The sequence below is a fragment of the Pleurodeles waltl genome, chromosome 9 (genome assembly GCF_031143425.1).
Source record: "Pleurodeles waltl isolate 20211129_DDA chromosome 9, aPleWal1.hap1.20221129, whole genome shotgun sequence".
Taxonomy (NCBI): domain Eukaryota; kingdom Metazoa; phylum Chordata; class Amphibia; order Caudata; family Salamandridae; genus Pleurodeles; species Pleurodeles waltl.
In genome coordinates this window covers 391,900,994-391,973,082 of record NC_090448.1, presented here as the reverse complement: position 1 = coordinate 391,973,082, position 72,089 = coordinate 391,900,994, and the positions used below count along the sequence as shown (strand labels likewise).

General features: G+C 44.2%; 1 protein-coding gene across 2 annotated transcripts; it reads right to left on the bottom strand.

The window, feature by feature from the left end:
• Positions 1–14,424: 14,424 nt before the first annotated feature.
• On the bottom strand, positions 14,425–38,645 carry POLR2G (RNA polymerase II subunit G). 2 transcript variants are annotated; one of them, XM_069207079.1, is made up of 8 exons: positions 38,528–38,645; positions 32,356–32,465; positions 31,639–31,798; positions 26,240–26,290; positions 22,852–22,917; positions 19,783–19,854; positions 18,918–18,951; positions 14,425–14,608 (listed from the first exon to the last, which is right to left on the bottom strand). In XM_069207079.1, the coding sequence occupies exons 1-8, from the start codon at positions 38,537–38,539 to the stop codon at positions 14,595–14,597; spliced, it is 519 nt and encodes a 172-aa protein (XP_069063180.1). In that variant the 5' UTR covers positions 38,540–38,645; the 3' UTR covers positions 14,425–14,594. The 2 variants fall into 2 exon arrangements, with proteins under 2 accessions (XP_069063180.1, XP_069063179.1); XM_069207078.1 differs by lacking the exon at positions 38,528–38,645 and adding an exon at positions 37,974–38,486.
• Between the last annotated feature and the right edge of the window lie 33,444 nt (positions 38,646–72,089).

Sequence of the window (72,089 nt, the reverse complement as noted above, 5' to 3'; positions counted from 1 at the left end):
GTTGTTTCTTTGCAAATAAACCCAATGGTCAGAACATTATCCCATCAAATAAAATCTTAACCGTTGAGAAATTAATTCTACAGGAGATCATGGAACTAAAACAATCACATGAATACGTACTGTGTAATCTATCTCTACAGGGGAAACAGTCCTTGTTTCCTCTGAATGGAATGGAATGGCATGGGATAGTATTTGTAAAGTGCACTAAACCCAAATGCGTTAAGGCGCTAGAGTCGGTAAGGAAAACAAGACCAAGGACCTGCAATTAAGAAAGGGCAAAAAGCCAGTTTTTACATTTCTTATGGAAAATTAAGAAGGAGTCCAGACTCGCAATGGGTACAGGCAGAGTGTTCCATAATTTAGCTGCCACTACTGAAAAAGAAATAGCCGCCCCACCTGGCTTTGCGGAATCTGAGGATGTTACCTTCCTGAGAGTTGATGATCTGAGCAGTCTATGTTCTGGAAGGTGCAGGCCCTTGAGGGTGAAGAGGCAAATAGTCCATGCAAAGAACTTTATGTATCACCAGCTTTCTAACTGGCAAACATTGAAGGGAGAGAAAGCCCTTCTTCACTGAAAGATGTTTAGACACATTCAGGACCAGACCAGCTGCAGCATTTTGAATGACCTGTAGTCTATTTAACAAGGACTTGTTGATGTTCAAGAATAAAGCATTAAAATAGTCTAAACAAGATGTAATTAAAGCGATGACCAATGCCACTCTGAGTTCAACTGGAATAAGCGAAAATATATTTTTTTAAGATTCTGATAATGAGGAAGCAGGAGCTAACAGTCCTGCTGACCTGAGCATCAAAAGTGAGAGTATTATAAAAATAAAAAAAGTTTTTAGCAGATTTAACCGGCGATGGTAAAGGACCACAAGCCTCTGGCCACCAAAGGTCAGACCACACCGAATGCTGTGCCCCAAAAACCAAGATCTCCATCTTTTCAGCATTTAGTTTTAAGCAACTGTCCTTCATCCAGGTACTAATGCCATTCATATATTGTTTGAACTAGCCTGTAGCCTGCTACCAGCGGCAGATTCTCTGATATTGAGACAATAAATTAAGTGTTGTCCGTATCGGTTAACACTTGAAAGCCAAACAAAAGCACCAGTTCCGTGAAAGGGGAGACATACAGATTGAATAGAGTGGCGCTAAGGGAGGATCCCTGTGGAACCCCAGAAGGCAGCTTGAAAGCCTCTACTCTAAAATTACAGCAGCAGACTATTTGGACCCTATCTGTCAGGAGTCCCCAAGGTGCCTCCTGCGTTATCTGTCAGCATCCCCAGGGATTAGGGTTAAATCATATCTCTGTTCTTGGTTAAACCTTCATGATTGTAAGTAAACATAATGTGATGTGTTACACAATTGGTTTTATCAATGCTTGTTTTACCAATGCTTGTTTGCTAATGTGAGCAGGTGTAGACATGTGCTTCTAATTGGGAGTGGTGACTCCTCTCAACTGCTTTCCTGATTGGCTATAAGTAGCAGAGTGAAACATGCCTCCCTGCTTGGCTTTGTTTTGTCTCCTGATCTCAGCATCTGACTTGACAGTCCAGCCCCTGCTGTCATCCTCGTATTCAGGACTTTTGAGGCAATTTTTTTCTGCATTCCTGTACTAGCTGACACCAAGCATTCCTACAGCACTCAGGAAAAGACTGCAGCTAAGTGGCTAGCATTCTCCAGGGAGTTTGTTCTTTGAGCACCGCGCTTTCCTAGAACAGCTGGTGTATTTCAGACCTCGTATTTTTAGCAGAGTGCTTATCTTGAAGAGACAAATGCATTTCTGTAAATCTTACATCATTATTGTCGTTACTTGCCTAAATGTGCTTCAGGAAATATCCTTGAGCTCAAGTACTACAAAAAATGACAGTGCAATTTTAAAAGAGCATTTACGTGACTTTTCTTTCTCTAATAGCATAAATCTTGGATTTAAATTGTGTCATTCATGCCTGTGTTTCAGGTTTGAGGAATTTGCTTTTTGAAGGGTTTTTCACACACACAATGAAACCAAACCAAACTGTGCCACCCTAACTGTTTGAACCCAGAGTGGACATTTGTATTTCTTGGATTGTTTTTGTTCCTTTTAGTTTAACCTGTGCATGCAGAAAAGTTATATGTGATATAATTAATGTCCTTGTTTGTTTTTCTTGTGCATGATAAGTGCAGCCACAGTTCTAATTGTAGTGTGCAACAGTGAATCTCTGTGAAGCCAGCCCTAGTGTCACAGTACTCATTGATATGGTACTCAGTTTGGGTTTTTGGTAATGCAGTGTTAGTAATTGTGCCAACAGTTATTTTTATCCAAGAAACGTGCTGGAGCATCCCAGTGTCCTTCTACCGCTCCCCTGCCCATATCAGAAAGAGAGATTCAGTTTCAAGGAAGTTGAGTGCACTAACTCTACTATCACTCTGTCAACAACGACCTGTCCCCCTGAATATACAGGGTGCCTGGCTGGACCGGCAAGACGTGGCAGTGTTTTGTCTCTTTCTCTTCCACTCCTTCTTTCCTTTTGGGACACCTGCCGGGGTTTCAGTGTCCACCAGGAAGTGCCGAGAGGTGTTCCAGGAGGTCGGGATATACAATTGCCTCTGCAGATATCCTGCTTTTCAGGTGAGTGGCCCCGTCTCAACATTATCTGTCAGAAAGGAGCAAAAAAGGTACAGGGCAGTGGCCCTCACCCCTGCCTGATGTAATCTTTGAACCAGGCAGGATGGCGAAATCATATCAATTGCTGCTGGCAGATCCAACATTACCAAAATAGCGGCGCTCCTTTGGTCTACTAGACAACACATGGAGTCAGCAGCCACAACCAGTGCTGACTCTGTGCTGTGACCACTTCTGAACCCACTCTGTGATGGATCTAAGAGGTACTGAGAAGCAGTAAATTCAGCTAATTCCTGATTAATATATTTTTCAAGTATGTTTGCTGGCATGTGCAGTAAAGAGATGGGGTAATGGTTATTTTTAGGTCCTTTCAGTCCTCTTTATGTTTCTTCTCCTTCCAGAGACAGGGATACACTCCGTTGTTAATATCTTATTGAAGACTTTGACCGAAAAAGAACAATCTGATCATGGGCAAATTATGAAACTTTTGGTAGGCAGGGTGAGCCTGATTTCACGTTCATAAGATTTTTTACTGGCAAGGAGGAAATGGATGATCATCAGACCCACTGACAAAAGCAGGGGCATTGTTGTCATGGATCAGGCCAAATATGATTCAGAGATAATGGGACAGTTATCAAATACGGATCACTATGGCCCCCTTCCTGGCAGTTCACTTACACAGATCTGTGATCAGATTAAGGAGTCCACAAAAAGAGCTCTGGATTTAGTAATCATTAGGAAAAAGGAATATTTATTCCTCAGTAACAAAAGCCCATGGATACCGGTGCTTTACACATTACCTAGAATCCATAAAGATAGCACCCTCCCACCTGATTGTGTTAGGTTGTGGGTCCATTTTGAAACCAGTGGGCAAATACATTGATTCCTTTATTAAGGAGTTTGTACTCCCGACTAACACATCAAAGGCAGCACTGATCTTACCTGTACTTTTGAAGACATGGAATTTGATACAAATCTTGACTAATCGTGTGGATAGACAAAGAATATTTGTACACTAATATTCCTCAAAAAGAGGTACTTATCATCATTGAGAATTTGTTGAACAGTAGACCCTTACCTTCTAAGGGTCCTACTGATTTTCTTGTTAAACCTCTTGATATAACTCTTAAACAGAATTATTTTCTGTATAAAGACACATATTATCTACAGGCGAAAGGAGTTTCAATGGGTGCATGTTTTGCCCCTAATTTTGCTGTCCTCTATGTAGAAAATGTTAAACATTCAATGGTACTTACACCTAATAATCCTTTTGTTTTTGCTAACATTCGCTTATGGAAGCAATATATTGATGAAATTTCGTTCATTTGGAGAGGCAGTAAGGACTCCCTCTCTTCCTTTATAAATTGGCTGAATAACAAGCATCCACATCTGACTACCTAATGATTTACCTTTCTTGCATGTCACCATTCATGCAGAAGGGTAACTAGGCACATCACTATATCGTAAACCAATGGAAAGGAACATATTTTTACAGTATTCAAGCAATCATCATAGGGGCTTACTGGTTGGCTTACTTTTTGGGCAATTCCTACAAATTTGTAGGAATTGCAAGTGGCAAAAAAAGTATTTCCTAGAAGAGAAGGTTCTTGCCAAAAAATTAATTGATGGGGTATCCAAAGCGCTTAGTCTCTCGATCTCTGAAAAGGGCATGGTATTGCCCTCGACAGACCATACCTCCAAACAAAAAAGGTCAATATTTGCATCCCCTTGGTCTCTACTTTTGGTCCCTCAAGCAATAAAATAAATTCAATTATTAAAAAATCGGACAGTACAGCGCTTTCATCCGTTTTTTGCTGATCTTCCGTTATTTTCCTACAAAGGGGGATGTAACCCAAAAGATCACTTAGTGCATTCCCTGACTTGAATCCCGAATGAGAAGTCTAATCATCAAACTATTACATGTAGCTGGGGTTTAGCACAGATCATCGGTCGCTACAAATTTAAAAACTGTTTGGTCTGTGACCTCACCTTTGATACAACGGAATTCAGACACAACAATATTTACCATCAGTTGCAACAGTTTACTAATTGTAGTTCAAGCAACGTTGTTTATGACGTTCGATGTCCCTACGGCCTTTTATATCTCAGATAGACATCACAAATTACCAAAACACGTATCATAAACATTAAGCCTGCATTTATTGCAAGAATGATACTACTCCTTTGGTTGCTCATTTTGTCTCACATAATCATACTGAAGCTAACTTCACATGGCAAATCACTGAACAACCCAGACTTTCAACCCAGACTTTTAACTTATGACACGGTGCAAATGCTGCTGGATCTCTAGATGTGATAAAGTTTACAATGGCTTAAATTCCCTGGATGGATAGAATAACTTGATTACTATCTAAAGATTGTTCATTAACTTGTTAAACTGTTGATAACAAGTTTCTCCTGTTGAAACTCTAAATTTCCCAATGTGAATTTTTGTACATTGTAAGTCCACTCTTCCTTTTCTAAAGGGGGATAGATATGATATCCATGTTACTCAATGTCATATTCCTTACTTCCCCAGTGGAACTTGAATGTGTTTATTAGAGTCCTGGACCTTGCCTTGCCTTTTGGCGTGGCAGTCTATAGGGGATATTCAAACTCATAGCACACAGTAGATTGATGGAAGAATTGCTCACACTTAGGAATTTCTGTTTCTTTATTGTAGTCCAGTAATTCTGTTGCCTGGATTTGGACTGCCACCCCCACTTTTTATATAATTTACATTTGCTTATATTTTTGATTCAAATCCTTCTTTTTTATATTTACATTTTCTGGCTTGCCCCTTAAGAAAACTTTTGTGTTTTTCAAGCCACACTGTGTGGAATAATGAAGCGTCAATTGGGCCCACAGTTTTTTGATGTGTCGCACACTATGCCTTATTTTTTTATGAGATGTAGTCCTCCTTTAATTCTCGTGATGTAACCTTGCTTAACACATCTTTTCAGTAAGTGCCATTATGCACAATCTATGCTGCGGTCACCTTTTCTTTCATCATTTTGATTATTGTCTTCCTTTTTTAAAACTTTTCCATGTAATTTTGGAAGTTTTATTACGATGGGTTGCCGAAATTAATTTCTGCAATAAGGCTCCAAAATATGTCACGCCTTTCCATATGTATCTTTGACTAAAGATGGCTCTCTTAAGGTTCCAGCTCTTGTGCACTAGTCTTGCCATACCTGCACGCATGACTCATGCTATTGCATGCACGCATTCTATTAAATGCTTTTCTTTCTTCGTTTTGATTATCTTCATCCCTTTCATTAAACATTTCTACTTAATCTTGAAAGTTTTATTACGATGGATTGCTGAGAATAATTCCTGTTGTAAAGCCCCAAAATACATTAAACTTGGAATTTGTCATTTTTATTTACTGCCGATGGCACCGACGTTCAAGTCTCAAGCTGCTGCATGCATGTATTTGTTGAAACACTTACTTTCAACACTGGCTCTTCACCGGTAGACAATGTTGCTTGTGCTCTCGGATGCAGCATCTGTCGATTTGTGGATTAATTTGATATAGGTAACCGCTTCACTTTCCTTTAATTATCTTGCCTCATCATTTGGATTTATGTGACCTTTCAAGGCTAATTACCATTTTCACCTTTTCAGCTCATATCATTTTCGCTTGGGCTACCTATGAGCTCCTACTACATACCATGCTCCCTTGATTTAGTACGTTTTTCTTGGTTTCCAGCATTAAATATCAGCACATTTTCAATCATGGGTGGCACCTTGTTTTTTTACTTTCGGAACTCATAAAAAATAGGTTTATACGCACCTTTTTGATGTTTGGCTTTGTGTCTTTTTCCCTTGTAAACAATTAAGTACTGACTTTGCAGGCACTTAGTATATACTTTTTGCCCTAGAGTGTTTTTTAATATCCCTATATTGTGAAAGTTCTTACACATAATTTTTATTTTTCCATGCAGCACTTTCCTTTTTCTGATGTTCGGTTATTGTCCTGTCCGGAAGATGACCTGTTAAATTATGTAAAGGTTGAAACTCCGTCAACAATATATCGGCTGGAAAATAATTGGATTATATTATTTGAACAACAGCATTTTGTTGAATTATGATTTATTTAAGAACACTGCTAAAATTATTATTACTTTTTGCCATGTTTTCCCTGTTCTGTGTAAAATTATTTCACCACTTGCACTTCTTTGAGCACGTTCTTCGAATATTGAATTTGGGACACTTTTTCAATGCTGCTTAAAAAAAATCAAGTGATTCAATTTTGAAAAATAATCCACTTTGGGTCATACTTTTCGTCTTATTATTATGATGATGGTATGAATTACCTTATGTTAAATGAGTATTGTTTTTGAATAATACCTTTGAGACCTTGTTTTTGTTATTATCTATACCCAGGTCACTCTGAGGTTTATGGGTGACTCCTGTTGCGTATATGTTGCTTAACCAGGGCACACACCTAAGTCAACCAACAATCCAGTTTCCCACACTCAGTATTACTCATGCTTGTTATTTACGTTTTTAGCTCTATTTTTAACATTTTCCAACAAATATACAGCTTAGCCTGAAATACCGTACATTGGTATGAGGGTGAGTATACAGGTTGTGTAATCAGTACAAAGCAAGACTCCTTCAGTTAGGGTGTCCCAGGGGTCAGCATATGGTATGGCTTCGAGAGGAGTCTCACAGGTACGATTTACTTTTGCATCAACAATAGTCTCCCCCGTTGTGGGCACATTTAGGTCCATAGAGCAAGTGTTACTCTCTTCTAAGTGTGACATACATGCCGCATTTATACAGAGGTATATTTGAGCATGGGTGTCCACAATTATAAAGGAGCCATGCGCAATTCATTTCACACTGGGCACCCATATATCCCACAGTTACATCTTCTTCTTCTACCACAGCCAACTCTTATGACTCAACCCTAGTCAGGTAAGTTTAATATAGTCCTCAGATATCCCAGGGTCGGCCGCAACACGGGAGCAATTCACGGAAGGTGTCGGACTGTGTTTTACAGTATGCCGTATCTTTGTGCCATTCCTTCAGTGTTGGGAGCGGGCAATAGCCCAGCGCATAAGTATCTGGCTCCTAGTAAGTGGCAGTCCTTTGGCAACCAAACACTTAACGGCACTCTGCAATTCTTCGCCATAACGTAGCAGCGCCAGTTCCACTGAATTCCCCAATGATCTCTTACAGCTACTTAAACACAATCAACCAGAAGCTCTGTACTCCAGGACAAAACCATGCTAAGAATGAAAATCCCGCTCATCACACCATGAATAGTTGGCCAGTGGCGGCCCGTCCTTTAGGGCGGAGGGGCCACGCCCCCCCACACCTTTTGCCCCTCATGAAGAGTGTCTGTCAGGCTGAACAAAGGTCAGCCTGACAGACACTCTCCATGTTCAGCTCAGGCAGCCAGGAGCAGACATGCGCGATTTGCACAGACTCCTGGCTGCCTGAGCTGAACTTTGCTGGGTTAAGGAGGTTACAGCTCCTATGGGCGTGACCTCCACGGCTCAGCAAAGGTGCCTCAAGGCCCTCCCCTGGGTGACGAGGAAAGCGTCACCAATTGACACTCTCCCTGGGCGCTTCAGGTTTAAGCCCTGAAGCGCCCAGGGGATAGTGTCAATCAGTGACACCTCGTCACAGAGTGGGTTGGGAGTCGAGAGAGAGAGAGAGGTTTTAATTTGAATGTTTGATGCGTGCATGTTTGTGTGTTATTAATGGATGTGCGTGCATGCGTGTGTGTGTGGAAGAACGAGTGTGCGATCTTTTACAATGAATGTTTGGTGCGTGCATGTTTGAATGGTATGAGTGTTGTTAATGGATGTGCGTGCATGTCTGTGTGTGAAAGAATGAGGTGTGTGTGTGCGCGTGTGTCCCGCCCGCCTCCCTCCTAAAGCTGCCAGCCGCCACTGCAATTGCCACTTTTGGGTTATCGGTACTGGAACAGGCGAGCTGGGGTGCATTATTCTCTGCTGACATATTTGAAGTGCAACAGCAGGTTTTTTTTTTTTTTTCAATGTTTGTTGCGTGCATATCTGAATTTAAGTGTATTTGTAAGTGTTATGAATGGATGTGAGCGAGGTGTATGTGTGCATCTGTAACCTCCCCTCCCTTGTAAAAATTACCCACCATTAGTGCAAGACTCTGGTTATCCTAGAGTTTGTTCAGCGCGTGTTAACATGAACAGGTTTTGCTAAGAATGTTGCAGATCTGCGAGCAAAGAGCCAGTACTTCTGTGGCAACTGTCTTAAAACATGGCCTTTTGGCTCCGTCCGAGATGCTCCTATACATCCCTGGTCATACCTTCCATTTTGTGACAGCCTGGAAGCCAATAGGCAATTCACTAATTCCACAAGTAATGTGTGTCCAAAAGCGTAAACATTCAAGCACAATTTTGCTTAATTTGTGTGGTGGGGAAGAGAGGAAATCAGTATGGGGAAGTTCTCAGGTGGTCCTATGCTCATGGCTCCACTTGGAAGTAAACCACAGGGCCAACAGCCATCTTGATGACATCCTACTACATTTATGGTGAGTTCTGCAACATACTGTTCACCATAGAACCTTGTCCAATCATTCAATGGATGGATAGAGACTGGAGATAGGGCTGCATGGCTTAATGAGTAAATAGTTGGATGGTAAGGAGCAGGAGGATACATTAATTCAATAATGGATGAGAAATACTTTTAGAATATATATATATATGTGCAAAGAAGAATTCCTTATAAAGCCAGTCACATCCACCACGCAGGGCCGGTGCGAATCACAGGTGTAAGGACCCCTCTACATATCAAACGGGGCACAGTACACATATATATATATATATATTCGCATATTTCCACAACAACATTGAGTTTTCATGCTGAAAGCGCGCCGATTACAATGACAGTATGAATATGCCCAGAATCACTACTGCAACTGGGACTTTTAAACTATAAACACCACATGTTAAAATGGCAGCGCTCTGAACAGAGTGATTTATGGATGAATTGAAGTCCTTTCTCACTGATGACTAATATCGAAACTAACAATGAAGGGAAACTATTTAAACAGCCAAATACGAGTGTCTTTTTATTTTGCTGGCATTTGAGAAAGGCATTTAGCTGAAACCCGTCATGCTGGGGAAATGAACTTAGCTGTAACCTGGAGAGTGCCCCTTTATGGCTTTGAAGGAAAGCCGGTTTTTGTTTGGTATGTTTTACGTGTATGCCACTTGCACGGAGGAGGCACCCATCGTTAAGTGTTCGGCATGTTCAGTGGCATTTGGAGAAACATATATATATATATATATATATATATATATATATATATATATATATATATACACACACACACACACACACACACACACACATATATATATATATATATAAAAAATATAAAGTGTGCACAATACAATAGTGGATGCAGGATATCACTTAATGTGACGGCTCACCTTTAATGGAAAAGATGACTTCCACTGCTGCATCACTGTGTATTGTGGAATCCAAGTTGTAATGGTGCGTGAAGGAGTCTCTATTTTCCCAGTTTGCTGCTCTGCAGAGGTCTTGGAGAGACACCAGCAAACAAGCTGATGAAGTCAATATACTATACTGTAATGGTGTGGCAGCTTTTTGATGACAAAATTTTATTGCATTAGTTATCCATCTTGCCATGCCTTGTTTAGAGATGTGATAACCCTTTCTAGGAACACTGCATGCCACTAACAATTGACTGGATTTGCGTAATTGGCTTGTTTTGTCAAGGTAAAACTTCAAACAACACTTGATACCTAAGGAATGTAATGTCCTTCCTGCTACAGTCCTTACAACTATTGGTTAATTTAAATGGAAGTCTGATCGAACTTATGGAATGAATTTTTTATTTGTTCGCAGAATCGCTCTATCGTTCCTGAACTGTAAAAAGGGTTCTTGAATGGTGAAGGCCTTTATTTCACCTACTCGTCTTACAGATTTTAGTGCCAACAGCATTGCAACTTTCCAAGAAATAAATTTAATGTCTGGTTTGTGCTTTAAGTTCAAATGGGCTTTCATTAGTTGAGAAACCACCGTATTTAATTACCAAAGAGGGGGAGGACGTCTTACTGGAGGGTAAACCCGAAACAGACCTTTTAGAAATTGTTTGATGAGCCTGCTAGACCATAACAATGGTAATGTCTATGACCTTCTGAAGCGGGATATAGCCACTAAATGAACCTTAATGGAGGCATGAGCGAGACCTGACTCTGCCAGATGAAGGAAGTAATAATTCCTTCAAGCACAAATGACACTGGGTGCATGTTTGCTCGTTGACACCAGATGTAAAATCACTTCCATTTAAGACTGTTGGTCTTGTTCATATTATCTGCTGTAGCTCTGGCCAGAGTATCTCTGCATTCCCAGGGACATCCAGAAGCACAAACTCGTTGAATTCAGGAGCCAAGTTGACAAGTGTAAGGATCTCAGATCCGGATGAAGTACTTGGCCTTGGTTCATTGTCAGTAGAGACGGAAGTGGTTGCGTTTGGATGTGCTGTCTTGGATAGTAGAAGTAACTCTGTGAACCAATGCTGTCTTGGCCATCTTGGAGCTATAAGAATTCTCTTGTAGGTCTCCACCTTCATCTTCCTGAGAATCCTTGTGAGGAGAGGAGTCAGAGGACAAGATCATGTGATCGAAAACACATTGCCCCACGATCCTGGTTGTGGATATCAGCTTGTGTAGGATCGGCATTTCAGATTCTGTGAGGCTGCAAAAAACAAAAAAAAAGTCCAGGTGGTTTGGCCTACCCCATTGATGGAAATTTTCCTCTACGACTTCCTGACTGATCTCCCATTCGTGACAGGTGCTTCTCATTTTGCTCAGCATGTTTGCCATGACTTTTTCATTCCCCAACATATGCTCTACTGTCCGGTTTATCTGGTGACTGATTGACCACTCCCAAATTCTTTGCACCTTTTAGTAAAGCGCTTGGGATCTTGTGCCTGCTTGCTTCTTGATATGGTGCATGGTTGTAGTGTTGTCTGTGCAGATGAGGACTGCAGACTTGTATTCTCAGCAGAAGTCTTGCAAGGCTAAGTGTACTACCTTGAGTTCCAGAAGGTTGATATGTAGAAATAACAGATGGTTCCCATTTGCCTCTGACTTGCAAATCTTGGAGATGCAATCCCTAACACTCTAAGGAAGCATCTATTGTGAAGACAAATGGGGGAAACCTGGGGTATGAATGTTAGACCTATGTAAAGATTCACCTCTTGAGTCCACCAGGAAAGTTCTGTGCTTATTCCCGGAGTGCCACGAACTATAATGTTGAAAGAGTCTTGTATTTGGATCCATTGCCGGTCCAGTTCCTCATGCAAATGTTGCATCCGAAGGAAGCAGAAAGGTACCAAAGGGATCCATGAGGACATCATTTTTAACAGGTATCTGAATAGGTGACCTGAAAGTGACTTTTTTCCTTGCACTAAACGAGCCAAGTGCAACAATCTTGTCCATCTTTTTGGAGTTGGATAAGCTTTGTTCTGTACTATATCCGGTGCAGCCCCCAAAAATGTTATCCTTGTGGATGGCTAAAGGGCTGATTTTTGCAGGTTTAATGTAAAGCTGTGTTTGCTGAAAACACGTAGGCTTGCGTTGGTGACAGGAAGGTCCCTTGACCAGCCAGTCATTGAGGTACAAAAGGACTTGTTATTTTTCCTGCCTTAAGAATGGCGCTACTGTCACAAGGCTATTTTGGAAAAATGTGAGGTACAGATTTCAGGCTGAACAGGAGGACTTTGAACTGATAAAGGCTACTGTGAATCTTACATTTTTTCAATGGTGTGGATGAATTGGGACACGAAAATATGCATCTTGGTGATCTAATTTTGTCATATAATCTCACTGGTGTAGAAGCTGTAGGATATTTTGGAGTGTGACCATGCAAAATGTCTGATTCCTGAGGTATTTGTTCAATGTCCTTTAATCCAGGAAAGGTCTCCAGTCCCCTTACGTCTTCCGGACCAAGGAGGAATAGGAATAAAAAAACCTTTTCTCTTCTGATTTCCAGGGACTCGTTCTATGGCCCCTTTGCCAAGCATTGATTGGACTTCTAACCTGAGAAGATGCAGATGTTTTGGCAGGGACTGATGGGAGGGTGGGGGGATATGGGGAGTCAGAGATGGCATTTGAATGAATTCAAGTGTGTGACCATATGTAATTAAATCTAATACCAATGGCCTGTTATTTGTATCAGTTTGGGGAGGTGACTGGATGTTTTGCTTCCGACCTGCTGGGGGAGATGGAGGAGAGGCTGATGCCTGTAATACATCACTGTTGTGGTCCTGTGCCCTTGCTCAGTCGACTCAGCTTTCCTATCTGGTCTGCCTTGTGTAGGCTGCCTGAGGAAGTTGTTGCTGTTGATATTGGAGATGAAACTGTTGCGATCCAGATTAGTATGTAGGGTACCTATATTGTTGGTAGCCTCCTCTGTAATAGAATTGCCCTCTACCTCGTGAACCAGGAAAGGGAATCTTTCTGTATTGCAGAGTACCCAACAACTTTAAGCTATCAGTATCAGCTTTAATGGATTGGAGGGACTCATCAATGTGCTTCCTAAAAAGGGCTTCACCTTCGTATAGGAGGACTAGATTTTTGGCCTGTAATTCTGCCCTGAAAGAAGTGGCTTTCAACCACCCCGCCTCTGTAGGACTTCTGCTTCTTCCAGCTATCTAAATCCTGTGAATGCAATATCCATGGCACAATCAATTATTTCCTCAGAGGTGCACTCTCCTTCTTGTAGGCTCTTCTTGGCTTTCGCATCCTCTAGTAGTCTATTAATATATGGAGCTATGTCTGACCACATTTGGTGGTCATATCTTCTGCACACTGCCAGTGAGTTTGCGGCTAGCACCATGAGTGCTGATATCGAAGAAAAGCGATTGTCGATGTTGTTGAGGCACCTGCTTTCCTGATCAGGATTTGCTGCAATTGGTGTAGATGGAGTCTATGTAGGGCTTGTGTTGGTATTCTGAATGTAGCCTCTTGTTCCCACATGTAAGCAGATGGTAACCAATAGAAGAAGTAGTAGCTAGATATACAATGTCTCTAGTTGAACTGAGCAGAGCTCAAGGGCGACTACCTCATACGACATTCTGTAGAAAATCTGAAAGGCAGAAGCCTGTGAGGGGAGTGTTCTACAGGTTGCTGCAATCTGATTGGCCTGACGTGTTGGTTTTACATGATAGAGATGTGTTACTAAAGTGAAGGCTTTATGGCCTTCCAAGCTATGTTTAACATTACACTGCTTTTCTAACTGTACCATGGGCCTACCACTTTGACGACGGGGAATGATTCAAGAACGTCAATCTATGAAAAAACCAATACTAGAGGCTTAATGGTTTTAGAGCTTGCCTAGTATCTTAAAACCAAAGAGTGTAGAACCCCCAGAACCATTACTATCAATTGAAAGCAAAATATGTTGAAATCATGGAGGGCTAAATTTAGAGAAACAGGTCTCGCTCTGCTTAACTGCATGAAGACCTAATAATATATGCATAACCTCCAATTCTTGCTTCTGTTTCCACAATTCAGGGGTCCGAGCAGGGTGCATTATTAGAAATCCACCAGATTCCATGAACAGTAAAATCTTTCATTTTCACTTATTCGTGGACATAGACCAACTGCACTACTACTTGTATTTAAGACATGCCCTGCAAGGTAACTATCAACACCTTGTAAAATTGGAATTGCATTTCTATGCTACCCTGCAGCTGTGTTTAATAAATGTTATTTTGAATCTTGCAGCAGAAGTTCTTTTCACATTGCCAAGAGCCATAAGACACAGCATCAGCAACAACGTCAGTCTTAGAAAAACAAACTTTATTCACAAAAACACTAACATAATTTACGGCATAAGGTAGACCCAAGGCCCAATGTCATCTGAACACAGACCCCATGGAGAGTCCCACCAAACACCTCCGAAGATATAATCTTGAAAGAGGACCATGTCCCACAAACCAATTGAGAAGTTTCTCAGCTAACCAGGCCTGAAAAACAAGAGGTAAGAATTAGTAAGAGTGAAGGGAGTTGAGAGTGCTTCCCTAATTAACTTTGCTGGGGTGGAACAAAACATGCCGTATTTTCATCAACTACACAGAAGCAAGTAGGCTTAAAAAAGAGCATTTAAAAATAATCAATAACACTAATTCATAGAAATGCTAAATGTCTTATCCATACACCACCCGCAGCTGGAGTGGATGTGTATGTTTTGCATCAAGACATGCCACAGCCCAAGCAAAGGAAACAATTGCCGTCCTAAAGATATTTACTCCTTTTTTTAAGTGGTAGATAGGACTCCAGTTTCTAGTCAGACCACCATACCAGAATACCAATAGAGGTACAAGTATTGCTAATGTTGTAACTAACATTAATGCACTTCACGTTTGAGGACCAACGACTAAGTCATAGATCCTAGAAAAAACAATGCTTTGATTGTCGTTTGGCCCTGGAACAGGGTTTAGGCTTTAATTTGTTCATCAGTACGTTTAATGCAAAAATAAACAGTGAGCTGCCCCCGTTTTTGAAAATATTTGAGTAGATTAATACCTTGATTTTTTGTGCAATGTAAAGATTGAGTGTGATGCCGTAAGTCAATATTCTGAACTTGTGGCCTCTATATTGGACGCAATTTCTAAGATGCTGCCCATTACTTAAAAAGCCCCAGTAGTCTGATACAAATGTGGTTCCATGGCATGATTTCCTGTGCCATTATCTTGTCTAGGAGCATCCTTAATTAGGCCAGCTTAGGCTACTTTCCTGGTGAAAATAATATTTGATATCACATATTTGTGAGGAATGTGTGTTGCATAATAAATCTAAGTCAGAAGACCGAGTATCACAGATGTTTGAGGAGTTGAGTCATTCCATGGCAGGAGAATTAGAATGAGTTCAGGCCCCATGCTTAAACATGGGCTGATCTGTTTAGCCAGTGGGTTATTACAAGTCTAATACTGAGCAACTGGCAAGATTGACAAAGTGTCCCAATATTTAAATAGGGCTTACCAAGGGATCCAATAGGATTCACTGCTTGTGGGAACATTTTGCCAAGGTGTTACTACACAAACTAAGCGCATGGGTGGAAGAGGAAAATACTTTACTCATAGAAGAAGCCAGTGTTAGACCAAGCAGAGCACAGTATATGGCTGGGTCACCATGCCACCACTGGTCCAAGATTACACACTACATTGTACTGCTGCTGATTTGGCTTCAGAACAGCTTACAAGAAGGCTGAAAAAGCTATAATTTGTACTAAGCTGAACCATTGCCATATTAACCTCTACCACCTCTCCTTGATCAAACCATTCATTCAAACGTCTTGTTAAAAATCTAGGAACAGATAATTTATACAGTAAGAGTTATAGGGCATGGCTTTATGTCAGCCCCTCTGCCAACCATGATGGAAAAATGTGCTTTTAATAAACAAAAAAACAAAAACAAAAAAAATCAGCTTCACCACAGGTAAACAACACAGGCTTACTCGGATGGGTTTACCGCATTTATGCAATGCTTTATACATCTGTGTAAATAAATTACTCAAACAAAAATAACATCCCTGGTGGAGAAGTGTGGCTCAATGGTTAGAGCGGCAGACCCTGAAGCAGAGATCTGGCTCAAGACCAGGGTTCAAGTCCCGCTTCGGCAGGTCTTGGGCTCAATTCCCCTTGACCAGATAATTCTCGCCTCGGTGCCTAATCTAATTCATGGGTCCCACTCTGCAACTCTGGGCAATAGCTTGCTTAATCTCCACAACGGCCCCAACAGCGCTTGGATGCCTGGCTTCACCCTGGGGGTGCTCAGGAGTGGGCGCCTCACAGGGAAAAGCCAGGAGGGGTTCCATAGCGGTACGAGTACAGCGCCTTGAGACCCTAACGGGTGAGTAGTGCGCTATACAAGTGCTAATTTACATTGTAGAGCATATCATCTAATTTCCTGATATGAGGAGTGCATTGAAATATGCATTTAAAGGTGCACCTAACAAAAGCATCTAGGTCCAAGATTAAAAGCATGTGTCCTGGCAGTCTGATTATGTCCTCCTTCAAAAGCACATATGCCCAAAATAGCCCTGCTAATTTTAGAAGAGGTCCAAAGTGCACAGCTTATATAAATTTAATAGCCCTCGAATCTAGACTTTCGCATGGTCAACAGGATATAGAGCGGCCCACCCAAAGGAGCTGTAAGGTATGAGCTAGCCATCCAGTCCATCCTAACCCAAGCTCTAACTGAGAATATCTTACGGTGGACAGAGTTTTGGAAAACCTCCTGCATGCTCATTTTTAAAGCAAAATATCTACTTTTAATGTGATCGCAACTTGTGGTGTTTGGGTATCTAACAGTGCCTGGATCTTTTCATATCTGGCAGAAACAAAAATGTTAAATGACTTAATTGATTAAACTATACTTAAAAGACTGGCTTCTATAAAGAAACTATTGGGAAAATAAAAGAATAATTAGATATTTCTCCTTCCCCTTTCTGACAAATATTGAAAACAAACAGATTGCGCACACACCATGTTGTTGGTATGCAGTATTCCGTAAATCATGATATTTAATGCAGAATGTGAGAAACATATTGCTAGAGATTTTTTTTAATAGTAGTAAAGAACACTGGCAGCACAAAAAACAAAATACCTTAAAACAATCATCTTGCACCCAGTGTCATAATGATAATATCATTACAAATATACACTAATACAATTTGTATTAATTCCTTATTATTTTAGTTGGCACATGTTTCAAGAATGAATCGTATTTTCAAGGCTAACATCTGCCGAAATAGAAGTCATACCTGATAAATAATCACAATAGCCTTCTAGCATTGCCAAGTTTATGTAGTGTAGTAGTTAGAGGAAATAATTTTGTCCCGATTGCCATTTTGGGTTTTGCGTTCTAGATTTATTAAATCATTGCCAAGGAAACACGCCATTACCTATTCATCATCCCCTTTTAATGCTGCTGTTTTCTGGGACAAATTTTGACAAATGCCATATAGTGAGGTATATTTGGATGGCTGTGCGGCACCATGTTGCAGGTAAGGATTCACACTAATCATATTTTTTTTTATTTCTGTATTTGTTAGGGACAGAATGCTTCATATTCATTCTGCTTTCTCGCTGGTTTGTAATTTTTCATTTTTTGTACTTTTGAATACATTAGCATTATCTATTGTTTTAAGTACCACAACAATATAATTGTATTAATTTAAGATGTTTATAATTATGAACAGCGTACACTAATTAGATCTGGGATAAAGTATCCTTCTCTCATACATTACAAGGATACTGCAAGTTAGAGAGGAGCTCCATGACCATATACAGAAATGAAGCTGATGACAGAGTTCCTTTATGCGGTCATGGAACTCTGAACTTTCAATATCCTTTTAATGTGAGGCAGAGGATATTCCTTACTATCCATGATCACATCACCACCCTTGCCACAAACTGCTTAAGTCTTTAATGGCTTACACTTTCATGTGAAAGAGATGTAGTGGCTGCAAATATGCCCAATAGAAGCATAATCTTTAGAGCAAAATTAAACACACCAAAAAGCATGTAGTAATTTATTGTAAATAAATGTTTAAGTTGAACATAACTCGGATTAAAAAAAAGCTACAGCTCAAAATCTGTAGAAACACGCAGAAAGATTCTATTGTTCTATAATGCCCAAAACTACATGTATTACCATAAGTCTCTCTTTACTGGTAATTATTCATTTTACAAAAACAGTAAGGTAAACATTTTTGAAACTACAGCCGTAATTATGAAATGTGTAAAGCCTTTCGCTTTGGCTGCTGGCTCTTGCACCAGTCATAATGTTACAACTCAACTGTAATAACTTATTGCAGTTGAGGGGTTATGTATTTTCTTATTAGAGGTGACTAGAGATGTTACAACTTGACTGTAATAAGGACATTAGATATGGCCTTTTATACAAAGATTGCTGGGTCCTGTGTATGATAATGTGTTTGAGAGTTGTCATTGTAATTTTTCTTCCATTGTAAAATTAAATGCAATTTATTGAGTGAGTAATGGAGGCAGACCCCTACCAGTTGTGCTCTAAGAGACTGGTCCAACAACAGGTGATTTATGGACTTCAGCAGTCTAGTACTGCATAATGAAATATCTTCCTCTAACCCACAACATTCTAGTACATACAACACGAAATTAACCCCTGTCCATTACTGCATAGTTCTGCATAATCATAATAATTACATCTCAACCTCATTATATACAGACCCCGCCCTCCTACAGCACATAGTTACCAAACAGGATTGAGAGGGGTTGAGTGTAACATACTTACCCAAGTAATCGTCCATTAGAGAGCCGATTGCAAACTGCAAGAGGAGGAGATAAGCATCAGACACTTGTCACAGGGTGAGTACTTCTTGCCTTCTCTCCCTCAAATCCTGTGAATTCCACCCTCACTGAAGCAGGGCAATACTGGGCTGGTATCCCCTGACCACCACTGTCCTACCTCAGGCAGTGCTTGATTGATGGCAAAACAAGAACAATTCCAGACTACCAAAAGCAACCCTTTCTGTCAACTTCACCCCAATACAATCCTGTAGTAGGCAGTGTTGTCGCTCACACACAGTAACCCACTGCAGACAGCATATCAGACCAAAGACAGTGTTTACCATGCTGACTGTGCCCCTCAAACATCTGCATTTTCCCCAGTGTGCTGGCAACAGACATCAGTCACCACAGCAAAGGGCCCATTATTTATCACAGGGATTCTCCTTTTTATGAAGTGCACACTTGGTTCCCAAACACTCCCATACTAACCAACATAAAGACTGCCATGCTGACTGTGCCCCTCAAATATCTGCATTTTCCCAATGTGCTGGCAACATACATCAGTCACCGCAACAAAAGGCCCATTATTTATCACAGGGATTCTCCTTTTTATAAAGGGCACATTTGGGACCATATGTACAAACACATTTTCCCATAGACAAAGAATGGGCAAAACTGCTTGCTACATCTGGCCCCTGGTTCCCAAACACTCCCATACTAACCAACATAAAGAGTGCCATCACATGAGCTGCAAAGAGTGCCACAAACCCAGACTGTGAAAAATAAACTACTGACTAATTGTGGCATTCCTCTAAGAATGTTTGCCTATTTGCAGACACTGGTCAGCCTTGCATGCAACATGAACTCACAATATCATTTTTGTCCACACGAGTTCCCACAATCTTCAGCCGAATCTCATCGTCCTGCTGGATGACAATGTCCTGAAACAGAAATTTACAAGTGAATCACAGCACATCAATGATAAATCATGATTGGGAATGCATTACCCATCAACCACAACAGCAAATCTGCACCGTTTCCACACTGTTCTACAGGCTCATAAAATCCATACCAACCAGCAACATCTGCATGTCCACCCTGCTAGATTATAATGTCAAACAACATAGATATTTGTGCTGGACAAAGCAAATACACAAATATACAGCACTGTGACCAAAATTAGTCTCGTCTATGACCTGCCTGCCCCACCAATTTCATTATCACCCTACAATAAGACCTTCTATGCTCCCTAAAAGTCCCATTTGTTAATTTCTAGATCAGGTATCACATGTGTTTCCTTACTGCTCATACAGATACTTCTTTTCTACTCCTTGGTCTCTGCTTCACAGCTGATATTTTGCAATACCCCCAATCTCACCCACTTCTGATCTCAAAATCGTTGTCCCATGTCATCTGACACCATTTGCTATCACCACGCTGCAGGCTGGGACTTGTAATGTGGTACTTGCTCAAAAGAAAATCCCAGCATGCAAAGTGCTGTTCGCTAAAAAGTCAGGGTGACTAATGTAGTCTAACATGGCAGGGGCCACTTGATAACCATGCTCCACCATTCTCATCTCTCTCTGCGTAGATTCTTGCTGACCTGTAACAGTTAATTTTATGTTGAGATTTGGCTGCATTTTTTTATGCACAGCATCATGTGAAAAAAAATCAAATTGATTAAAATTTACATTCCATACATATTTATGATTTTCCTTTTACTCAATACAGTAATTTCTTTTTGCATACTTTATTGGAGGAATCTTTTCAAAAGATCATCTTTAGTTAAATTATTTTCTGTGTGATGCACGTTTTAACTATAATCTAAAAGTGTATCACATTTCAGTTCTCTTGGTAGAGTCATCAGCAGAGAATACAACAAATTTTAATTCTGAAATATAAATATTCTAAGATATGCATTTTGCATTTTCTCCCAATATGCTGTTTAACTGAACATTATTTCTACCCTGCTTTCTTAGACACCCGCGTCCAAACCTCTTAGTGTTCAGTTTATAACTTTGAGGACAATTGCAACCTCTGCATTATCAATGCTTTACCATTATGGGAAAAGCAGTTGGTCTATTTGTTTCTGGTATTTACTTTGTCATGTTCCCTTGTTTAGTCACGGTTATTTGCTTTTTTATTTCTATTGAAGCTCTATAAATATGTAAAGTAAAAGCACCAAATCGTATGCCTCATTTAGTCCTCTTCGATTTAAAATAGGGGTCTCTATCCAGCAATCCAATTTTTTCCTTGGATATCTTGTCTTGGCAATTGCTTGAAAAGTTGTAACATCACAAATTCGATTTGTTGAAAATGATGTCTTCGGCAATTGCATTTTCATATAGCAGTTCTGTTGTCTTATGTTTGAATGATACTCATTTCAATATAGTAGCTCTTTCTGTCATGTCTAAGTAGAAAAACGTGCGGTAACATATTATGGCATACACATTACAAAGTGTGACAGATCAAGTTATTTTAATCTTTTTGTTAGTGTGTAAATGTTTAAATGTATGACCCCTAAATGCATAGGTACAATTTACACTCTGTAAAAGTGTGAATGTTGAGGTCCTTATTTGTGCCAATGAACATTTTCTTTCTATGGCAGCACTCTTCACCGTGGTAATGACCTTATTGATGCAGAGTTTATACTTGGGCATTTTTCAAAAGTTATCCCTGGGCTGGATGTTATCTTCTTCAGCTCAGAGTTTGGGTCAAAGAACCTCCAATTCCGATTTATGGTTGTCTTGATTAGTTATCTTTGTTGGGAAATTTTTGTTTCAAATATAAAGTCATCACTCGGTTTCTTGTCTTTACATTCAAATAATTCATCTGCTTTAATCTTTGTTCTTTGTAATTCTTAGAGCAGCCCCTCTAATTATCTGAGTAAGTTTAACTTTGATCTCATCAAACTTTATGTGCAATGTACCATTGCCAGTGAAAACTTGATGAAAAAATAAATTGTCCCCCACTGCAGGTTTTTTTTTTAATACCTTTGTTTGCAATGGAATCTTTTTTTTTTTTTTTTTTTTAAACAAGTATGTCCAGAACCGGGATAGTTGTTTCACTTACACTGCTTGTAAGTTATAGTTTGGTTGATAAGTTGTTCACAGTCGCCTTGTTCTGTTCTAACTGCTATCTCATATCCAAACACAAGACAATATATTTAATTATAATTTCAAATGATCCATAAATTTGCTTTTGCTTAAAATTTACACTTGCATGTGAAAAAATATTCCATTAATCTGAACATAAATGTGCTCTGCCACTGAAAGTTAATTGCATGGGTGCTTAGCCTCAAATAATTGTAAAAATATGTCCTTCACTCCATATGTCTCAGCAATACCCTTCTTATGAATCCAATATTAGTCTTAAGGTTTGAAACATCTGTTGTGCAAAGTGGCAAATTCCTTTTCTTTTTAACACCATTTTATTTTGTTAGATGTCTGTGGCCTCTTGGACGTAGGACTCCACTGTTGGTTGTAAGGAATAGTCCTTGTCAACTGCGGTTGGAACAAGTGGAAAACTAAGAGTGTGGTAGAAATAAAATGCTATAAAATAGGCTTTGAGGAGAATTATTTTGAACTTATATTTTGTTTGTCAATATTAATGAACTGAAACATGTTGCCCTATCTACAGAAGACTGCCGGTTGCACCAAAATGCCCTGAAGCTTTTACATAACATCTAAATTACCTTATATAGTATTCTCTCAATCAAGAAATTTGCAAGGATGTAGAATAATAGATTAAATATGCATGGAATGTAAAATTAATGAAGGTAAATCACCAATATACAACTGGTTATTTCCAGATCAAGGAAGGGAGTTCTTCTTACTGCAGTATCCAACTTTCAGAACAGTCACTCATTTATTGCTTAACCCCTTTAAAATGCAAAATATGATGGAGTGCATTATTTTATCACCCATAGCAGTTCTCACCTCATCAGTTGTCTTGTAGCATGGCGGGTTTGAGTTAGGATCAAACTCCATCTCTGAAGGAATGGACTAGGAAAAAGAAATGAGTAAGGACATGAATACACTTCACCTACCTTATGGTGCTAAAAGTCTATGGAAGGCATCAGAAAAGAGCACAATATATAACCTAATGAATTGAGTTCTTTCTGATACAGGTTTTAATGACATTTCAGAATGCTGTAGTATTTTTTTCACCTTGTCTTTTTTTGTGAGGGAATGGGAAAACAAAGATGATGTGATGTGGGTGCACAATCCAGGGGTTTCAGACTGTGAATAAAAAAATCTTTCTTCCCTTTGGTGTAAATCTAAAGTTAGGTTGGGTTCAGATAATGAGAAATTCATCTTTGATGCTGCTGTAGAGGCTCAGGTTTTGTGGGGTGACAACCTTATGGCAAAGCCTGGAAGTCATTTGACCAGATAAACTCTAAACTTACCTCAGACTAGTACTGGCAGCCAAACAAGGAAACAAATGGCCTGAGCCATGCACTCCTTCCCAGGTCACAGAGCACAGCGTGGTCCTGCATTCTGTGTTTTTTGTATTAGGAAGATAGTTTACAGAGTGCTTCTTTTTTCCTCTACGAGAGGTTCTGAAAATGTCTTTGGACTAAACAGCGTAACTGTACCAGCAATGTTGGAAACACAACTATAGACATAGTTAACTTTGACAAGAGTGACTTTGGCTGAACCCCCCCCCCCCCCCACCCCAGGTCGAAAGGTGCCAAATGTGATATTCGACTTTACAAAAGGCAAAGTGGGAAGGCTACATGGTCTCCTACTAGGGAATATACTCTCAAGCAAACATGTATTACAAAACCTTATGACAACTCTGTTTACTCCTCCTTCTCCTCCCAACCCCTCAAATAATGCAGAAGGCAGTGGGCACTAATGCTGAAAAAAGGCAGAATATGGTGACTCCTGTAGAGCATACTCACTTTTGAAAGTTGACATTTTTCCCAAAATAATTCTAAAGAGGCTGCTTACATACATACTAAGTGCAACACACAATGATGACTTGCTAACCCCAAATTCATAAAACAGCAGTAGCCTTCTGATAAGCACACGCTTTTATTACATTGGAAAGGGTTGTTTTTTATGGTTGGTACCAAAGACCCATGTGCTCAGAATATCATTAATGTGACCAAGTCCTCACAGACGGGGAGGTGTTAGTGTACATTATCACAGAAAGAGGAAAAAGGCAAGGATGCCCAGCTTTATCCCAACATAGTTTGCATAGAACATCGAGCTGCTTACAGCATTTAACAGAAACATATGCAGGGGTTTGCAGTCACGTCGTTCTATGTGCACGTGTATATATTTATAACAGCCCAATGCAAACTACTTTCTCTTAGTTCCAGCGATACGTCTGCAAATCTGGGACAAGCCCAATGTTTTCGTCACAACTTCCTGTGCACCCTGGATGGGTAATTATCTGAAACTCAGTTGGTGTCTGAATGAAATAAATATTTGGAACTGAGAGCTAAGTATGGATTCAAAACTACTCTACAAGAACAACTTTCTAAAAACAATTATTTGAAAGGTAACTAGGTTAGATCAGTTGTTCTTAACCTGTAATCCGAGGACCCTTGTGGGTCCGTGAGGTCTAGCCTTGACTAGGTTACAACATTAAGTAGTATTAAAATGAAGACATTAAAATTAATAACAGTTAAAATTAAAGACACAAAATTGAAAATGCGAAAATGGTTTCTATATTTGATTGTGAATCAAACAAAATATTTCAGCATCTGTTTGGTGTATAATTGTTGTAATTTTATATACTGTTTTGGAGGTCAAATCATATAAATTGCTTAGGCTGGCAGTATCCAGAGTCCAATAATGACTCTGATGGAGTCCCCGGATTCCAGTAATGATTCAGTGGGGATTCCACAAAAGTCAAAAGATTAAGTAATAATGGGCTGGATAGACTATGGTCCCACTTGTGGATTGGGTTCCCCTTGGCCTCCATCTAGAGCACAATCAGATGCAATTCAATGAAAAAATAAAACATGGCTGTTTTCCATCTAGCAGATCAAACAAATATCCTTCAGTAAACACAGCATTTTAGTGGTCTGGCTGCAGACAAAATTCTAATCAAAATATTTGTTTTCACTCATATTTCTGTAGCTTTTAGGCCAATCATCATTAATCTTCCCAAATATGTCTCTATCAGACTGTGGACTGATATGTTAGAGTTAATATGAAGTTAGACAGCCCATATCAAACACGACAATACAGGACTACTACAAGTAATACACAGTACCAACCTTCTACTAAGGTTGCAAGCTGGTTCACGCTGACAAATCACTGACAATGACAAACGCATGCAGCAACTCATAAGGATTTTTGTTTGAGTTACAATATATTTGAAAAGATACTGAAGATCCAGTTTGTGAAAAAAAATTAAAGCAAAAGATAATTGATGGAATCTCATTCCTCAGTTCATATTTGGACTGTGACGGCTAACCAGGAGATAGTAATCTTACATACTCTGGATAAATTACAGACTGTTCACTTGAGGGGGTACACTGCTATGTTGATACGCTGTTTTTCAGGAATTATATATTGGAGATGCCTAGATTTCTGCCAGATTTCTAATGGTTTGTATGCTCATGGCACTTTGCAGTTTATGAAAACAGAATCAAAACAACGTGTCTGGACAAAATATCAATATGAATACAGTTCTTGTGGGCTAAAGTGCTAGGTTTTGCTTTTGCCAACATTTGAGCTGCAGCGCATTCTCTGCCTTTTGCTTTGCAACTAGACAACTATTAGGACAATAGTGCAAGGGTCTCGCAAACAAAGGGAATAATGCATGTTAATATAGATTTACATTGTCATCCTATTGTAGTGATGATGGTTAAAAGCGACTGTAACTGGGCTAGAAAATATCAATCAAAGGAGAAGCTCTAAAAGAGTTCAGCAAAGACAAGCCTTACTGGTGTATATGTCTCTCTGTAGGTGAATAAATCAAATATATTTAAGGCAGCTGCAGCGATCACTATAACTGTGGACAATGGAGTAGGTACATCAGTGATAAAAGCCACAATTATGTTTTGCATGAGAAGGATGGAGCAGTGACTAAAGTGTGTTTATTTTACAAGGTCATCCCAAACACAGCAATTTGGGTCCATCCCAAAGTACGGCCATACATTTGTTCAACAACTGGCTACCTATGATTTACATCAAGTAGGATTAAAAACGAATTTGGCATGAGAAATAAATAGACCTATACATACCATGGTTTGTATGCTCCAAAATATAACCACTGCCCTCTTGTCATGTTTTAACCACATCAACCACTGAGCCCACATCTACCATATATCTACCCCATTTGAAGAGGAAGTACAATACTCACATGTCTGGAAATGAAGCAAGACATGGGTCCAATCTCTGTGAAAAGCCCAACCTGGAGAGTGAGAAAAGAAGGTATTCAAACACTGCAGGTCAGACAGCAGAGAAGGCAAAGCCAGCACCATGGCCATTCTATGGCCACCATTAAGTAAATTCACCAAACCAACCTCTAGCCCCCAACCACATCAATGGGATGTGACTTGTTACTAAATCTAAAGAGGATAGCGGGAAAGCCTCATTGTGGGGGGTGGTTTGGAGCTGGTGAAGACACAGGACGTAAACTGCAGTGATGAGAGATAAAGTAAAAGCACACCACATGGAGGTAAAATTAAAGAAGGTTTTATGAGGTTACATTCAAATACAGAAAAAACTGCAAACAACCCTGGTTTGTTCTGAAGAGTGGGGCACTTGGTACCAAGTAAAAACCGCTACTTTAAATGTTTTTTTAATTGAATGCCCTTTGTAGGTTGAGCTATCACCTTGAACTTTATTCTATCTCAGATAACTGATATTCTTGCAGTGTGATGCCAGTAATCAACACTTAGCCGCGCCATGACAAACATGGAAGGCAGGTTCCCCAACTCAAGTAACCAAAGTGCTCACTCACTCATTGCTTGACCCTCACCTGTAACAGAGATTTATATTTAAGCCAGAAAGAGTTCTGCTAGCAGTTGCATAGTTCTCCATACAGAAAGACAGAAAAAAAATCACATTACCAGCATTTACTTGCCCTGAGACTAGAATATTTTCAAAGAAGATCCCAAATACCTCAGCAGAAATTAGCGAGTCAATAGGTTTGAAATATATTTCCGAATGTGTGCGTTGAGAAACAACAAAGGTCTTTAAAACATCTAGGAAATTTGGCTTACAAAACTGCTAAGCTACCAATCATCAACAAATACTTCTACAGACTGAACTGCCTATCCAAGTAGAAGTTCCAGAGTTTAAAAATAAATTACCTTCTTTGAGGACTCCCTTCTTCATCTTTGGACAGTGAGTAGAACTGAGACTGTGCATAGGTAAATATTGCTAATTAACAATTTCTTGCTGTCATGCATTTCCCTGAACGCTTTCTATTGTCTATTCTACCATCTAATACTACCTCACACGTATAGATGTGTGGCACCGTCTTCCATGATTATATGCATAGTGTGCTTCATTTACAAGTTGTACTGTGTAAATGTAAACTAACATGCTGTGTTAGTGAATAACACTGTCCCACAATCTCAAGCACAGACTCATGGTCACCCATGTACATGTTTACCTCGAATAACTTTGTTACAAAAAGGCATTGTTATTTTTGCTGAATTAAACTGAGAGTCCATAAAGAGCTCCATGATCACTGCAGACAGACCTGAATGTCAAGCGCACAGGCAATCTGTGAAGAGACTTCACTGGTAAAGATCAATCTTCAGTTCTTAACAATCTCACCTGACTAGCCATCTAAAGTGTCCAAGCGCCTGTGACTTCCAAACTAAGGACCCAGAAAACGGCTCCAGTGCAAATTAGACTCCGGGAAACAACTGTGTTGAAACTGGGCACAGCCCTTTGATGTCGAAAGTAAGCCAAAACAGTGACTAAGAAATGCGACTGAGGTGCAAGGGCTTATTGCTCCACTAGACAAACAGTTTCCAAAAATTAACACAAAAAGCAACTGTCCGAGCCCTGAACTAGTGATTTTCAACTCCTAAAATATGGTTTTGTATTTGGATTCAACATTGCTTTTCGTTGATTTTGATGATGGTGTTTCTTTACCTGCTTTCACCAATTTTCTTACCCGACATGTTTTATCCAAGATCTCTTCCAGACTTTGCTTGTTACAGTGGCATGTGCATCCTTGCACACAGAACATGTGCATTTTGTACCCTTTATGGGGTTGGTTACAACCCTTGTAAGCACCCGACTTTTACATTTTCACATCATGGGTCATTTCTTCAAAAGATAAATGAATGGATTTAAAATACAATGCTCACTAGTCCCTATTTAATGGACAGTATCAAGAGCAAACAGTTTGCTCTGGATAGCCTTGGAATGTGGCAAGTCATGAACTAATACTGTTGTGCATGGATGGTCACATAAAAGTTAGTATGCCCAGCTTCTCTGATTTGTAGTTATCTAACAATGTGGTGTGGGTGTCCTCACAGGCACCTGCTACTGTGCATGCTGTAGCTAGTTTGCACAGCTGTGTGGAGGAGACGTCATCCAGTGGACATGCCTTTCATATGCTTTGCACAACATGTGACATTTGACATGATAGACTATCCAGAGTAATTACCAGTGGTAAGATGAAATCAAACAATTAATCCATTAATGTTTAGTTTTCCTTTATTTAGCAATGTCAATAGTATTTTATAGGAAAAGCCGCCTTTTCTGCACGGTCACCCCGGATTTTCCACCTTTTCCGGGATCCTGTATTTTTGCAGGCTATAGAACTCTGTGTACTCTAACCCTGCTTACTAGTGGTAAAGTGCCTGTATACCCCCTTTAAACATTGTCGACGTGGTTTATTCCTATTTGGCACATTTACCTTGCCTACAAGTCCCTACTATATGGTGTAGAAAGTGCAGCCAGGACCTGAAGTTAAATGCCTCTAGCAGACTGCAGCACTTATTGTGCCACCCAATATAGTGACAGTGCAAACATGGCTTCATGCCTACCCTTTGTATTCTGACTATTGCAGTGTAACCCTGAACAGAGACCTATTAAAATAACCTATTTTGACAGGTAAGAACCTCCCTTTTAAATATTAGTAAGACACCACTTCATACATCTTGTGGCCTACAAGGCAGGGTGCATAGTACTTAAAGGTGGGACATGTAGAACATTTATGTGACCGTGTCTCTACCGTGACAAGGCCCAGAAAGCTATTTTCACTGTGGCAGGAGTAGCTGTTATATGTAGAAAACAAGACAATAGATTAAAATACCAATACTGTATCTTGTGTAATTATTTTTCTAGCTAGTCCCATACACAGTTTCTTTTTCAATAGTTATTAAAAATTAAATTCAATGGTAAAGTCTAATTTGGAAAAAACATTAAGGAAAAGTAACTTTTGAAAAGTTACCCTTTACCCAACTGAACTGTCAGACGGCTAATTAGCATAAGCCTCAGCTTGCTTCCCCCAGTCTGTTCTCAGTCTTGAATAGCTGTGAACAAAGTGTGACATGCCTACTAAGAGCAAACAATAGGCTAACCCGAATGGCAGGCATTATTCCTCATAACTTTACAGAATATTCAGAGTTGGTGCTAGGGGCATCTTATGACACCACACTGTCAAATCCTGTTCGACAGGTCTGTTTGAGACACATGTAATATATATAATCTGCATTTGAAAAGGAGGAAGCAGAATACCACGACAATTTTAGTGTATCGTCTCTCCATTTGCTGATGAGCTCTGCTTTTGTCATACTAGATTTCTGTCTCTGGGGGGGCTGCTGTGGGAATAGTGTGTACTTCAAATGGATTTTAGTGTTAGATGTGATAGAACACAGTCTCCCAACACAAACACCCCCCCAAGCCCATGTTTAATGTGGCTGAAGACTTTTTGACACCTTGAAAATGCCTTGGCACATGGCATTGTGTCTCAAAGCAAACAAGACCAAATGTGAACTCTGGCAAAAGAGGTTAGGGTTACCCCTGGGAACCTTTGTCCCACTGGTTATGGAAGAGCCAGGAATCACAACTACCCACTGGTTGGTGCAAGGCATAAATGTGGAAGCTCCTGGACCTATAGACGATTAGCTGAGAGCTGTACCTGTTGTCCATTACCTGAGGGAAGCCCTGAAGGACTGGACCTGCTCCTTATTATACCCAGGACAAAGAAGTGGACTCCAAGGTTAGTTGCCTGCCCTCCGGAGTGGTTAAAGGGAGACAAACTGCAAGAGGCCTTTTCCTTGAAGTACCCAGTATAACAGTGGCAAATGGACCTGCACTGGACCCTGCTGTTGGCCTTTGCATGCCACCCTGTAAGTCTCTATTTGCCTCCTCTGTGGTCCTGGGAGGCCTCAAATGTACTCCTGTACTTTGCTGGGACTTACAAAATAAGTCAGAAGGTAACATTTTTGACCAGGGCAAACCTGCTTTGTGTATCCAACCCGCACTCCATTGCAGCCAGCCCCAAATCCCACCTAGGTCCCGGTCTAACACAACTATAGGCTATCACGGGAAACATCCTGAACAACTAGGTCTCAACGACTACTTGCCTGAACCACTACTGCTAAACAACTAAAAAGTCTCTACGACTAAGTACTGAACAACTACTGTCCAAACAACAATTGCGCCTGAATAACAATTGCCTGAACAACTAATTTTAAGGTAAGGTTTTCTTTTTGGTTTTTATGGTTTATTTGTTGTTTAGAATATATATATTAGTTGTTCAGGCAATTGTTATTCAGGCACAATTGTTGGTTGGACAGTGGTTGTTCAGTACTTAGTTGTAGATACTTTTTAGTTGTTTAGCAGTAGTGGTTTAGGCTACAGTTGTTTAGGGCCTAGTTGTTCTGTCACATATTCAGCTATCACTGGCACATAGGGTTTCTTGGCGATATTTCTACATAATTTTAAAAATTCTGATCTGCGGTTCCCCTTAACACATTTATGCCATGCTTGCATCATTTTGTTTATTACATTTTACTCTATTTTTCTAATTCTGTCTGGACTTTTTATTATTTTTCATTTTCACTTTATTACTGTTTTGGTACTGCGTAAATACTTTACACAATGCCCTAATTTAAGCCTGTATCCTCAATGCCATTGTTTCCAGGGGGTGAGCTCAGATTAATTTCGTATCTTTAAGGGTTCACCCTGACTAGAGTTGTGGTTACTCCTTGAGGTAGGCAGTGGCACAACCCAAATAATAATCATATTTTGTACATACTTTATGCCTTCTTACCCAGCATGGTGCAGTAACCTGGAATGTTTCACAGACAGAAATCTCTTCATCCCATACAAAGTGCAGGTTAAATTGATTTCCGCTTTTTCTACTGTCCTGCTAAAGAGGACACAGCTGGTAAAGAAAGGCTAGTATTTGTTTCATTGGGAAAGTGTCAAGGGGACCAGACAAGACCACTGCAGCAACACTCATTTGCAGCCACAACTGGATATACAGTTTAATTTATCTACTTTTTTGTTCATTGGTAGACAAGTGCAAAGATGGTCCATAAAGCCCTGCAGGCCCACTCTAAGCCCCGGAAGAAGGAGGTGAAGAGCACCACCATGAACACATGCACACACGAAAATCATGCAGTACCTACCGATGAGTGGAAACTTTCCTTTTATCAACAAGAGAAAAGTTATTTGTACTTGCATTATTTCAGTTCCTGGCCATGCTTAAAGGGGAGCTATAGTCACAAAGATGTAACATAATGGCACCATTAAGATTCTACGCCAACCTCATTCCTATACCTTGTTGACTTGGGTGACAACAGCATCCACCACCTCGCCCTTGAAGGGCCTGAAAACAATAGCCTTGTATTTCACGGGATACAGCACAAATCCTCGCCCCGGCTGGATCACCCCTGCCCCAATGTTATCGATGGTGGTAACTGCAATCACAAAACCATACCTGTGAAAGAGAAAGGGAGAGATTATAGTGAGTATATGCATTCTATCACATCCTTACCTCTGCCTTAAACACTTTCTCTAATACCATCTCCCCTTTCCCCTCCAGTCCAGTTTCATCAACTTCTGTTGCCGTCTCACCTACAAAGACATCAAACCTCTAATACTCGAGCCTTCCAAATTAGCCTACAGACATGGAACCTGCCATAGAATATCTCTGCTGCATCTCACTTTTGCCTAGACTGCTACCATCACTCCCTACCCAGATATCCTCTCCCTTACAAGATTACTATACTCTACCCTCTCAATTTCATGTTATGCAGAATCCTCTCTGCCAATTCAGCATGCCATACCTTTCCCAGCACTAGTAGAAAAAGAAAAAGAAAAAAAAAAATCAAACTCAGTCTCTTGCTCAATTCGCCTCACTTGCACCACCTTGCTCTACTGATATCAACCTCAAGTCTGCCCTCCCCTCCAACTACTATTTCCCACCACCACTCGCTGGTACTTTCTCCAAGAAACATTCACTGCTTCCCCACATCAAGTCAACCAGTCACTCACTTGCCCGTGCAGGTTCCCTCCACTTCTGTGAATAGCTTCTGCTTCACGGTGTTAAGAAGGTTGGGCCCAAAGTATCGGGGATGCAGCAGAATCTCATGCTCCAGCGAGATCTGAGAGACACAAACAAAGGATATGAATAATTGTCTGCAGTTTATCCCAAAGATAACCTCCCCATGAAGAAAAAACATATCTTTCGGACTATTTTGAAAGCCACAAATCTGATGTTTTTTTCCTGTTGCATTTTTTTCTGGTTGTGCTGCATGCCTATTAGGCCACTCACAGGAGATGGGAGAGCTATTTAAGATAGCAAGTGATGGGTAGTAAAATGTAGAGTTTTATAAGCTAGCATTCATTCCTATAAGGAGGAAATGCTTGCAAGAAGCTGCATTATGGATTAGTGTCTGTAGGTCAAGACGTCACTTGAAATCCACCTGTACTAGGTATTAAAGTTACCTATTTGTCCCACAAGGAGAAACAATGGCAACCAGCGTGAGGCAGCACTTGCAGTATCTGCAGCACCAGTTCAAACCAGGGCTTATCACATGGATGTTATAGGCACTACAACCAGGTCACACTAGCCTCTAGGCAGAGGATGGAGTCAGGAAGAGGTGCTCCAGCACAGTTATTTGTGTTCTTTCTCAGTGCATCTTAGTTTCTCAGTGCATCTTAGGACAGTTAAGCACCTTTTTAGCATGCCACTTGTTCTTCTAAGGAACCAATAAGCAGTGAGAGGCTTGCATTTGAAAGGCAATCTCTTCCCTCTTACCCACTGGCTTTTTTAACACTTGACTACATACAAGGGGGAAAAAAGGCAGAAAGTAGAACTACATTTTATTTAGCATTTCATAAGTCTGCCTAGTGTCACTATGACATATACCATCAGCCATGCCCAACTTTTCAGACAATACCATGTGGCATTTCAGGGACTGTATTTTTGCTTTTAGCAATTTAATTTAAAGGTTAAAAATCTAAGAATGCAAAGTGATGTTGGCTAAAATGCCAGAAATTGCCAAAGGACATGCGATGGAGCCACATGTCAGCTATTTGTCAAAATTTTAGAAAGTCTAGTGATTTTTTTTTTTTTTTAAACTGCTTGTTTCACATGTAGTTTGGGAGTATTCTTGCTTTCATTCACCTCATGCATTAAAATACTCATTGGCAATGCAAATCATTTTGTCTTTTGTGTAGAGAGTTTTATACCGAGCTTCAAGATGCAAAGGTACACAATGGACAGCAGCAGCACAACAATCTCTTAGCATGAGGAACATAGCACGATTCTCTCACATATACATGACAGGCCCAAAACAAAGACAGACTGAGAGGAGTTAAAGGACAGTTATACGAGCCCTGTGAAAACAGACAAACTTACTAATTGAATTACCATAAATTCATAAACTGAGGAAGGATAATGAATCTTCCTTCATCTACCTAGACTGGTATGCTTCATCAGTGCGCCTGGCACCAGGGACGATGCCAGAGTACTACTGTTCACTGGTTGTGAATTTCCTAGTTACGCGTCCCTAATTTGGGTGAGGTTATGACCCTTATGTCTACGTTTATGTTATCACTTGTTAAACTGTAAGGCCACTTTTAAAATTGTGCAGGTGAGCTAAAAACGGCTTTTACTGGTGTCTCCATCCCACAAGATTAAACAAGTATTTGCAATGCAATAGGTCTCACACTTGTTAGAGTTATTGGCGTTGTAAATTGCAATGTGTTTTACCTATGTGTTTTAGTTTGGAGTGTAGTGAATGTAAGTCAGATGCCACAGCAACCCTTCCAGGCCTGTCACTGCAGGAGAGAGGACACAACAAGGCCACCATCTTGGGAGGGTTTTTGCCTCATTTTTACAGACTGGCTGTGATACCCTACAGATGCAACCCTTTCTAGTGTGTTTACCTGAACTTTATGGCACCAAACAAGCCACTAAGAGGCACCTTTGTAGCATTTAACCCAGAGAATGAGGGGGTCAAAATGGTTAGGAACAAAGAAAAGGGGGGCAGCCATATATTTCTGTCTGTTAATCTTTTAAAGGAATTATTCTCTACATTGGCAATACCAGCCTAACGTTTAAAAACATTGACTGTATACAAACAGAATAACAGAAGAGGAAAAATTAATTATAGTGATTTTATTAAGAATGGCATCTACTTTGCAGAGCTATGAAATGGCAGAATCTGTATTACCAAGTGCTAAAAAGGTTATTCCCAGATTGCCCCAACACGCACCAGATAAAGAACCCTGGGGGAGAGGATGTGGCGTAAAGGTCAAAGCTGCTGACTTTGGAGCTGGGAACACGGTTTGAGTCTTGGCAGCGCTCAAAATCCTGTGATTCTGGGCAAATAACGTAATCCCTCGTTGCTACCAAAAATGAATGTGTTCTTGTGTAATGTAACTGCTGCTCATGTAAAGCGCTGTAATTCCTTGGTATCGAGTTTGCACCATATAAAACTGCAAAAAAGAAATAAATAAATCACTCCAATACATTTGTGTCTAGTTTGTGCTACATAAAACTGAAGGGAAAAAAAAACAACTAAATTATCCTGACAGCTATTTAACCTCTTCATCTCTGCATGGTTGAGGCAACTGAATTATAGCAATTTTGTTAAGCACTATGAAATGGCAAAACCTTTATTGCCAATCACTATACAAAAAAACATGAGTTATTCTCAGACTGCACCAACATATACAAGACAAAGAACCTATGAGGAGAAGATGTGGCGTAAGGGCCAGAGCTGCTGAGTTTGGAGCTGGTGAACACAGTTCGAGTCTTGGTGCAGACTTAACATCCTGTGATTCTGGGCAAATGGCTTAATCTCCCCTTGCTACCAAAAATGAATGTTTTTTGTGTAATGTTACTGCTGCTCATGTAAAGCGCTCTAATTCCTTTTGTATCGAGTTCACACTATATAAAACTGCAACAAAAAAAAAAGAATCTGTATTGTATGCCTTTTGTAAAGCACATTCTGGCCGTAGCATCGAATTGCTGAGAAGAACCAGTGAGTCACAAGAGTACAAATACAGAAAATAATCTGTCTCTGTGGCCATTCCACGGTCACCGCCTTCCTAATGGGAGAACAGCCAGGTTTTCAATTTCTTTCTGAAACAGTGGTATGACTCTGTCTGCCTAATAGCCTGAGGGTGGGCGTTCCAAAGTCTGGCTGCCCCCACTGAAAAGGCTTTATCCCCCCTCCCCCCCATCTCACCCTATGACGGCGAGGCACCAAAATCAGCTGCTGAGAAGATGATCTAGGGCACTGAGTCAGCTGGTAGGGCTGCAAAACGGATCTAAGATAATTGCAGCCATTTTGATGGTGGGCCTTAAAGGTTAAACAGAGGGTCTTAAACTTGATCTGTTTTTCCACTGGAAGCCAATGTAGTTATCAAAGTCTCCTGCTAGCTGGTGAGGAGCGTGGAAGGTCTAAGACCAAAACGAGCTGCTGCATTCTGAATGAGTTGTAGCCTATGAAGTGCGGACTTGCTAATGTTTAATATTAAGGCATTGCAGTCATCCAATTTCAACATAACCAATGCCAGGACCACCACAATTTGCAGGTCTGCCTGAAGAAAGGGAAAAATGCTCTTAAGCATTCTTAATGCCCAGTAGCAGCATTTAACCGTCTGGTTCACTTGATGCTCAAATGAGAGGGCACTGTCAAATACAATGCCCAACTTTCTGGCCGAGAAGCGCGGGCTGGGCAGTCACTACAGGGCTCTGGCCACCATCGGGGGCTCCATAACTTAGTATCTACTCCGAAAAAAATTATTTCAGTCTGTTCTCCGTTAAGTTTGAGCCAATTGCTGCTCATCAAAAAGCGCTCCAATTTCCTTGTGTCGAGTTCAAACTACATAAAACTGCTAAAAAAAAAAAGAACCTGCAGACATCGCAAAGAAACAGTAAGATGCCCAAAACCAAGGAAGACAAAGAAACAACATACCGGAATGAGCGAAGTGGCAAGGCAAAAGAAAAAAATAGTGCACCGACATGCAGCTAGCTGGCCAATCGTAAAATAATCCATGTAACAAGGTCAGTCTCCAAGGCCGTAACAAAACAGCCTCAAGGCAGGACAAATGTAAAGCATTTACCAACGACATCAAGGGGTTTTTGAAAGGCAGACTTAGGAATAAATGAGAGTGATCAGCGTAGTGAAGATCTAAAAAGGGGGATTGTGCAATGGACCCCGCTTATTTTTTCAGTAAGCATGTTTTGACACTTGAATGTTGGGATCAGGCGCCTTCCTCAGGACTATGGGTACGTCAAAAAAAAATAATTGTGAAGCATTCCCTGGTTCACAGAGCATGTTATGCCTGCGCTCTCTATAAATCTTTTGGTTATTTTATAAGGTGGTTAAACAGCAGTGGAAACACCCTTTCTTCATAGAAGAGGTACACCCGTCCTTCAAAGGGCAGAGACCAGTAGTGAGCAGCAGCATAATATTTCCCCATCACGAGATACAAATAAGGACGCAGCAGTGCAAGGTTTGTTCCTCAGAGAACAGGCACAGCTTGGCAGTATGAAGGAAAGTTTTCCTCTCGCACAGAAGACAGCAAGTGTAGGCTTCCATTCCTCACAGAGGTGATCCAACAGGGAAAACTAGTACAAGTTTTAATCGCTAACAGAACATGTGGACTTAAGGCATGTAGGTTACGATAGATCTCTGGAGTGGGGGCTTAACTCACTGAGAGGAATATATCGGTAGATGAGTGAGTGAACATATGAAGTCAGAGACCCTTCTCACTTAAATGATATTCCAAGTCTGTATCCTAAAAGCTCTGCTGCTGGTACTCATGGACCAGCTGTTTATGTTGATTCTTCGGTTTTCCACGTACTGAGAAGTACAAGTTACCTACTAGCTTATTTTATTACGAGAAGCCTAGCAGCATCCTACGTAACTATGCTCGAGACAGACACACCACTGTCAACCTCTTCAAAAAGGTTTCGAATACGCTTACACGAGGTGCAATCCCAGCTTTGGTCTTGTTCAAATTGCTGAGGGCCACTAATGAGGAGGAAATCGAGCTGTCGTTAAAAGAGAGAGGAGTGAACCACTAGTTCTATTAATAGGAAACGTGTAATATTTAATAAATATACATGTTAATGGATCTATAATGTGCTCTTTATATGGAGGTGATAATAATCTCCAGGGCCCGTTTGCATACTGCCACCACTACCCGTTATAATTATCACTCTCGTCGATTCAGTACTGAGGAATGGGTGTCGCCGGAGAGCAGTGCTAGATATCAATCAAGGGACTGCTACCGTCGTTTATCTCACTAATAACAAGGGGCTGGGAGATACAGTATTCAACCACTTCAGGCACACGGGGCAAATAAGACAACACAAACGTAATTTATCTGACTCAGACCATATAAGCCTCTCCAAACTAAGCAGCCTCTCTCGAAATCAAATTATTAAATCCCGAGTTTACGGTTTCCCAGCCGTACATCTATAGAAAACATCTTATCCCAAAGATCAAACACTCCGCTCCACCTACCACAAAAGAAAAATCGAGGCAAGAAAAAGCGTCCTAGATAAGAGGTCGAATACTCCTCTGCGGAGGTGCTATCGAGGATTAAGGGAAAGAGGCATGCTAGTTCGTTTAGTCCTGCAGTCTTACATGTCCACGCAAGAGTAGTTCAGTCAGCCCAGGTTGTGTTCTTTGCATCTTGGTACGAGCAGTCCGCTCTCGCATTATACCTTGATCCCTACAAGCTCCAGAAAGCAGAGAGAGTACCTGGAGTGACAGAGGCACTCACGCAGACCCGAAAAACTTGACAGTTCTGCTATTAAGAGGTTTTGGCACTCATGGGTGGTGTGATAGTCCTTTTTGGAACGTTTCTACTGTTATGGTAAACCTAGAGAAAGGGTGGATATGGAGGGGAACAATCTGGCCACGAAAGCTAGTCTAACCGTGCCGAAAGGTGGTAGTGGCGTCAAGCGGTGGAAGTTTGTCTATTCAAGCAAGAAAGGGCTGCTTAGTTCTGAAAAGAAGTGGTTGTTTAATTCAGTCCTAAAGGGATGGTGACATTCTAAATCTGGAAGGGAGTCAAGTCCCTAAATAGTAATGGTCATATAGTGGTTGGAAAGCTGGAGCCAGAAGGATGGGCTAGTCATTGAAGAATGAGCAGAGGAAGGCATGCGGCAAAGGAGGTGTCTCCGTTTCTCACTTACGTGATAAAACATGATGCCCCCTCGACTTCAGCTCTAGTCGACCCGGCAGGAGCTCTGCCCTGTTCCGGAAGTATATCTAAATTCCCAGCATGCAATGCGGCGCCAGGACATGTGACCCAATGCAAGATGGCGCTGCCCCAAACCGTTCTTAGAGGCGCCGAGTTCAAAGCCCTTATCCTATCTGAATCGTCCATAACAGTCTCAGGGCTGCTGCTCTTTCAAGAGGTTTACGAGCCAGACGTTATAAGAATAATCTTGAATGAAGACACCGTGGGACGCTCATAGTGAACGCTGGCAATTCGGGAGAGGGTACTTGACGCTTGAACATTATTCCAAGAAAGGCGATTCCATTAACTGACAAGTTTTCTTAATGCACATGTATTGTATTATTAGGACTAGAGTTAGCCGGGACCTTCTGAATTTTGTTTTTCCAAAAATGGTATTCCAGCCATCCGTTCCCCATAGTTATCAGTTCTTCTGTTGTGTGTGTCAAGTTATTATTCCCCGCAATATCGCGAACAGCATGGGGCAGTGAGTTAACCCATTTCAGTCGGTGTTGTAATGCTGAACCGCTCCTGGTGCGCGCGCAGTGCGATGGCGCGGGGGCGCTCGAAATAGCCTGACACCTTTGACTCGGTGGCGGGAAGGTAAAGACCCCTGGTGCCCTTCTTCCGATTTATTTATATTCTCTCTGTATCCTGGAAACAGTAACCTGACCTTCTGGGTCAACTGCGAATGCGCAGCCACCCGACAACTAGACCAAATACCCCTTTATTACATCCCTTCCCAAGTACATTCAAACATGACATGATTATGAACTACAGACAAAATCTCGTAGTCTTTGCCTGGGCTGAGGGATGGGCCGAAGGCTGTACCTCTGCGACCGTAACCGGCCTTCACCTGATGGTGCAGGAGAGTTGGTATTCGCCGATGAGGCAGCAAGGAGTGTGTCCTCTGCCATTGTTGACTGGTCCACACACCTAGGCTCGGAGTCCTCACCCACTGACCACTCCGGGGAGCAGTCATCCTCACACAGTTAGTCTAGGGGCTCCTCAAACGTGGCTCGTCAAAATCCCGAGATGTTTTGCGTGGTCCTTTCTCCTCTCCTTTCAGCTGTCACCATGGTGCCATTTGTCTTGACAACAGTCCATACTCCTGGCTCATAGGGCGTGTGGAATTTACACCCCGGCCGCCTGCCTTTCATCACCACACGATCACCAACCCTAATATCCCGAGAGGCAGCATGCTGGGACCGACTCACTCAGTCATTGACCCTCTTTCGTCAGACCTACGCATGCTCCGGGTGGTAAGGGGTTGGTTGCCATTCTGAGTGGGTGGGGATGGTGGCTCGTCGCTGCCCTGTGAGCATTAAGGACCAAGGGGCTCGACCAGTGGTGCAGTGGGGCGTGCCTATGTATTCACGCAGGAAACGATGAAGACTGATCTCTGGGTCAGTACCCTCTAAGATGGCAATCCGAAGAACCTTATTTAACGTACGCATAAAGCGTTCGACCTCACCATTTGCCTGGGGCCATTGTGGTGTGATTCTCAGATGGCGGATACCCAGACTCTGTTAGAGTTCCTGAAATTCAGCCCTTTAAAACGGTGGCCCATTGTCAGTTTTGACCTCGTCAGGGAGTCCAAACATAGCAAATAGTCTCTCAAAGGCCGGGTTGACATTGACAAAAGCTGTTAAATCAATCACCTCAACAATTGGGCTTTTTGAGTATCCATCAACGGCGACTAGCGTGGTGCGGCCATCTGGGAAGCTCCCGAAATTGAGGCAGATTTTTTACCATGTGGCGCTACATGGTTCTTCAGTGATGACAGGAGCAGGTGCCTCTGGGACAGCGGTCAGTTGACAGGTTGGGCATTTCCTCACGCAGTCATCTACCCTGGCTTCCAAACCAGGGAACCATACTTTCTCCCTCATGCATGCTTTCATCTTTGCTATCCCTTGGTGGCCTCCATGCGCCAGTAGGATCACTTGCCGCTGCAATTGGAGTGGTATCACCAGCCGGTACCCACGCAGTATCAGACCATCAGGAGTTAGATTCAGTTTGTTTCTTACTCTCCACAGCTTGACCAAATCGTCCTTTTCTGCTACATCCCAGTCATCCGTGCTGTGAAGAAAATCCTGCCAGGAGCCATGCTCAAGGGCTTTCTTTACTCGTGTCAGTGCGCTGTCTTCTTGGGTGACATCAGCAATCTCTTTCAGGCTCAGTGTCTTGGGGCAACTGCTGACAGCCAAAGCTTGCACATGTGCCTCTGTGGCCTCCTCATCGGGGCTGGGAACTTGAGCTGGTTCCCCGGGGTGACATGAGAGAAAATCATCAGGATTCTTGGCACCAGACTGGTACATCACCTCCATGCAGTACTGCTGAAGTTGAATAGTCCACCGTTCGATCCTGGGCGGTGGGTGTGGCGCTGTTCCTTTAAACAATGGGGCCAGAGGATGGTGGTCCGTGACCACCCGAAATGGTCTTCCCTGAAGATATAGATGGAAGTGCCCACACGCCCACTTAATGGCCAGGGCCTCCCTTTCGATTTGAGAGTAGCGCTGTTCAGTGGGGGTTAGGGCCTTGCTGGCGTACGCCAGCGGAACCCACTTGACAGGCTCAGTTTCCTGGGTCAGGACTGCGCCAAGCCCTACCAGGCTTGCATCAACTACCAGTTCAGTTTTCTTGGAAGGATCAAAGTATGCAATGGTAGCCTCACAAAGAAGTGCTTCTTTCAGTGCCTGAAACGCCTTTTCTTCTTTGGCTCCCCACACCCATTGGGCATCAGCCTTCGTCAATGTCCGGAAGGGCTCAGTGAGTTTTGCCAGCTGTGGGATGAAACGCCCACAATCAGTGGCCATGCCTAGGAAACTTCGCACCGCAGTCACTGTCCGTGGGGCTGGGGCTTGTTTGATGGCAATAAATTTGCACTGATCCATCTGTATGCCACTTTGGTTGAACACGTACCCAAAAAAGTCATTTGTTCCGGTGTAGAGTGTGCCCATGTTCGGATAGCCGTTTAAGAGTTGCTTTTAAGTGCTGGTGGTGCTCTTCAGCAGTGGCAGAGAAAATTAAAATGTCATCACTGACATTCATGACACCTTTTAGCCCAGGCAGGTTCTGACGGATGGCATTCTGGAACATCTCTGCAGCTGACGATATGCCAAAACTTAATCGCTTGTACCTCCTCAGCCCTAAGAGTGTCGAAAAAGTCGTAATGTATCAGCTGTCTTCTGCAAGGCTCAACCGGTGGTACCCAGCATTTAGATCCAATTTAGAGAACCACTTGGATCCGCTGAGGTCCGCAATGATGTCGCCTATCGTAGGAGTGATATGTCTCTCTCTTTTAATCGCCTTGTTGGGAAGCCTCATATCAATGCAAAGTGTGATTATTCCTGGTTGTTTTGGTTTTTCGGCTATCACCATGGGCGAGGCCCAGGGGGTGGGTTCCGACACTTTTTCTATCACTCCTTGTTTCTCTAGTCTGTTAAGTTCATGCTCTACCGTTGTCAGAGGTGAAACGGAACCCGCCGGTGTCGTAGACCGACGGGTTTTACTACATTGTCGATGTGTAGTCGTACCGGGGGTGCCTTCAGACAGCCCAGTCCTGTGAACAACTCTGAGAATTGGTTCAGCAGCTCTTCTATTTGACATGTCGTTATGCTTCTTGCAAATTACACTAGACCTAGTTCCTTGTACCGAGGAGGGTGTCAGCCTCCCTGTCAACGACGTGAAATATGGTGTGGATTGCTTTCCCTTCAGTTTTAACAGTCACAGCCATGTGTCTTCTTAGGGGTAGGGGTGTGCTGCTCCCATAAGTAAAAATGTTAGTCTTTGACGGTGTCAGTTGCGGGCGAGGTTGGAGTCACCAATACTGTTGGATGCCCATGACATTCACGGATGCTCACGTGTCAATCAGTGCTTTGACTCGCGATCCTGCAATCTCAATCAGGCACATCGGTTGCAGTCGCCTGTTCCTCTTTAAGTCGCTTGCCAATGATATCAGGAATGCCTCCCCCTCTTCTTCTTCCAGGGAGGAGTCCTCCAGCATCTGACAGGACGGTGGAGATTTGGCGTTTGTGTTTATCTGGTGACTCAATGACAACTGGTTGATCATCCGGGCAGGTGCCCTTCGGCTTCCTCTTCCTTTCCCCCAGGCATCTCCTTTGCAGACAGCGGCAAAATGGTTTGGTTTCCTGCAGTTCGAATAGATATTTCCTAGAGCTGGACAGTCTTTTGCACTGTGCACCTCCCTCCCACAGTGATCCCAGCGTGCTCCTTGCTTGACTGGTTGGTGCAATCTTGGCTTCCGCATTACTAGTTGTGGCTGTACTGCATCCACACGTTCTGCCTTGATCACAGGGGCCTTCTTTAGCATTAGCGATATGGCCAGGTCCATTTCTGCAGCCCTGGCCGCCGACAGGTCCTGAGATCGTGCCATCACTAGTATTTCATCAAGGCTGTTAAGGGGTTGCCTTAATATCAGGCCTCTGAGCTTTTTGTTTCTGCAGCCTTGTATAATCTGTGCACCTATTTTCTTCTGTGGGTCGTCTTCCGTGCACATGCTTGGCAGTTCACGCAGCCTCGCGTAGAATTGGTCAATCGATTCCCCTTCACGTTGTCACGTTGACAGAGTTTAAAATGTTCGAAATCCGGAGTGAGCTGGGGGTCGAAGTACGTGTTCAGAGCTTTCACTGCTGCGTCATAGTCATCATAGTTGCTGGTGTTTGGGAGATGTCTGAAAAGTTTGTAAATCTCATCCCCCGCAAAGTGAAGGAGTAGGGACCTTTTGACTGCGCCATCCTGTTCACAGGTAGCAACAAAATAGTTCTCTAATCACCCAATCCAGACTTTCCACCTGGGTGACGCTGTGGCTGGGTCTTGTAACTCCCTGAAAGGGGGAAGCGCGCCGACCATGGAGTGCTGTGGGGGTGGGTGGACAGCCGGTGTTGGTTCGTCCACCATTATAGTCGCATACAGTCGAGCGAGAGTCTGTGGGGTTTGTGCCAGACACGCACTGGGCAAGTTGCCTTCGAGGCCTTGCGGTTCCACCTGCCGTGCAGTGTCTTGCGCGTGACCGTGGGCGCCGACCACTATGGTGATGAGATATCAGTACTGCAGCGGACGATATCTCCGAGGCGCGGACAGGTGCACGTGCGCCTACCTCGTGATGCAGAAAGTCAGTATGAGTCGCCACTCATTGACCCGGTTGTTGGGCCCATCCAGCCATGCATGTGTCGACGCCGGCTCAGGCCCAAAAGAAAATAGTCCTCTACACCACGTGGCTTTCTCACTCTTCACCCAAAGCTGCTGTGGGGAGCTACTCATGTCTGCTGAGTCGCATCGATGCAAGGTGCACCTGGACTGATGCAGGTGGCAGTGGTCACGTGAGTAGGACCCACTTCTCACCAGTGTAATGCTGCACCGCTCCTGGTGCGCGCGCAGTGCGATGGCGCGGGCGCTCAGTATAACGGCCTGACACCTGTGACTCAGTGATGGGAAGGTAAAGACCCCGGGTGCCCTACTTCCCATTTATTTATATTCTCTCTGTATCATGGAAACAGTAACCCGACCTTCTGGGTCAACTGCGAACGCGCAGCCACACGACAACTAGACCAAATACCCTTTTATTACAATTGGCTATCTTCACATTGAGTGGTGGCATTATTCTGTTCTTTCACAAGCTATACATCCATACACAAAATAGTTTATTTCAATGTCAGGAACTACTATTGCATCGTGTGCTTTGTGAGACCAAAAACAACTTTGCTTTTAGCTATTTATTTTAGGGTTGAGCGTGCAAGCGCTGTGGCTTGTTGCTACCTCTCTGTCGGCTTTTAACCACACCCACTCTTGCTATTCATTGTTTGTTGTGCTGGTTGTAAATGCTTCATTTTTATTGGTGCTTTTTGGGAAATGTCCCTCCTTTATGTGCTGAGTTCCCAACCTACAGGCGATTTCACTAAGTGAACATTTTTGTTGGCCATCACACTACGTCACGCTTCCTCCTGTTACAGCATGTGATGGCCCCTCCTCCAGTTTCGGTTTGTCTTTCATCCCAGGATTGATACTTTCTAGACATTCAGGTAAGGAGCCAATAACTATTGCGCTCACGGCGGCAGTGGCGCTTTGAATAGTCTTGCTTCTGTCAACTGTTTTACTTTTAATTTTCAATTCATGTTGCAAGAAACGTCCAGTTAGGAATTTACAACGCTAGTAGCTCTAACTCGAGCAAACACAAGACCCTTTGCATTGCAAATACTTGTTGTTAATGTAGGCTAGGGCCTGACGGAGTCACCTATATTAAAGTTTTATAAAAACTGACAAAACAAGCTTTGGCAAAATTAAAAGGCTGGCAGCCAGTGCCTTGCCTAATAGATTTTGGGCTAAAAGGGCTTCAGCATCCGTTATCGCCTTCTTCAGCCTGGCCTTCAGACAGGCTTCATCTTCTCCTTCATTGCACAGATTTGACCTCAGTTTGGGACCATGTATCGCTTTTACCAGAATTCGTGCTGTGCCATAGCTCAGCATTCAGGGTCTTCAATACACATCCATAGCGCCGGGCAACATTTAAATGAGTGGCATAGCTTTTTCTTCTGACTAGCCAGGAGATGCCTAATCAGCAGAAGTTGGCGACCTGATGGGAGGGGCTGAAAGCCTCACCTGTGGCGCCACTTCTGTTAAGGGGCTGGCTCAGCCCACTCCAGAGAACATAATTACCTAAAGACAGCACAAACCTACAATTTGGTCCATTGAGGCACATAAACTGAACAAAGAAGTGATGAGGAGGGAGGGAGAGGAGTGCATTTGAGGGACCAACAGCGCCATAGCCCCTAGAGGGTCATATACTGATGGTGGTGCACTGAGAGGCAGCAGAGAGGGAACTGGGGGCCCTGAGCAAGTGTAACACTTTATTTCTTGGTTTAGAAGATGCATTTGTTACCATCCGTAATTTATGCTAATTTTGCTGACCTCATAGGGATAAAATACTGAGCCAGACCACAGTAGCCAGGAAGTAAGCATAACCTGCAGGCTAGGTGCAGATTACCACAGCTAGCACATTAACCAGCTGTTCTATCTCACAATCTAAACGTGCCTTTGAGCACACACTTTAAATCAGTGTCATTTTGTTACTGGATATCACAATTTAGTGTGCAAGTTTCTTAAGTTTGGCAACAAAATCAGCTCTGTCAATAATTTAAAATGTGATTGAATCTTCAAGGGGGTGGGTAGAGGGGAGAAAACCAGGTAGCACACAGGTGGCACCGGTGTGGCACAGGCAGGCATGAAATGGTTAGATACAAGGGCAGGGTGATATGACGGAATGGTGGGGGGCATGGAATGGGTGGAGACAAGGGAGAGTGAGAGCAAAGGAAGGTTGGCGGGACCGGACACCAGAGAAAGCCAGGGATGGACAGTAAGACTGTAGGTACATTAGGATACCAGTAACCAGTAGAGAAACAAGGGTGAAGGAATGGGTGGACAGACATGAACTTCGTAGCTAAAGTATGGACTGAAGAGAAATGGGAGGGGTGTGAGTCATGGGCCTGAGTTGTGAGGAGAGACCCGAGATTAGTGGTGGAACAGGGGATAGGAGATACACTGGTGCTGAGACCAAGACAAAATCATACTTAGGAGACAAGGTGAAGGAATGGGTGGAGAAACAGGCCAAGGGTGAAAAGTGAGGGCCAAAGTAGAGGCTAAGAAGCAAAGTCATAGGTATGAATAGTAGATAAGGTGAATGGATGAATGGGCAGGCAAGAACAAGGGATGGGTGGACAGGTAAGCATTGGGTGGAGGGACAAGGGACTGGCACGGAGTGTACCAGTGGAAGGGAGGAGAAATACGGTCCATAGATGGGTGGACAGATGTTACCAATGGATGGAAAGAAGAAGGCAGTGCTAAGGGGTGGAGAATTACAAGGTCAAAAACAACAAATAAAATAAAAAGATTTACAAATAGGATGTAAAACGAGTGTGTTAGATTTGTATGAATCATATGTTTGTTTTGCATATATAAAAGGATAACCGAGTTTAGGAATGGGTCAGAGTAACAACAAGTGAATCCTTCTTGTAAGATACATGATCAGAACTGCGACACAAAGCTCACTGCATGAAAGCGAAACAGTGTGATCAGTGGACAAACAAGGATCAAATGGATAACATGGCAGATATCTGTAGAAGGACAGAGCAACCTGAGTGGATGGGACAGCTAGCTGAGTGCATTTGAGAGACCAGCAGTGTCATGAGGGGAACTGTAACATAGGTGTTGCACATGGAAAGGACAGCAAATTGCAAGGTAGCAGAGGGCAAGTATAAGCACCCTGACAAACAGCTCAAAAGAGAGAGGGCAGCAGCACCCTGAAAGGGTAACACCTCCAGTAACAACAGTGCACCGCGAACTGTCCCAAGAATGGGGAAACACCATGGGAGACAGCTGCTTTCAGACAGTAATTTCACAGAAAGGGGACAGTACACTGAGAGAAGGAAGCACAGAAAAGGAGAAGCCAGAACAGTACCCTCAGGGGTTTCAGAGAGAGGGGATAGCGCCGTAAGGCATATTACAGGTGAGGGCAGTAACACACAGAGCAATATCCTAAGCAGGAAACCTGAGCAGTATCCCGGGAAGGGCTTCATAGGAAGTCTGCACCAACATCTCAAAGGGACAGTAGTACATTAAGGGAATTATCAACACCATGGAGTTGCACACTTAGAGAAAGCTGCCCCAAAAGGATTTTGACGGATGGGACTGCATCCCGAGTGAGGGCATCAAATTGAGAAGAAAAACAGAACAGTATTTTGAGGGGGGATCAGAATGACCATAGAGCAGCTTAAAAGGCAGTAGAGACACGGTTGTACCTAAGAAAGGGTAGTAACACAAAGAGACATCAGCAATCTGAGAAGGAAGACTGAAAAGTATACACTGATAGAGATTTCACAAATAAGGGACAGTACCTGAGCAATAACAGCAAAGCGAGAGGGCAGCAACACCCTAAGAAAGCAGTACCACAGATGCACAATTGTAGGAAGCTGGCTCCGCATATACTATATAAAAATGAGATATAGGGGGTCAGTGGTAAAGCGGCGGTAAGACCGCAAACAGGCCGGCGGAAAAAAAATGGAATTATGACCGCAGCGGTTACCACCACAGTCATCCGCCACTTCACCATTCCGACCGCCATGGCGGTGAAAGTGCTGGGCTGGAGATTGCGGTCTCCAGCCCGGCGGTCATCGCTAGAGCGCTGACGGTATTAGGACCCTGCATACAGCCATGGATCTCGGGTGGTTGGGAACCGCCATGAGATCCATGGCGGTAGGCACTATCAGTGCCAGGGAATTTCTTCCCTGGCACTGATAGATGTCTCCTCCCCCCCCCCGCTGCCCCCCACGAATTCTCCCCCCACACCCCTCACCCTCCTGCCACCCCCCAAAGGTGGCACAACCCCCCTCCCCTCCCTGACCCCGAACATGCACATATACACACCCCTACACGTACACACCCCCAACATGCACATATACACGCACACATACACCCCGACAACACATACCCGCACACATACAAACAGACATGCACACCGTCCGACCCGCACACTTTCACATATATACAACACCCCCCGCACGCATACACTCACTCACTCACTCTACACTCTCACACGAAAACCTCCATGCACGCACGCAACACACAACACCCCCCCCCTTTCCCCTTCCCTAATGGACGATCAACTTACCTTGTCTGTTGATCCTCCGGGAGGGGACGGGATCCATGGGGGCAGCTCTGCCACCAGAACACTGTCACCCCAAATCATGGGACGTGATTCAGTGGGCGGTGTTGTGTTGACGTAGGGGTGGAGGTTGAGCAACCTCCACTTTCCCGCCATCCGCCAGTATGGCTGCTGGCGGCTTTCCATACGAGAAAGGACGGCGGCCTGCCAGCGGTCATAATACACAGCGCGGAAGACCGCCACCACTGGCGGTCTTCAGCACGGCTGTACCTCGGAGGTCTTGCGAAAAGACCGCCAAGGTCGTAATGACCCCCATAGTGTGCACGGAGTCAAGGGGTTCCCCAGAGGCTTGACAGAGGCAATAATAGATAATACTAATACTCTATTTGTGGTAGTGCGGTTGAGCAGTTAAGCTTGTCAGAGGGTAGTGGTAAGCATTTGTTGTACACACACAAGCAATAGAAGAAACACACACTCAATGACTTAACTCCAGGCCTATAGAATTTTATATAGAAAAATATATTTTTGTACTTTATTACTAGAACCACAAGACTCAGTTCAGAAGTAAATATTGTTGCAAGTAAGTACATAGCATAGACACCAATGTAACTTTGTTTCACTTTAGTCAAGTAAACAAATTTTAAGAAAACAGAGAATATCTATTTTAAAAGTGGACACTGCATTTTCAGAACAGTTCCGGGGGAAGAAAATAAAGTACAGTTTTAGAGGTAAGTACACTACTTACAGTTCCAGTCTCCAGGTTATAGGTAGTCCACCATTTGGGGTTCAATTCAACCCCAAACACCCACCACCAGCAACACATGGCTGGCCGGGTGCAGAGGTCGAAGTTGAGCAATTTTAATGTGGGTTCCTATGGAGACGGGATACTCAGAATTTGGTCTGGCAGCAGGTAAGTACCCGCGGCTCGAAGGGCAGACTAGGGGGGGATTAGAGGAGCACTGGAGGGGCCCCAAGTAGGCACCAGTCCCGCACCCACAGCGGCACTGGGGCGGCTGGGTGCAGGGTGCAAACAGGACGTCGAGTTTCCAATGAAGCTCTGTGAGGGGACCCCAGGGGTCACTCAGGTGCGGACCAGGGGGGTGACTCGCACACACCACCAGTCGGACAGAGAAGAGGGCCACCTGTTGATCGTTGCTGCACCGGGTGTCGATTTCTCCAAGGCCTGGTGGCTCCGGGTGCAGTAGGTCCTTTGGCGTCAGTTATCTTCGTCCAGGTCAGTCGCAGTCAGGGGGGTCCTCGGGATTCCATCTGCAGGAGTCGTCGTGGAGGGGTGGAGAGGTCAACCCAGGGTGGGCACTTGGTCACCGTCGCCTGGGGTTCCTCTCTGGTTGGTTGGGCCACCTGAACTCAGGCCGTGGGCGTCGAGTGCAGAGTGGGTAGGACTCACGCTTCTGGAGTGAGGTGGGAGTCCTTCAGAAGAGGTTTCTTCTTCTGTTCTTCTTTGGACAGGGTTGCTGTCCATGGACGTTCTTGATTGTCTGTGATGCAGGCAGTCCTCTGGAGGTTTTTCAGAGGTCGCTGGACCTGCTGGACGCATCGCTTTTCTTCTGCAGGTTCTTTGAAGCAGAAGACAGGCCGGTAGGGCCGGGGCCAAGTCAGATGTTGTCTCCTTTACTTCTCTGCTGGGGTTTCCGCTAAGCAGTCCTTCTTCATCTTGCGAGGTGGTCAGGAATCTGACTCTCTGGGTTCAGGGAGCACTTAAATACAAGATTTAGGGGTCTTTTTAGGGTTAGAGGGCAGTAGCCAATGGCTACTGTCCCTGAGGGTGGCTACACCCTCCTGGTGCCCACTCCCTTTGGGGAGGGGGGCACATTCCTATCCCTATTGGCCCTGATCCTCCAAACCAAGATGGAGGATTCTGGAAGGTGGGGGTCACTTCAGCTCTGGACACCTTAGGGGTGGTCCTGGCTGAGGTGGTGACTCCTCCGTGTTTTTCCTAATTATCCCTCTGGACTTGCTGCTAAAAGTGGGGCTTTGTCCGGGTGCTAGGCATCTCCACTAGCTGGAGTGCCCTGGGGCATTGTAGTGGGGCATAGGTAAGTCACCCCTCTAGAAGGCCTTAAAGCCCTAAGGCAGGATGCATTATACCACAGGTGATGACATAGTTGCATGAGCAATATGCCCCTACACTGTCTAAGTCCATTCTTAGACATTGTAAGTAGAGTGTGGCCATATTAAGTAAATGGTCTTTAAGGCCTGCTAGAGGGGTGACTTACCTATGCCATGAGCAGTGTTTTGTGTCCATGGCACCCTGAGGGGAATGCCATGTCGACTTTGCCTTTTTTTCCCCACCAATACACACAATCTACAATGGCAGTGTGCATGTGTTAGGCGAGGGGTCCCTTAGGGTGGCACAACACATGCTGCAGCCCTTAGGGACCTTCCCTGGTCACAGGGGCCTGGGTTCCACTGGTACCTTTTTTCAAGGGACTTATCTGTGTGCCGGGGGTGTGCCAATTGTGGAAACAATGGTACATTTATAGGGAAAGAACACTGGTGCTGGGGCCTGGATTGCAGGATCCCAGCACACTCAAGTCAGGTCAACATCAATATCAAGCAAAAAGTTTGGGGGGGAGGGGTAACTGCAACAAGGGCCATTTTCCTACAACAATACACAGAGAAGTGTCACTGGGAAAAGATAACCAACAAATCTGAACTCCAGGAGAGGTTTCACATAGAAAGGACAGCACCCCAAGATACAGCAGCATCATCAATAAAGAAAGTCGCACCCTACAAAGAATTTCTCAGAGTGCTCATCACTCATGAAAGGCAGCAGCACCATGAGAGGATTTCTTAGGTGTAGCAGTACCTGAGAGGCACTGGGGTGAGCTCAAAGTAACAGCAGCACCAAAGAATATGTGTGTTTTAGTGAAGGAATGTGGGGAATCCAGGTGAGGGGAGTGAGCATCTAGAGAGAGAGTAGCACACTCAGAATGATATGACAGCTCCTTGAAAGGAGAGAATGCTACCCTGATAAGGAGCTGAATGTAGCATCCACACTATGTGCCCATATCCCTTTTCAGAGATGCACCATGAGTGTGACAGGAAAGCACATTCTGAAAACAAGAGAGCAGTAGCCCCATGGGGGAAATACTGGATTCAGCGGGCGACAGCCAGAGAGAGAGAGAAAAAGGCACATTAAGATGGGTGCAGCCTAAAAGAAAGTGTGGTAGCACAGTGAGGAGAGAAGAGCTGGTCAGTAAATTGAGGAGAAAGGCGGAGATCAGCATACTTTGGAAGCATGATAGCACCTGCATACGAGAGGAGCAGTACCTTGGTGAGCAAACAGGTGGCCAACACCCTGAGTGGAAGTTGTTATCAAAACTTTAAAATATAGATATGGGTTATTGGTAAAGTTATGTTGGAGGCCATAAGGCTAACGTTTTAAGGACGGGTGAATTAGGAAGCATTGTTATAACACTGTAAAACATGCCTGCAGACAGATACTGTATTACACAGGTTCTCACAAATTACTGTAGTAGGCAAGGTTATTGGTTTCCCTTTTGAGTAATCCCCTGAGTTCGAAGATTTGCACTGTGATTAGTCCTTGATAGGCCTTCCCAAGGAGTTTCTCCAGCAGTAATTGTATAGGTATTAGTAATTTTGCTGTTTCATTTCCTGATGCCTGCCTTGTGAGAAAGCTTATGCTTGTTATGGTAAGTCTGAGTTAGTTTTTGGTGATGAGCTAACGATAAAGGTTTTAAGCCTGACTACTTTTTTATTAATGAACCAATGTCCAATGCCATAGGTTCCATCTGTTTATTATGAAATATTAGTACTGGCGCAGTAGGACTTACTTATGAGAATAATATGTTAAAGGCAATAGGCCTTTAAGGGTGGATTCTTGTTACACTGTGTTAAAACCTGCACACAGTTTTTTTTGTTACACGGAATCTCTGGATTACTGTAATAGACACGCATTTTGATGTTGGTTACTTCTGTATATAAAATCTTGAAGATTTGCACTAGGATAATCCTTGAAAAACTATTTTAGGAGTACATACCAGGTGGTGTTTTCGCCAGGCCCTTGTCAGTGTTTGGCAGTTTGCCAGGCAGTTCTACAGGGCCGCAGAGGGGTAAGTGAGTGAATGCAAGACTGACTCAGTGGCAAATGAATGGAAGCATTCTCAGTCCTTATCAGATTGGCTATGTGGTTTGCCATGCTATGTTAATTCCACACCACCCCTAGGTGTGTTTAGCCCCACCCTATTCCTTGGTGTATTAGCTCCCTCCCCACCCCTAATTGCTCAGGTCTAGTTTCACCCCTGTGCCTGTTTATATAGCATATACTACCCCTTTGTGGGTCACTGAAGCACTTGCGCATACAGGTGATATGTGTGAAGGCTAACATTTGCGTGCTTCGTGTGCAACGTTTTGTGACACTTTCTTGGATGGAGGAATGTTGTGCAGCGCTAAGACACCATCTTGTGTTTTTTCTCTGCATTGAAGAACATGCAGATTTGTGTTTATAATGACGATCGAAAAACTACACGTACCAGATGCAATGGAAAACAAAACTTGTTTATGGAATACTCAAATATGACTTGGGATAACTGGAAACGCCAAGTTGAAATTTGTGAGGTTGCCTCGTGTTATCTCCTAGCTCACTTCTTTTTGTGTTAGACACTTAGGCCCTCATTACAACCCTGGCGGTCGGTGATAAAGCAGAGGTAATACCGCCAACAGGCCGGCGGTAACAAAAATGGAATTTTGACCACGGCAGAAACCGCCCACAGACAGCCACTTTAACACATCAACCGACACGGCGGTAGCAACAAGCACTGTGGCGGTAACCACCAACAGCCAGGCAGAAGACAATGTACAGCCCACACTATTACAACTGGCCTATCTGCCACCTTTTCCGGGGCAGTACTAACGACATCAAAAGCACGGCAAAAAACAGTACACCAAAGGCAAAGGACTCACCTCTGGACACACAGGGAACAACCACTACGCCATGGAGCCCGAACTGCAGGTGTTCCCCATGCTGGTCTACCTCCTCCTGCACCAGGAATACCAACGCCGGTGAAGACGACCACGTTGAGTACTGCCGCCTAGCATACAGCGGTGGGGGGGAGGAAAAAGAGAGTGATACACGCACAACACACACCCCCACCACCGTACACACAAACAGATGCAGTACTATTACACAGCCACCCTGTACCCCTCAAGAATAATGCAAGGACAAAAGAAAGTGATTAAAGTGATTGTAATAAGATAAACAACTAGAAATACGTCCTCAGAAATCATTTGTATATATGTAAAGGCTGTTTTGGAGGGCCACTGCCCAGTCCACAATGTCCGTGGGCCACAGGGCCACATCACATGGGCCAAGGCCCCACTTGACTCCTGCATCAACACGGAGAGAACGCTACTTGGGCATCAGGTCAAAAATACATTGGCACCTCAGGGGGACGGGGAAAGGGGGGACACCTCAGTTGGAAGATGGTACAACGCCACTGGTCCTGGAGGGGGCTACATGCCCTGTGACCTGTCCTGGGGAGTGCAATGCCACAATCTCTCAAGTGGGTGACTTGCCCACTGGCTCTGGAGGGGTGTCAGAGTCACCAGATCCACGGGGTCTGTGCACGTTCCCAACACGTCCACCACAAGACAGCTCCAATACTCTGATTAGAATTGTCACAGAGTCTAAGAGAGTCCAAGTGGGGAAAAGGGGATTAGGTAGGGAACAGCTGGGAGGGAGACCTGTAGGAAGCAAAAAGGTTAAAACACACAATATCAAGACTATATCATATTAATCATTACTAGACTATGATTCTAAGCATTGTCATACTGGAAACATGGATAACTTAAGCCTGGACTGAAATAACGATGTCTAGATGCCTGTGAGAGAATCAAGAAAGATTAATACAACCTTCCAATGAACATCTCAATGAAATGTTATACATGGATTAGAAACATCAGAACCTTCTAGAATTACGCTTTCAAATTCAAGCATAGACTTTTGCATGAGGACCGGGAAATCATCTGAATTATTTCTATAACACCACATGCATTGTACTGGAGGGACTTATTTAGCACATACAATATAACATCTAGAATTCTAACACTTTAGTTTTCTTAAAATACAGAAACATGAATTGCGCACATTGCAGATTTCCACGAGGGTTTGTAAATGTCATCAAATGATTGTGCACAATGAATAAGATGAGTTAGACACAAGAAATGAATTGCGCGTCTTGCCGCTTCGAATACCACCAAGTGAATGCCATGAAATGGTAGCGCACGATGAGTAACATCAGTTTAGCACAAGAAATGAATCGCGCGTCTTGCCGCTTCGAATACCACCAAGTGAATGCCATGAAATGGTAACACACAATGAATATCATGAGTTAAGCACAAGAAAGGAATCGCACGTTTTGCCGATTCAAATGCTACCTTGCTACTGCCATGAAATGGTAGCGCACACTGAATATTTATGAATTAAACACAAGAAATGAATCCCGCGTCTTGCTGATTCAAAGGCCATCAAGTGAATGCCAAGAAATGGTAGCGCACACTGAATATCATGAATTAAGCACAAGAAATGAATTGCATGTCTTGCCGATTCGATTGCCACCATGTGAATGCCATAAAATGGTAGCGCACAATGGATAACATGAATGAAGCACAAGAAATGAAACGCGCGTCTTGCCGATTCTAATGCTACCTTGTAAATGCCATAAAATGGTAGCGCACAATGAATATCAAGATTTGTACACGAGTAAAGAATCGCGCGTCTTGCCGATTCGAATGCTACCCTGTAAATGCCATAAAATGGTAGCGCAGAATGAATATCAAGATTTGTACACGAGCAAAGAATTGCGCATCTTGCCGATTCGAGTGTCAGCATGTAAATGCCATAAAACTTCGAGCGCACATTCACACGCATAAGAGCAAAATTGTTTTATCAGGCAAATTAGGCCCAAGACCTCGAAAGCCTTCGAGAACGGGATCGGGGGCCCAGCCTGACCTCCGTCTTACTGCCCTGATCAAGAATCACCGACAAAGTGAAAGGTCAAGGCCTGGAAGATCAAAGTAGGCCTCCGGAACAGGAGCTCACGAAGTTGCTGCTGCTCTGCACCTGGACCTCTGAATAGTGAGCATGTGGAGCTGGGCTGGCTCCCTTATATAGAGTCTTGGCCTAGCCCACAAACCACACCCAGGCATGCTGCAGGGAAAGCTTCTAGAAGGCCCTGGAAAAGGACCACACCCTGACACACTCTGAAAGCCTGCAGCAGTACTTTGCAAATTAACAGTATTTATAAGCACCTTGAACATAAGTCTTCAGGATTAAACTCTGCAATGCAAAAGGTTAAACAACAGCATATCAGCACAATGCATAAATTACGTTATCTTGAAAGTGCTACGTTTTTGCATTCTAGTCGCCTGTAGAGCGCGCACTGCCCTGATGTTGACAGTACTCCCAGACGCGCTCTAGGGCCTGGTTTGTCTGGATTGAGACGATGAAAACACCTCACAAGTACTGGAGCATGAATATCAGATGCGGAAACCCATGAGTTACTTTCAGGGCCATAACCTTTCCATGAGATTAAGTACCATAGATTAAGCTCTCTCAGTTTGGAATCCAACACTTCCTTGACTTTGTATTCTACTTCCCCCTGTACTAGAACTGGAGCTGGATGAGGGCGGACCTTCTGGACTGCTTTTTTCAAGAGGGAAGTGTGGAACACTGGATGAATCTGTAATGATCTTGGCAATTGCAGTTTATGGGTCACAGGATTGATTTGCTGAAGGACAGTGTAAGGACCTATGAATTTAGAGTTGAACATGTGCTTCTTCTTGAAGTCTATATGTTTTGTAGAAAGCCACACTATCACCTGGTTGATACTGCGGTCCCTCACAATGTTTCTTGTCATAATGCTTTTTGTATTTTTTTTTGGCCTTTTCTAAATGCTGTTGAATCAATTTATGGGCTTGATGAAGATGTTGAATGGTTTCTGACACAGCTGGTGTAAGAGAACTTTCTTGAGGGATCGTGATGGGCAAGGTGTCAAGATGATAGACAAACAAGCCAAAAAAGGGTGTAACGCCAGTAGAAGTGTGGAATGAGTTATTGTAGGCTAACTCAGCTAACCAGAGCATTGATGTCCAAGAATGAAGTGCTTTTTCAGCGTAAGCATGCAGGTATTGCTTCAAAGTCTGATTTAGTCTCTCAGTTTGACCATCTGTTTTGAGGATGGTGGCTAGTAGATAGTGTGGATGTCACTTGAAGTGTTTTGCACCATGTCTTCCAGAAATTGGAGGCAAATTGCGACCCTCGATCGGAGAGGATCATTTTTGGCAGTCCATGATAACGAACCACTCTATTCAGTAAAATAGTTGCCAGTTCACTGGAGGTGGACAATTTCTTACAGGCAATGAAATGTCCATATTTCGTGAGACTATCTACTACCACCAGGATTACTGAATGTTGTTGAACCACTGGTAGACCTGTAATAAAGTCTAAAGAAATGTGCTCCCAAGGACGACTTGGAGTTGGGAGTGGATGCAACAACCCTTTCGGTTTTGAATGACTTGTTTTAATGCGAGCACAGACTTCGCAGTTGTTTACCATTGCTTTTACATCTTTTGTCAGGGTAGGCCACCAAAAATAGCGTTGGATTAATTCACGAGTTTTAGGAGTACCTGGATGACCTGCCGTAGGTATAACATGCAACCGATGAAATACTATCTTGCGAAGTTTGGTAGTGCGCACGAACAAACGAACGTCATGAAAAGGTAATCCTTGCTTGATTGACCTTTTGGGATCTGCTTGGGCCCATGTGTGCCATTTCTCAATAGTGAAAGAATTACGGATGTCTTCAAAGAAATCTTCAGTTTTTATGATACATAGGACTTTGGAGCAATGATAGCTCTGGAGGTTTGAACTGCAGGCAACGTGATAGACTCTTGGCGGGACAAGGCTTCAGCTTTGCAATTGTCTTTACCAGCTCGGAAAGTTACCACCAAATCAAATTCGGCAAAAAACAGCATCCAGCGTAATTGCCGAGGAGTAAAAAGTCTGGCGGAATTCATGAACTGGAGATTGCGATGATCAGTATATACTGTGACAGTGTATTTGGCACCCAACAAATGATGTCTCCATTCTTTAAAGGCGTCACGAATCACCAGAAGCTCTTTTTCAGCAATGACATAGTTCTGTTCAGCTTCGTTCAGTTTCCGAGACATGTAAGCTACAGGAAGAAGTTGGACTTCACCTATTGCCACATCTGAAGCCTCAGCTTCCACTATGAAGGGACGATCCGCATCTGGGTGAGTCAGGACTGGGGCAGTGGAACATGCTTCCTTCAAAGTTGAGAAGGCTTGGTCAGCTTCTGGGGACCATACAAATTTTTCTTTCTTTCTTAATAGCTTAGTGATTGGGGCCACTGTCTGGGAGAAGTGATTTATGAACCTCCGGTAAAAATTTGCAAACCCCAGGAAACATTGTACATCACAAACAGTCTTTGGAGTGGGCCAATCAGATACAGCTTTTACTTTCTTTTCTGCCATCACCATACCTTCAGGGGTAAGAATAACCCCTAAAAACTCAACTGTGGTAACATGAAACTCACACTTGGTTAGTTTGCAATATAAATGGTACTTTTGAAGGGCTTCAAGAATTTTCTTGATGTTGTACATGTTCATTTTCATTGTCAGAGTAGATCAAAATGTCATTGATGTAGACTATGGCAAATATGTCGAGATACTATCTAAGAACGTCATTCAAAAAAAATTGAAATGCTTCTGTAACATTACACAGACCAAAAGGCATGACGGTGTATTCAAAGAGGCCATATCTTGTCTTGAACGCTGTTTACCATTCGTCGCCCTCTCTCATTCTGACCAAATGATAAGCACCTCGTAGATCAAGCTTCGTGTAGATTTTTGCTTTCTTTACTTGTTCCAGCAAGACCGGAATTAGGGGCAAGGGATATTTATTCTTGATGGTGACTTTGTTCAAACCCCTATAGTCGATATAAGCTCGAAGATCTCCATTCGCCTTCGGAACAAAAAACAAAGGAGAGTCTGCAGGAGACTTAGAAGGGCGGATGAAACCATTCTCCAAGAATTGATCTAGATACTTTCGTAAATGTTGATTTTCATGTTCTGACAGGGCGTATACACGACCGTTCGGGAGTATCGCACCTGGGATTAGATCAAATTGACAGTCATAAGGTCTATGAGGAGGCAAGTTTTCTGCTTCTTTCTCATACATCTTCATAGGATGAATACTGTTCGGGCAATTTAATTTCTTTCTCCGCGGCAGTGGCTATGTAAGATTTTCAAACTTTTGGTACGTGAGACTTTTGGAGGCATTGTTCTTTACATAGCGCTGATGAGAGCACGACCTTTCGTTCTGCCCAATTAATCTCAGGATTGTGATGAGTTAACCAGGGTAAACCAAGGATAATTCCATACTGGGGAGCATGGATCACGTCAAGGATGAGTTTCTCTTTAGGTTTCTTTCTTTGGTTCTTATCCTCACAGATCACCAACAAGGGGACAGTCTGAATAGTTACCGGACCTCCAGTCAAGAGTTTTCCATCTACTGCCTGGATGATTTATGGGGTCTTTTTCTCAATACATGGGATCCCCCGTGCACAAACCAATTGGGCGTCAACAAAGTTCCTGGTAGCCCCAGAATCTACTAGGGCCTTCTTGAAATAGGTCTTTTTCTTTACTTGAACTTTTATACCCAGCTTGAGATGTATAGATTGTGAAGGGTCCACGGTGACACCCAAGAGCAACCCTTCTTTACATCTTGGGTGTTTTAGTTTTCCAACTCGACTTGTGCATTGGCTGCTACTTTCTGGACAGGACCTCGTTTGTTCTTTGGTTTGATTGGACATTCTTTGGCAAAATGACCCTTGCACCCACAATAAAGACATTGTCCATTCTTTCTACGTAGGTCCTTTTCGTCTTTGGTCAATGGTCTCCTGATTGTTCCAATTTCCAAAGGTTCTGGCGTTCTTTCTTTCTGAGTTCTTGAGTCTCTATTATCGTGAACACGCCAGGAATATTTTTCAGTCTTTTTGCGTGTTCCCCTTCGTTCTGCTAAATGATGATCCAGTCTCAAAACGAGGTTTATCAGATCTTGACAGTCTGTAGGCTGCAGGTATATTTGAGCTAGAATATCTTTTAGCTCCTCTTTGAGTCCCTTGTAGAACATGGCCGCTTGCTTTTCTTCAGGCCAGGATGTCTCGGCTACCAGCCGATTAAAGTTGGCTAAATATGACACTAAGGGCCTCATTCCGACCCTGGCGGTCATGGACCGCCAGGGCCGGGGACGGAGGAAGCACCGCCAACAGGCTGGCAGTGCTTCAGGGGCAATTCTGACCGCGGCGGTAAAGCCGCGGTCAGAAAAGGGAAACCGGCGGTTTCCCGCCGGTTTTCCCCTGCCCCAGGGAATCCTCCACAGCGCCGCCATGGGGATTCCGACCCCCTTCCCGCCAGCCTGTTCCTGGCGGTTTACACCGCCAGGAAGAGGCTGGCGGGAACGGGTGTCGTGGGGGCCCCTGCAGTGCCCATGCCACTGGCATGGGCCCTGCAGGGGCCCCCTAACAGGGCCCCATTAAGATTTTCAGTGTCTGCAAAGCAGACACTGAAAATCGCGACGGGTGCCACTGCACCCATCGCACACCAGCAACTCCGCCGGCTCCATTCGGAGCCGGCTTCATCGTTGCTGAGGCTTTCCCGCTGGGCGGGCGGGCGGCCTTTTGGCGGTCGCCCGCCTGCCCAGCGGGAAAGTCAAAATGACCGCCGCAGTCATTTGACCGCGGTACGGTCTTTTGGCGGTCTCCACCAGTTGTCAAGCAGGGGACTGTCTTTACGCACAAGAGGAATAGTCCAGGTAGCTGCATCTCCAGTCAGATATGATAACAAGAAAGCTACTTTGGACTGGGCATCAGGGAAAGTATGTGGTCGGCAGGTGAAGTGTAATTCCATTTGAACCAGGAAAGATTGCGCTTTCAAGGGATCGCCTGAGAAACGTTCTGGAGGAGCTAAAGGAATGGCTGAAGGAACATTGAGGGAAATGTTTGTAGGATTACCTCCAGAAGTCTGAGAAGAAGGACCTGGCCAAGACACACCTGTGGGATTTTGTGCCTTCTTCTCTACCTTATCCTGTAACTGACTCACTCTCTCAGCTAGGCTAGCTGCCAAATCTTTTGATGACAGCACCTCTGCTTGGAGCTGCGTGACAGCCTTGACTAGCTCGTCCAGTGTGGCCATGCTGAGAACATACACAAACCAGGAGGATTATTAATTTGTGAGCTCACTATTCTATCAGAGTCACCAGATCCTCGGGGTCTGTGCACGTTCCCAACACGTCCACCACAAGACAGCTCCAATGCTCTGATTAGAATGTCACAGAGTCTAAGAGAGTCCAAGTGGGGAAAAAGGGAATTAGGTAGGGAACAGCTGGGAAGGAGACCTGTACGAAGCAAAAAGGTTAAAACACACAATATCAAGACTATATCATATTAATCATTACCAGACTATGATTCTAAGCATTGTCGTACTGGAAACATGGATAACTTAAGCATGGACTGAAATAACTATGTCTGGATACCTGTGAGGGAATCAAGAAAGATTAATACAACCTTCCAATGAACCTCTCAATGAAATGCTATACATGGATTAGAAACATCAGAACCTTCTAGAATTACACTTTCAAATTCAAGCATAGACTTTTGCATGAGAACCAGGAAATCATCTGAATTATTTCTATAACACCACATGCATTGTACTTGAGGGACTTATTAAGCACATACAATATAACACCTAGAATTCTAACACTTCAGTTTTCTTAAAATACAGGAACATGAATTGCGCACATTGCAGATTTGCACAAGGGTTTGTAAATGTCATGAAATGATTGTGCACAATGAAAAACATGAGTTAGACACAAGAAATGAATCGCGTGTCTTGCCTATTTGAGGGCCACCAAGTAAATGCCATAAAGCTGTAGCGCACAATGAACATCGTGATTTAAGCACAAGAAATGAATCGCGCATCTTGCCGATTCGAATACCACCAAGTGAATGCCATGAAATGGTAGCACACGATGAGTAACATGAGTTTAGCACAAGAAATGAATCGCACGACCTGCCAATTCGAATGTCACCACATAAATGCCATGAAATGGTAACACACAAGGAATATCATGAGTTAAGCACAAAAAAGGAATCGCACGTTTTGCCGATTCAAATGCTACCTTGCTACTGCCATGAAATAGTAGCGCACACTGAATATTCATGAATTAAACACAAGAAATTAATCGCTCGTCTTGCCGATTCGAATGCCACCATGTGAATGCCAAGAAATGGTAGCACACACTGAATATCATGAATTATGCACAAGAAATGAATCGCGCATCTTGCCGATTCGAATGCCACCATGTGAATGCCAAGAAATAGTAGCGTACAATTAATAACATGAATTAAGCACAAGAAATGAATTGCACGTCTTGCCGATTCGAATGCTACCTTGTAAATGCCATAAAATGGTAGCGCACAATGGATAGCATGAATTAAGCACAAGAAATTAATTGCACGTCTTGCCGATTCGAATGCTACCTTTTAAATGCCATAAAATGGTTCCGCACAATGAGTATCAAGATTTGTACACAAGTAAAGAATTGCGCGTCATGTCGATTCGAGTGTCAGCATGTAAATGCCATAAAACTTTGAGCGCACATTCACACGCATAGAGCAAAATTGTTTTATCATGCAAATTAGGCCCAAGAACTTGAAAGCCTTCGAGAACAGGATCGGGGGCCCAGCCCGACCAACCTCTTACCGCCCTGATCAAAAATCACAGACAAAGTGAAAGGGCAAGGCCTGGAAGATCAAAGTAGACCTCCAGAACAGGAGCTCAGGAAGTTGCTGCTGCTCTGCACCGGGACCTCTGAATAGTGAGCATGTGGAGCTGGGATGGCTCCCTTATATAGAGTCTTGGCCCAGCCCACAAACCACACCCAGGCATGCTGCAGGGAAAGCTTCTAGGAGGCCCTGGAAAGGGACCACACTCTGAAAGCCTGCAGCAGTACATTGCAAATTAACAGTATTTATAAGCACCTTGAACATAAGTCTTCAGGATTAAACTCTGCAATACAAAAGGTTAAACAACAGCATATCAGCACAATGCATAAATTACGTTATCTTGAAAGTGCTAGGTTTTTGCATTCTAGTCGCCCGTAGAGCACGCACTGCCCTGATGTTGACAAGGGGGCAACATGCCCTGTGCTTGATCCTGGGGAGTGCAAGGCCACAGTCTCTCAAGTGGGTGGTTTGCCCACTGCTTGGTCCTGGGGAGTGGAAGGCCACAGTCTCTCAAGTGGGTGCCCTCTTCCACTGGTTCTGGAGGGGGCTTTGTGCCAAGTGTGCTTCATCCTGGCAAGGAGTGGGTGGCTTCTTCCACTGGTTCTGGAGGGGGCCTTGCGCCCAGTGTGCTTCATCCTGGCAAGGAGGGGGTGAGTGGATGCCTTCTTCCACTGGTTCTGGAGGGGGCGTTGTGCCCAGTGTGCTTCATCCTGGCAAGGAGGTGGTGAGTGGATGGCTTCTTCCACTGGTTCTGGAGGGGGCCTTGTGCTCCATGATGCAGTTCTTGGGGAGTGCAAGATCACAATCACTCACCTGGGTGTTACACCCACACAATTTGCAGTGGTCTGGATGCATTATAGTCCATGGAGGCAGGAGTCCACACTGCCCGCCGGTGGCGACGGCTGTGCAGTGGTGGCAGCGCCGGTGCTGGTATTGGGGCTGCCAGTGGTGGGGGTAGGCTCCAGCCCATTCCCTGAAGCTTCGGATGGCTGCCCACCTGGGTTGCTGCTGCTGGCAGTGGTGCTGGTGGTGGTGCTGGTGTCGGTGCTGCCAGTGGTGGGGGGAGGCTCCAGCCCTTCCCCTGCAGCCTCGGACAGCTGCCCACCGGGGCTCCTGCTGCTGGGAGTGGTGCTGGTGGTGCTGCTGCTGGCAGTGCTGCTGGTGTCGGTGCTGCCAGCGGTAGGGGTAGGCTCCAATCCTTCCCCTGCAGCCTCTGACGGCTGAAGCACCATGGTTGGTGTTGTGGGCTCAGATTCAGTCCCAGCACCAAGCCTCCTATCCTTCCTGTCTGCAGTGGCCCTTTGCCCTTGCCATGTGTCGCTGCCTCCTTGCCCTTGCCATGTGTCGCTGCCTCCTTGCCACGTGTCGGTGCCTCCTTGCCCTTGCCATGTGTCGGTGCCTCCTTGCCACGTGTCGGTGCCTCCTTGCCCTTGCCATGTGTCGCTGCCTCCTTGCCCTTGCCATGTGTCGGTGCCTCCTTGCCACGTATCGGTGCCTCCTTGTCCTTGCCATGTGGTGGTGCCTCCTTCCCCTTCGCAGCTGGTGGTACATCCTTGCCCTTTCCCTTGGCAGCTGGTGGTAAATCCTTGCCCTTCCCCTTTGCAGCTGGTGCAGGTACACTGGCAGGGCTGATGGGTGTGTCCTTGGAGCCGCTCACACCTGCAGTAGCTGTCGAAACAACTGTAGCCGTGGACTGTGTGGCTGAGGTGCTAGCCTGGGTTCTGCCCTCCCTGGCCCGACGTGAAGGACAGGGGGAGGAGGGGTAGGGAAGCGGTCAATGGCAGGGATGAAAAGCTTCTTAGGGACACTGGGGTGGGAAGAGGGTGAAGGTTTGGGAGTGGAGGAAGAGGGAGTGGTGCTTGGAGGTGTCTTCTGTGTTTGGGGCAGGTGCATGGGCTGGATGCTGTTATGAGGTGAATGGCTGTTGGGTGTCTGAGTGCTTGTGTTTGTGTACTTTGGGAGGAGGGGGCGCAGACACAGAGGGAGAGGACACAGGGGAGGTGAACATGGATGTGGGGGTGGTGACTGCCAGTGGGGGGGGCGTGTAGAGATAGGCATGATGGTGGTAGTGGATGAGGATGTAGTGCATGCAGGTGTGAGTGTAGACGCAACTGGGAGGGAGGTGGAGGACGAGGAGGAGGGGGCCACAGTGGAAGCAGTGGATGTTGGTGTGTCTGCATCTGAATGGTGTTTGTGTGAGTGCCTGTGGGATGATGTGTGGTGCTTGTGTTTGCGTGAGCCACTCCTGTGTGTTGTCTTGGGTGCATGCTGGTCTGAATGTGTGCTTGGGATAGGTTGGGGTTGGTTCAGGGGAATGGGACTGGGCAGAGGAAGTTGGAGGGGGGAGGGTGGAAACAGGGACAATGGCTGCCATCAGGGAGGAAGCCAGAGCCTGGATTGATCTCTGTTGGGCCACCGCCAGAGTGAATGCCCTTCAGGAATACATTTGTTTGTTGCAAATGCCCTGCCAGCCCCTGGATGGCATACACAATGGTTGACTGCCAAACAGAGATGGATTGCAGGAGGTCAATAGCCTCCTCACTCAGTGCAGCAGGGCTAACTGAGGCAGGGCCTGAGGTGCCTGGGTACGAAGGAGATGCCAACCCTCGTGGGTGAGCGGGCATGGGCAACAGGCTGAGGGGCTGTTGGGAGGGCGGTGCTGGTACGGGGGTGGCGGCTGTACCTGTAGTTGGGGTGGCCACAGAGCTGTCCGCCACCACTAGGGAGCTTCCATCGGAGGAGGTATCACTTTCAGTACCTTCCTCTCCTGCCTCCGCCGGGGTGCTCCCCTCGCCCTCCATCCCACTGGTGCCCTCAACGTCGGTGGATTCGGCCTCCTGGGCCCTGTGGGATGCAGCTCCCTCCATCGCCGGTGCCTCTGCTCCTCCGCCAGATGATGCTAATGCACAGAAGGACAGGGTGACACAACAAAAAGGGATCGGAAAGAGACAAAGGAAAAACTTTGTCAATGGCGGCACCAACACCACCGTTGGCGTACACAAGACACTCACACACAGGGAACAACCCTACCCACTAGGTAAAGCACTACCAGTCACAATGCTAGTCACCAGCCAATGGACAGGAATATCCAACCCCAATTGCATCATACCTGAGACCCACAGAGCCATGCCCAGTAGTGGATGCCCACTAGCTTTGTTGGAGGTGGATTGCATCAGCCCCTGCCCCACAATGTCTGACCTGGCCTAGGGGCACCAACAGGGCCACATCCCCCACCCGGATATCACCCCACCACGCGCAAGTAGTATAGTGGGAAACTGTACACACCCCCTTGTGGCTGCTGGGATGCCCTCACGTGCCCATCCAGCTCCGGATATGCCACCGCCAGTATGCGGAACATCAGGGGGGCAGGGTTCGACGGGCACCCCTTCCTCGTTGGGAGGCCATCTCCAGCTGGGCCTCCGCCGTCTTCCTTGCCCAGCGTCTTAGGTCCTCCCACCGTTTCAGACAGCTTGTGCTCCGCCTGCCGTAGACCACCAGGGTCCGCACATCCTTGGCGATGGCACGCCATATACCCTTTTTCTGACGGGCGCTGACCTGCAGAGGAAATACACATAGAAAAAGGGTATCAGTCATATCGTCCGGCCTGTTACACTCATGGCCCACCATATCTCTCCCATCCCCTTACACACATACATTGGCCACCATACATGCAGCACGCTGCCCAGGACCCCTCAACCACCCCCCCCTACACGAGGCCATCACGTACAGCACTCCATGCATTCATGCCCTATGCATCGTGCTCACAGTGTACTCACCTGTTGGTCTGGAGGCTCATACAGCATTCGGTACGGAGGTAGGACCCCATCCACCAGTCTCTCCAACTCCGCAGCAGTGAAGGCAAGGGCCCTTTCCCCAGTGACTCGAGCCATGGTCGCTTGCAGTGTAGGTCCTATCCTGTTGAAGGTCAGGTAGCAAGTGAGAGAAGAGATAGGAAATGGCGGTCACGTCCGCAGCGGTGCGTACTGTCACCGCCGGCGTACATCACCATTGGCTTCGGTAACCAATAGGGCCCAATGACAACCACTGAGGAGTTGCACAGTGGTACTCGACTGCCTCCCGCATCGGTGCACAACATCAGGCATTACATCATTACCACATGCCCCTCCTAACTGGACAGGCGGGCACCATTTAAGGGAGGGAGCAGGCCATGGCACCTAACTGCATCACAGCACACATAGGCACCATTGTGCCCTGTACAACAACATACTGTTTCTGTCACAACTTTCAATGCAGTATACATTTTGGAAATGTTGACTACTCGCCAAATGCTCATCGTTTTGCCCCCAAGATTACAACCGCTGTGGATAAATAGGAGATGGAGACACCCCCATGTACAGACCTCTGGTGGACTTGGCAACAACGGAGGACAGGCACATTATCCTCACCTACAGACTTGACAGGGCCACAATCCAAGAGCTATGTACCCAATTGGAGCCAGACCTGATCTCTGCTAACCGTCACCCCACTGTGATCCCCCCTCTTGTGCAAGTCCTATCAGTGCTCCATTTTCTGGCAAGTGGCTCCTTCCAAGTGGAAGTGGGCTTGGCAGAAGGAATGTTCTCAATAGTGCTGATGAAACACATGCGCAGCTACATTGTTTTCCCCCAGATGGAGGATTTGGCCACAGTGAAGGCTGACTTCCATGCTATGGGACATATCCCCAACATCATTGGGGCAATAGATGGAACACATATTGCCTTTGTCCCCCCCGGAGAAATGAACAGGTGTTCAGAAATCGAAAGAGCTTTCACTCTATGAATGTGCAGATAGTGTGCCTGTTGAACCAGTACATCTCCTATGTCAATGCAAAGTATCCTGGGGCTGTGCATGATGCCTTTATCCTGAGGAATGGCAGCTTCCCATATGTGATGGCTCAACTCCAGGAGGCACAGGGTGTGGCTAATAGGTGAGCCCATGGTCCCCCCCAGGATATGTTGGTGTATGGGTATGTGGTTGGCCCTAAGGGTTAGTGTCTGGCTAACTGGTATACCTCAGTATTTGCAGGTAACTCTGGTTACCCCAACCTCTAATGGCTACTGACCCCAGTAAGGAATGCCAGGACAAGGGCAGAGGAACGTTACAATGAGGCACATGGGCGAACAAGAATAATTATTGAGCGAACCTTTGACCTCCTGAAGGCCAGGTTTCAGTGCCTCCATCTAACAGGTGGTTCCCTGTGCTACTCACCCAGAAGGTGTGCCAGATCATCGTGGCATGTTGCATGTTGCACAACCTTGCCTTACGTCGCCAGGTGCCTTTTCTGCAGGAGGATGTGGCTGGAGATGGTCATGTGGTAGGGGTGGAGCCTGTGGACAGTGAATAAGAGGAGGCAGAGGATGAGGATGTGGACAATAGAACATCAATCATTCAACAGTACTTCTAGTGACACACAAGACACTGTAACTTCACCTTCCATTGCAGTTTTGAATTGTAATTTTTCACTGGCAGGCTGATATTCCCACTACTATGGCCACTTACTGTACCCTGTGACATGTCTATTTACAGATATCTGTGCCCCACTATGGCTCCTGGTGTATTGACTGCAGCAAACTACAGGTCATACCTATGTAAATATTACTGTACAGTTGAATTGCAATGTTTAAACCTTGTTAAACGTATATATAGTTAAATGATTTGACATACTCCATACTTATTTTTTCAAAGGGTGTTTATTTAAGTAGAGGGGGATGAACAATGGGCTGGGGTGATGGTGGAGGAGAGTACAGGATAGAGTCTAGTCTATTTCTATCACAGGTGCATTGTTCAAGGGGGCATAGGAAGGGTAGTAATGCCAGTTCAAGGTGGGCAGGGTGACAGAGTGGGACACAAGGGTGACAATCCTATTTCCTGGCAGGTGCCTTGGCAATGTTCTCTGGCTTCTGCCTCGATCGCAGGGACCGTTTGCGGGGTGGTTCTCCTTCTGCAGGGGGTGGGGTGCTGGTGGCCTGTTGTTCCTGTGGCAGGGCCTCCTGTCCACTAGCGTCGGCGGAGGTGGAGGGCTGTTCAAAGGTGTGGCTAGTGTCAGGGGCCAGTTGGTGTGCCACTGCCTCCCTCATGGTGTTGGCCATGTATGCCAGCACCCCTGCAATGGTGACCAGGGTGGTGTTCATGGACTTCAAGTCCTCCCTGATCTCCAGGTACTGTCCCTCCTGCAGCCGATGGGTCTCCTGCAACTTGGCCAGTACCTGGCCCATCGTCTCCTGGGAATGGTGGTATGCTCCCAGGATGTTGGTGAGTGCCACGTGGAGAGTCGGTTCCTGTCACACAGCAGTCCTCCCAGCTTCCCTGTTGTCCTGTGCCTCTGTCCCCTGAACTGTGTGCCCACTGCCACTGATCCCAGGTCTGTGATCTTCCTGTGTTTGTGGGGTGTCCTGGGGTCCCTGTAGTGGTGGACACACTGCTGATTGACGTGTCTTGGGTACGTAGGTATGGGCCCGCTGGGTGGGTACTGTGGTGGTGTTTCCTTGGGGGGGGGGGAGGCTCTGTGGTGGTATGGAACTGTGGCTGGGTTACCAACTGTCCAGAGGTCCCTGATGGGCCAGGTTGATCATCCTGATCCAGGCGTGCAGAGCTACTGTCATCACTGTGGGCCTCTTCTGTGGGGGGACTAGATGTTGCTGGCACCTCCTCTCCAGTGGCGTTGTGTGGGGGACCTGTGGGGATGTAAATGTAGTGTTATAGTTTCTGTGTGTGACATATTGTACATGGGTGTGTTGCCCTGTTAAATTGTGTTTGCCCTGGCAGCTTAGGCTTCTGTGTGTGGTGATTTGGTTGGCTAGGTGATTGTCTCAAGTGTGCATGCTTAGGTTATGGGTGACCATGCAGGTCTGTGATGGGTGTCCATGCATTGGTGTTGCATGCAGGGCTTGGTATTGGGATGGGTGGGTTGTGATGACGGGGTGTGTGTGAGGTGGTGGAGTGATGGGAGTGAGGGTGGGGGTATGTGATGGCATGCAGGTAGGGGGGTGATAGTAGTAAAGATTTGACTTACCGGAGTCCATTCCTCCTGCTACTCCTGCCAGGCCCTCAGGATGCATGATTGCCAAGACTTGCTCCTCCCATGTTGTTAGTTGTGGGCGAGGAGGTGGGGGTCCACCACCAGTTCTCTGTACAGCTATCTGGTATCTTGCTACCACGAAACGCGCCATTCCCCGTAGGTCATTACACCTCTTCCTGATGTCATCCCTTGTTCTGGGGTGCTGTCCCACGGCATTGACCCTGTCCACGATTCTCCGCCATAGCTCCATCTTCCTAGCAATGGATGTCTGCTGCACCTGTGATCAGAATAGCTGTGGCTCTACCCTGATGATTTCCTCCACCATGACCCTTAGCTCCTCCTCGGAGAACCTGGGGTGTCTTTGTGGTGCCATGGGTGTAGTGTGAGTGGTGTGTCTGAGGGTGTGTGGGGTGATGTTTTGGGGTGTGTTCTGCGAGGTGCGTGGATGGTGTATGGGTGATGGTGTTCTGTTGCTCTATTGCTGTATCTCTCTCTATTGCTAATGGCAATTTTTGGTAGTCGTGAAGGGTTGTGGGTATTGTGTGTGTGTGTTTTATAGTGGTGTGGGTGTGGTGTGTGTATGTGTGTCAGGTGTGTGTAGTTTGAATTGTCCAATGTGGTGGTGTTTTGTTAGGGTGTGTATATTGTGAGCGTGGCGGTATTTACCGCCAATGGTTTACCGCGGTTGAGTGTCCGCTGCGGTGATTCGTGGGTCATAATGCTGTGGCCGTAGTTTTGTTGGCGTAACAGTGTGGGTTTTGCTACCACCATTTTATCACTGACCTTTGGGCTGGCGGACTTATGTGTGTGTCTGTATAGTGACGGATTGCTATGTGTGTGTCATAATATGGGTAGAGGTAATTCATGGCGGCGGAGGTATGTTGGCAACATTCAGCATGGCGTTAAGTGGGATTTACCGCCAATGTCATAATGATGGCCTTAATTCTTTTGACACGTTAAAAAAAACGTGCTTGAGTAAACACATCCTGATGTTTATTTTAACCACATATGCAATACGAAGATCTCAACTAACGCCACACCAGGTGTGACTAGCTATCAAATCCTCTTATCATTTGCATTCTGAGATTTGTTTGACTTTTTTTAATTGAAAATGAAGACCCACAAACAGAGTGCAAAAAAAGACTAATTTATGATTGTTATATAGGGCTATACATCGCCTCATGGTTACTTCGGAATGCTGTTCATACTCTTGAGTAGCTGAAGTCCAACCAGATGAGGGGTATGATTGACCCCCTCCTATCTGATATTCCTCAAGCGCTACCACCAAAACAGTGGTTGGGGAGGTCTATCTCCAGATGCAGGCCTCTACTGCCTCACCAATAAAAGTGCCTTGCCGGAAACCAGCCTCACTGAAGCAAGAGGGTGATAGATTATCTTGGTTGGTTCTTGAAGGCTGAAGCGTAGTTTTCTATTTTGGTAATCATCAGGCAAAAAAAATGTTCCAAGCAGATCAGAACATTCATATTCATCGGTGATGCTTGATGTACTATTATTAATTCAGTGAACGCTACAAGGGGTTCTTGAAGTTTTGGTTGCAGTAAACAAAAATCAACATGTTCATTTAAAATATCAACAAATCATTTTGTCTGACTTCTATGAAGCCAGTGCTTGCCAGCCTACTCTTATCCTGCCTCATTCACCTAGACAAGACTGCTTTTTTGGTGATGATGTAATGGGAAGGAGCGGAAAGTCAACAAACCAACCCTCCACCAGTTTCAATTAGTAATGTAGAATTTGCCTCTACTCCGAATCAAAATCACTAATCTACTTCATCAGTGTATGCGTTGTATAGCCGAATGATATTTAGATCTCTATTCCATTGATCAACGTAAATATGGTTGTAAAAGACCTACAAAAAAGAAATTCCTCCCTCGAGCATCAATAGTTATCCAGCCACTTTCAAAGTGAAAAAAAAAACATCTCTTCTGAAAAAATCCCTTGGACAGTGAGGAAAAATTACTACTAGAATCACATTAGCAACAAGATATTTGTAATAGAATAAAAGTAATAAATTCTGAAGCAGGTAAACCCGCTATCAGAAACGATTACAACAACACTAGGGAACAAAGTTTCATAAAGTAATGTAATTTGAATAACAATAAGGACCCAGAACCTCCTACAATTACAGACACCTCTGGAAAATCAGAAAGTAAAGGTAGGGCACTGATCTTTGATATTTATAGAAAGGGTAAAAGAGCAAAACAAAATGTATCTTAAACAGGTCCCGAATGACTCCCCAGGTAGCATGTATTAATTTGCAGGATCAATGCCTCGAACAGTGGCATAGAGATGTAACAAAAATTTAAAGTTTCTCCTCTTTCACAGAGAATACAATTGTAAAAGCCACTTATTCTCTCAAAGAAGTGGGCTTAGAAATTATTTTAGAGCAAGCTGCAGAGCCTATACCTCAGATATTCCATTAAATCCCTCCCACTCTTGCATTCCATCCAGTCATGACCTCTTCCCTAACAAGCCTTGGCATAGCCAATAAGTCTCTCCTATTAGTGCTACTTGCCACAGCAACGTTCTGTAGCCATGCTGTTCAGCAGCACAAATTATTTGCTGTGTGGCAGAATTAATTTAAAATGTGCTATGAATTAACACTGGATGCATCATGGTCCTTTTTTTATTATTTTAGCCCCACTGCTCTACAGCATAGGTACAAATCATTTCCGAAGTCAGCTATGCCCATGCCATACAGCATGAAAAAAAACGAATTGGCAGAGCTAATCAAATGTGAGACCTACTGGCTTTACCAATGTTTGTTAGGTCTCAGCACAACACCCCTGTGTTTCTGAGCAAATCAGTTCATCTTGTGTTAAAAAGAAAAAATAAATTTGGCAAAAAAAAATCTATCACATAAAGAAGGGAATTGCGCAGATGTCCATGCCTTAGTGAAAATACATTTGGAAGCAGAGGACATCTGTTCTCACAATAAACATCCACTTCAGAT

Excerpts from the sequence above, each read along its gene's own strand:
- POLR2G (XM_069207078.1), bottom strand. The coding sequence starts at position 38,048 with ATGCGAGAGCGGACTGCTCGTACCAAGATGCAAAGAACACAACCTGGG. Across the intron at positions 22,918-26,239 it reads CTTGCTTCATTTCCAGACAT|TCCATTCCTTCAGAGATGGA; the intron begins GTGAGTATTGTA and ends TCTTTTTCCTAG. Across the intron at positions 18,952-19,782 it reads GTGTGGACAAAAATGATATT|TTTGCAATCGGCTCTCTAAT; the intron begins GTGAGTTCATGT and ends CTCCTCTTGCAG.